Here is a 72,089-nt window from a genome sequence, read left to right on the forward strand (position 1 = left end):
ATGAAGATATCATCAGAAATATTTGAGGATATTTACAATGAAAGATACGATAATATTTTAGGATGTTAGATTCATAGTGTGATGAGGAAATTCATTCACAATGATTTAGAACGGTTAAGGAGTAAGGTATTCGCTAAAGATCTCATCAGAAACAGAATCATCTGGATTCTTTATGTACAAGTTTAGTCCTTGTGATTTATTCACAGCCTCCTTCATGGTTTGCTCAATCCGTTTTCCAGTTCCAACTTTTTTGAGCTTTGCCAACATACTATTCTTTATCATCAAAATTTCGACTGTTATAGTCGTTTACAGTTTTTTTGTTTTTTGTTGCTTCATTCAACTTTTCAAATTTTCTGATTATTGATTCGTAGACTAGGAGCTTATCAGAATTTCAGAATGGAAGATCATAATTCTAAGAGATAAAGGTTATATGTGTATATATATATAACTGTTGATGTAGTAATGCTGCGAGATTTCAAAATACCAATTACTAGTTCTCGGTAATTGGTATGGCAATTCTCGTTATAAGAAGCGGATGAGTATATGATAGGGTTTCGATAAATATAATGATTTTTTGGAAAGTCAAAGATCAACGAAGTTGTTGGTAAGTTTACTGCTAATGTGGTGGAATATAATCGGTTTTCCCGATAACAATGACGAAAGGTAAGCTTATATATCAAAGTTATAATAAGTTTAATCTGAATAAAAGTCAAAGTTGATTTGCTGGAGCTGTGACAAAATTGGCTACTTTGGAAAGGAATTGTAAAGTTATTTTGGATAATAATAATGCTAAAGGAATTAGCACAGCTACGTGTTAAACGTTTACTCAGGTTCCGAGCATTTTCAGGAGCATAACTATATAAATAAATCTTGCCTTCCGTAGATGAAGTGTGGTTGGTTCATCCTATCGATTGAGGTGTTTTCAAGATTCATGAAAGGTTTGAACGCAGATTGTAATCGTCAAGATACAAATGAGGTTTAAGATGAAATCAATTGGCGAACTTGAAGAGATGTTTAGTTTCATATGTTATAATCAATATTTTAATTCATTTTAATTGTCCAATGTTATTAGTCCACAGTCGATAGTCCACAGTAATAGTCTAATAATTCATATATAGTTTAATATATAATATTCGAATTAATTAATAAGTATCGCGACCCGTGTACATATCTTAGACTCGATCACAACTCAAAGTATATATATTATTGTAGAATCAACCTCAACCCTATATAGCTAACTCCAGCATTACTGCATATAGAGTGTCTATGGTTATTCCAAATAATATATATAGATGCGTCGATATGATATGTCAAAACCTTGTATACGTGTCCCAATATTTAAAGTGCGTAAAATAAATAATAGAAATTAAATGATGATAAATAAAATTGCGAGAATATAAATTGCGAGAAATAAATTGCGATAAATAAAATGTAATCAGTTAGTTAGGAACACTTAGCTAGGATTTTGTTAGCGTGGATTCTTAACAGCATTTCTCATAGTTAATTTGTTTGTTTCTAACAATTTTTATTTTGTTCAATGTTTTCTTCATTATGCCACTTGTTGGATTCTGATAGGTCAAAATCCAAATATGAAATTGAATGAAAATGGTTATTCTGTGACAAACGGATTCGTACTTCTGTGGTTGTAAGTAGGATAGTAAATGACTGTTGAATCAGATTCGAAGAGTGTACAATGTAACTTATTAATGTGAAATCTAAATATTCCTCGGGTATTACCTACCCGTTAAAATATTTTCCCCATTAACAGTTTGTACAAAAGAATTTTTAATTACAATCTTTATGAAAACATATATACATATATATTTCCTTCAGATGTAATCATGGATTTAATGAGTTAATATGATATTAATCTCATTTGGTTTTTGGTTGGAACCAGAATGAATAATCTCTAAAACTTTAGAGATTACATAATCGCCGTGAAGAACAAAGATAATAGATGTACAACGATACGTAGAACGATGATTATACTCGAGGATTAGAATGAGATGTTGAGGCGTGTGATGTCGAAATTTGGGTTGTTCGTGGTACTGGTGCTGATGTTGGTGATACTGTTGATGCCGGTGATGTTGCTGAAGCTGGTAAGTTTTGCACCATATTCTCCAAATTGATTACTCTAGCGCGAAGCTTGTTGACTTCTTCCATTATTCTAGAATGATTGTCGGTTAGAACGAACGGATGAATAAGGTTTAGAATTGTGAATAGAATATAATCGTGACGAGCTACCCTGGAATTGAGGCTAAAAATGGTGTTTCGGGTAGGTTCTCCAGTAAGTGCTTCAGGTTCTTCACCAAGAGGGAAATTCGGTGGGTGGAAAGGATCACCTTCTTCTTATCTCCAATGATTAAGTAGATCACGAACCCATCAGATGAATTGGTAATGGATGATTGGATAATTTATTCTGGTGACGCTGCTTCCAGAGCTTAGGTGAATATCCGTGTCGGAATAACTGTCGAAAATCTAAGGAATTCGAACTAATTGCGAGTTCCATCTCGTACGATAGAGTAAAGGATTTTTCGATATGAAATGATTTTCGAATATTGTATGATATTCTAACTACATAGAATATATATATATATATATATATATATATATATATATATATATATATATATATATATATATATATATATAGTACTAAAGATTTCGTAGACTACGGAGGAATTTACGGCATATATCAGGGAAGTCTATAGTAACAGATGCGCTAAGATATGAATTATCAGATACGCTAAGATATGAATTTTTTCTATACACTATTCATGTAGTCAATGCAGTAAAATGTGTCCAGACTAAGAATGATAAGCATGTAATTTCCTAATGATGATAAGCAGGTAATTTTCGACACGAAATGATAAGAAAAACTTTTAACATGCAAACACGGTCGAAGTCCAGACCCACTAATGCATCTAAACAACTATCAATTAGATACACTAATGCAAGACCTGGTTCGCTAAGACCACCGCTCTGATACCACCTATAACGACCCGTCCTAACCCATCTGGATGAATACATTACATTTGGTTACATCGCGAGGTACTTGACCTCTATATGATACATTTTACAAACATTGCATTCGTTTTTAAAAGACAAACTTTCATTTCATCGAAAGTTGACAGGCATGCATACCATTTCATAATATATCTAAACTATAAATGACTTGATAATATTCTTGATGAACTCATTGACTCGAATGCAATGTCTTTTGAAATATGTCATGAATGACTCCAAATAATATCTCTAAGATGAGCAAATGCACAACGGAAGATTTATTTCGTACCTGAGAATAAACATGCTTTCAAGTGTCAACCAAAAAGGTTGGTGAGTTTATTAGTTTATCATAAATAATCATTTCATAATTTTTAATAGACCACAAGATTTCATATTTCCATTTCTCATAAACATACATCTCATGCATAGAGACAAAAATCATTCATATGTTGAACACCTGGTAACCGACCTTAACAAGATGCATATAGAATATCCCCATCATTCCGGGACTCCCTTCGGACATGATAAATTCGAAGTACTAAAGCATCCGGTACTTTGAATGGGGCTTGTTGGGCACAATAGATCTATCTTTAGGATTCGCGTCAATTAGGGTGTCTGTTCCCTAATTCTTAGATTACCAGACTAAAAAGGGGCATATTCGATTTAATAATCCAGCCATAGAATGTAGTTTCGATTACTTGTGTCTATTTCGTAAAACATTTATAAAAGCAGCGCATGTATTCTCAGTCCCAAAAATATATATTGCAAAAGCATTTAAAAGGGAGCAAATGAAACTCACGATAATATATTTTGTAGTAAAAATACATATGATGACATTGAACAATGCAGGGTTGGCCTTGGATTCACGAACCTATTATTCAATCATGTATATTAATACACGTAATGGTAATCGAACAAATATTTATATTATTAGTGATTTTATTTGTTATTTTATATCATGTGTTTTATTAATAGCTTAATTAGATATATTTATCTTTATATAGATAATTAACATTTATTACAAAAGTATTAATATGGTTAGGTTTTATGTGACAAATATTTTTTATATAGAATATCTACATTTGGTATATTAATAGTACTAATAATAATAATGATAAAAATAATACTAATTATGATAAAAGTTATGGTAATCCTAATAATAATAATAATGATAATTTTAGTATTAATGATAAAGATAGTACTAATAATAATAATATTTGTAATGTCAATACTAATAACGTTTAATGATAATACTAATTATAATGATAAAAAAATTTAATAATAATACTAATACTATCATTTAATAATAATAATAATAGTTATAAGTTAACATTGAAAATAAAAATTTTAGTAACCTTAATGATAATAATAATAATAATAATAATAATAATAATAATAATAATAATAATAATAATAATAATAATAGTAATAATAATAATAATAACAATAACAATAATAATAATAATAATAATAATAATAATAATAATAATAATAATAATAATAATAATAATAAAGAAACTACCTTTCAAGAAAAAGTCCCAAAAATAAAAGTCTATGCCCGAGCTTGAACCCGAGACCTCTCAAATAACACCAACACTCAACACCACTCCTCTATCTCCTGCTTAACTGTTCTATTTCTTGATTTAAGTTTGATTAACCCGTTATTCTGTTATAATATTCCACCTCTTTAATCTCAATTAATGGCACCCGTCATATATATCATCATCATATTCAAGTGTATTTTAACCAACATATGAATTTTTTTTTTTCAAATTCTTGGCCCGACATAAAATGAATTTCGACCCAACACTCACAAACAAAATTTCGACCCAACAACCATTTGATTTCTCGACCCAACAAAAATAGTAACAGTCCAGTAGTACCAGGAGGTTTTCGTTTCTTCCTTGCTTATCACCGATCATCATAACATCATTTATATAGCCGACTTACTCACCATTATCATGGTAATCATCATCGTTGTCATCCCTTCTAATCATCATCGTACGTCTAACATAGTTCTCATCATCATCTTCGTATAATATCATAATCATCACCAATATCTTCCTAACCCTTATTGTTTCATCAAATAGTTGTAAACCTAAGCCTAATTCGAATTTCATGTCCTCGTAATCAATTGATTATTCGATGCTTTGAGTAATATAATAGTAAAATAAAATATCTATTATATGATTGCTTCCAATTATGGAGTTGTTGTAGAAGAGTGAGTCAAACTTTTGGCGCTTCAATTAAAAAATATCGCCCCACTAGACTAAAGGAAATGATAATATGTCGGCACTTAAACTTTTGGGTGGGTCATGGTTTTTGAAAAGTTAAACCATATGTTCCTTTACAAGCCTAAATGTTTACGTATTAAATTATTATCATATTTCAATTATCATTATTATGGCAACAGTAGGTTTATCATTAATTTGCAGCAGCAATTAAAAGGTGAAGTGGTTTCGATGAACAAAAGTGGAAGCTGCGTAACATAAACAAAAAGAATTGAAGTAAAATAGTTTGCAGGGGGTGTTTTGATGGTGAAGTTTTATGGTGATAGTTCATGATGGTATCTCATGGTGGTGAGGTGGGTTTTTAATTAAGGTGCCAAGGTTGTGATGTATGAACATAGAAATAGAAGTGGTTCGTGTTGGTGTTCGGTTTTTGGCATTAAACAGGAGGTATAGCAGGTTAACGGAGTGGTGATGGAAAGTGGTGGTTTAGTGGTGAGTTTGTAAGGTGTTGTGGCATTTTTGGTTACAATCGAAACATCAACCAGCAAATATTAGATAAAGGTGTTTGTGTGGTTGTACTTGGGTATCGAAGAAAATAGAAGTAGAAGTAACATGGTTGATCATGGGTTGAACAAGAGGTGGAAAAAAAATGGTATCACTTACAAGTTAAATAGCGGCTGTAGCATCTCGATGATGATTCTCGGACATAACTGAAATGAAATAGTAGCAATGAAGTGGTGGTTTGGCTGTCTTATTGATGTGCGTAGAGGTGTATACAAAATAGTTATATTTTACTAGGAAATACTATTAAATACGATACAATTTTACACAAGTTATTTATTTATTTATTTATAGAGTGGATATACCTAAACCTTGCTACAACACTTATATGCAGTGTACCTAATCGTACAGTAGTGTAGTTTTTAGTAAGTCCGGTTCATCCACAAGGAACTCGCCAAGTTAAACGCTATATTTTTAAAACTATATTTGTAAATATATAAATATATATAAGTAGTATTATTATTATAAAAGGGGTTCTTTACCGTTTAATGACCGGTTTGTCGATTTTAAAACTTTAGTCGCAGTTAAAACCTAATGTAAAATATTAAAAATAAATATAACTTAATTTAAAGCGTAAAGTAAATAACGATAATGAAATTGCGATAAATAAAAGTGCGATAATTAAAAAGTGCGATAAATAAAATAACAATAAATTAAAGTGCGATAATTAAAAGTGCAATTAAATATGAAATAAAGGAATTATGCTTATTTAAACTTCCGTAATCATGATGTTTGACGTGTTGATTTTTAGCTTATTACCATGGGTTAATTGTCCTTTGTCCTGGATTATTCAATATGTCCGTCTGGTTTTTGTCCATAACAGTCCATCAGTCATAAATATAAAGTTCGAGTGTCCTCGTCAAATTATCCTTATATCCGAAGTCAAATATTCCAACTAATTGGGGATTCGAATTGTAACAAGGTCTTAATACTTTGTTTAATGAATACACCAGGTTATCGACTGCGTGTAGTCCAAGGTTTTACTACTTTGTTAACAATTACACCAATTACCCTTGAATGTAATCCACCCCTGTTTCAACTAGTCCATTAACTATTAATCCAGTCCCGTGTCCGGTAAAATGAACAATTATTGGTATTTATAGATATCCCGCCCACTGTACCCGATTAAGCGTATGTGGTTATTTATAGATACGTCAAATTATAACCTTTATATTAAATTAACGAGGTATCATTAAGTTAATATAAAACCCATTAATTGCCCATAGTCTAATTTCCACAAGTGTCGTTCTTTTATCCAAACCCCAATTATGGTCCAAAGACCAATTACCCAAATTTAATATTTAGCCCAACATCACGATTACTTCGGCATTAAATAAGCATAATAATAACTTAGCTACGAGATATTAATTTAAAAAGGTTAAACATAACTTATGATGATTAATAATAGCGTAGCGTTACACGGACAGAATTTCGACTTATACACTTACAACATTCGTTAACATACCCTTATTATTATTAATCTTAAAATTAAAATTAAAATTAAAATTATAATATAATTATATATATATATATATATATATATATATATATATATATATATATATATATATATATATATATATATATATATATATATATATATATATATATATATATATCAGAGAGTGAGATTGAAAAAGTGGTGCAAAACTCGGCAAATTTCGTGGCCTTTTATAGGCAGATTCTGAAATGACTGCTCCGCTATCGCGAAGCAATTGTGCCTTCCAGCTCCGAGATCGTGAAGGCACGCCTTCCAGCTCACCAACTTTTAGCCATTTGCTTGTCGACGTTATATTATATAATATAATTAATATATATAATTTTATATAATTATTTATATATTATATTATATTCTTGTGCATAGTTGACTAGTAATTTTTGGTCCGTTGCGTCGCGTGCTGAAAGTTGGTTCATGTGTCGGTTCCGAATTTTCGAACGCCTTTTCGTACGATTTAATATCTTGTACTTTGTGTTTTGTGGCTCGTACTCTTATAATTTTTAGACGTTCCTCATCAATAATTTGAACCTCTTTGATTGTACTTTGTACTTTTTAGCTTTTTGGTCATTTGCATCATTAATTCGTCGAATCTGCCTTTTGTCTTCACCTTTTAATTTTTAAACGAATATCACTTGTAACTAGAACAATTGCAACTAAAAGCTTGTCTTTCTTGAGGGATAATGCTATGAAATATATGTTCATTTTTAGCATTATCAAATATTCCCACACTTGAGCGTTGCTTGTCCTCAAGCAATATAGTCTTGAAAATAAAAATACTAGAATCACTTCTTTATTCTTCACACTTTGTACATCAGTGATTTCTATACGGCGGTATGAACAATGGTAGTAACGATGTGGTTTACAGTCCCACATGACTATGAAAATTTAGATCCTTTAAGGAAATTGGATCTTTATGAAAACATTTGATCTTTTGAAAATTTAATCTATCTTTTATCCTAGATAAGTTTTTCGGAATAACCCTTCACCGGTGTTTGTAAATTGTTTTTGTGGGTTTTGTAGGTTTCAGATTTGAAAATTTTAGCTCAAAACTTGCGGTTTTGTGTCACCCACTTGCTAACCTTGTATTGGGAAAGCAACACGTCCAGTTTACTTGCTCCGTATATTACCTTTCGGTAAACTACCGTCCGGTTGTAAAGGAAAGCGTTGAACAAGCAACTGTTAAGGCAATGTCCCGTGACATGCTTTTGATTATGGTATATATCATGTCGGATGCAATTACTATCCTTTGTAGGAGCAATAGTAAAGATTACCCTATAGTTTTTCGGTCTGGCACAAGGTCCTGTCTTCGACCATGCTATGTAACCACCGTTCTTACGGTTGACACCCGATTTGGTTCTGGTGAACTAATGAATTCCAGGTGAATTCCTAGGATTTTACGTTCAATGGTAATGAACGCATTGAAAATGGGTTTTCAGAAAACAATTCGGTTTGTAATTTTGATCAAAATATTTTCTCGTTCAAGCTCGAGTTTAGATATCATCGAATTCCATGAGTTTGAAATTCTCAATCTTTAAAAGTCAATCTCAAAGATTGAGTAATATCAGTCTTAAAAGCTAATTTTTAATCTTTTAAGGAGATTATCCTTTCTGGGGGTCTGATTCATTAGTCTTATCAAGCTAATTTGCACGGCGTCCTCCCCATTTTACGAGACAGATCCTCTCATGGTTAGGATAAGTCTGACCACTTGGCGACCCTGTTTGAAGCTGAGGTCCGTAGATTTCCTGCTGACTTTAGAGATGACTTTTCTAGATTTTTCGTCAACCTACAGCTGGTCTGGACGAAAACTTCTTGACCTAAATCAAGAAGCGCGTGTCTTTTTTGGAAGACTTTACTTCCTTTTAATGATGGAATTGATTCATCGTGTAGATCCATCTTTCTTTTAAATATATTACAATTTACCGGGTAAAACGGTTAATTTTGTCCAAAACAAAAGTATCTTCAATTATTTGTACAAAAACATGTGATATATGTTTTAAATAACTTGGTAAATTTTTCCCACACTCGGCTTTTATTTTCTTTTCTTTGCCTTTTTATTGTCCTCTATTCCATTTTAAATGAATTCTAATATTTTGGGTTATTTCTCAGTTTATGTCCTTTCCGAGGTAACAATAATTTCGGTGTTAACACCTAGTTTTATCGTTCATAAATATGTATAAACATGATTTCGAGTTCATTTATTTGAAAATTTTGAAATTTTTTACTAGAATTGAGTAGTTAGTATATAAGACTAGGGCTGTTCTTTATTATCAGAGAGCACTAGATTCTAATACAACTACTGCGTTACTAGTATTTTTAATGGTAACCAAATGTTTAAGTCACAAAATTTTAAAAATCCAAAAGAATTTAACCCCTTCCCACACTTAAGATCTTGCAATGCCCTCATTTGCAAGAAATCAGTACAATTTAAATTATTGATGGTGAGTAGCGTAGAAAAATGATTAAATTTTACCAAAGTTTCCAAACATAATGGCGTTTTTTTTTTTTTGGCATACTTTAAATCAATAAGATTAAAAATAATGATAACAAAATTTCTCGTCCCGCCCTCGGGTAAAGCAATTTCGGTTCAATGACCTAGTCTTCAACTCACGACGAATTTTAAAAATCATATTTTTAGCTTAGTGAAATAAAGTAAATTTTTGTTTTTAAAATCTCACCAAACTTAAATTTAAAATGCATAATATTAAAAATTCATATTAATATTATTAATATTTTTATACATTAAATTTACAAACTTATATTAAAAACATTATTTTTAAAAATATTTAAAAAAAAAACTTAAATATATTGGTTTTAAAAATTTACAATATTAATTTGATATTTAAATATTAATTTTAAAAACAAGGTAAAAATTAAAATGAAAAATCTTTTTGGTCTTTTATCCCACTTTAATCAATCAAATATTATCAAAAATATACGCCCCTCTTTTCGGTAAAGTAATTTCGGTTCCATAACCTAGTTTTACTCCTGACAAATTTTTGAAATATTTTGGGTTGATTGATTAAAGATATTTATACCTTAAGAATAAACGGTAAATTTCGCAGTGATGTAATAAATTTTTGTATGATATTAATAATTTCGGTTACGCATACCTAATTTTATTGAATACTAATTTAATACTTTATAGCGAACGATTCAGCGTTTATTATCAAAAGGTTAAAAGCAATAAAAATAAAAACTGTACATACTTACCTATGAGAAGGAATTCTCAGAGACCTGCTTTAGCCGACTCATAGGAGAGTCGTGCGATTTGGTTCTCCATAGCTACGTAAGCATAACCTCGATTCTTCAATATCTTTTCTTCTAAACATATGAACGGTCCTTCTATGCATAGAGTAACAAATTCGGTATTTGAATATGTTTGATTATTTGAACATTTACCTTCGTGTGACCATTTTCCGCATTTATAACATCTTTCAAGGTGTCGTGCTCTTCTTTTTGTTGCGGATTTTGATTTGCCTTTACCAAAATGTATCTTATGATGATCTTTTCTGAGTTCTTTTCTTACTCCGTCCATTTTGCCTCTTATGAATGATACCAGTTCACTTGGAAGTGTGTCATTATTACGTTTAGTAATCATAGCGTGTAGCATTAGACCATGGTTCAGATCAAAGGAATTCTTCATCTCGTAAAACCTAAAAAATTAAAAATTCAGAATGGAGGGAGAAGACTAGTTCTTTAGGGTCTGCTAGGGAAAGACCATTCGGATTCCATTCTCAGAAACTACACGAAAACAGAATATCTGACTCTAACAGAAATACATATTACCCTAAAAAGATTCGAACTCCCCACACTTAGTTAGATGTGGTGTCGAAATTGTGATTAACGTTATTTTCAATTGGATCATCAATAACTTGTATATTTCTTATTTTTACTTCAAGCCAATTGTTGATTTCCTCTGTAACTTTCACAAATTCAACTAACATTGCCTTTTTTTTGGCGATAAATTGGATACTAATCGGTTACATAACTTAAAGTTTCCTTTAATCCTAGCATCGTGAATCCGTTTATAAAGTTTCTTCATTGAACTGTTAAAAACGGGTTCATTTAATTTTTATCATCAATGTGGTTCTTTGTGATCGGATCATCATTAAGTGTTTCTTCATCTTCCCCACACTTATGCGTTTTTATTGATTTAACAGTTTTGGTTGGTGGAGATCTAAACTTTCAGTTCACAAAGGTGATCGATTTATCACCATCCCTAAGTGTCATTCTACCTTCTCTTACATCAATGAACGCCTTAGTGGTTGCTAAAAATGGGCGACCTAAAATTAGAGGAATATCAAGGTTTTCCTCCATATTAATCACTATGAAGTTTGCAACAAAGGTCAAACTTCCCACGTTAACAAGTAAATTATTTGCTATTCCAACCGGGTGTTTAATGGTTAGGTCAAATGATTGAACCCATATTTTGGTTGGTTTTAATTTACCCATACCTAATCTTTTGTATAAGGAGAGAGGCATAATATTTGCACTTGCTCCTAAATCTGCGAGTCCATTATATATAGCACCATCATTAAGCAAGCAAGAAATGATAAATTCGCCCGGGTCTCCTACTTTAGTAAGTCGAGTTGGTTTGTAAACCTTTTTCGGGTGTTCTTTTCTTAGTTCTTTCACTTCTATTTGAACTTCTTTTTATTCATTTCTTGGAATGGGAGGTTTATATAGGAATTCTTCTCCATCACTCCAATTTGAATCCTCCCTATTTTCCAATTTTGATTTTTCATATGTTGTTGATAACATATTTATGTTTTTATTTTGAGGGTTTTCTTGAGTGGTGAAATTATGATTGACTTCATTGTCAACTTCCATCGGACCATATATGTAATGTTTAACTCCGTGACCATTAACCTTGAATTCAATCCCATTTGAATTTATTAACTATATTGTTCCATATGGGAAAACTCTTTTGACTATGAATGGTCCAGACCATCTTGATTTCAATTTTTCAAGAAATAGCATGAATCGTGAATTGAAAAGAAGATCTCGGTCTCCTTCCTTAAATTCTTTTGAACTTCTGATTCTTTTATCATGCCATTTTTTCGTTCTTTCCTTATAGATTAACGAATTTTCATATGCTTCATGTCTTAATTCTTCTAATTCGTTTAGTTGACTTAATCGTAGACGTCCAGCTTCATGTAAATCAAGATTACATGTCTTCAAAGCCCAAAATGCTTTGTGTTCAATTTCTACTGGAATGTGACATGCTTTTCCGTAAACGAGTCTAAAAGGTGTGGTTCAAATTGGAGTTTTGTAGGATGTTCTAAAAGCCCAGAGTGCATCCTCCAATTTCATGGACCATTCTTTCGGATTATATCCTATGGTTTTCTCTAGAATACGTTTTAGAGCTCGGTTGGTATTTTCAACTTGTTCACTTGTTTGTGGATGATACGCGGTTTAGATTTTATGAGTTACTCCATATCTTTTGAGAACTTTCTCAAGTTGATTATTACAAAAATGAGTACCCCGATCACTAATTAAAGCTTTTGGTGTTTCAAACCTTGCAAAAAGACGTTTTAAAAAATTGACTACAACTCGTGCATCGTTAGTTGGGAGAGCTTGTGCTTCCGCCCATTTAGATACATAATCAATGGCAACGAGAATGTAGAGATTATTATGAGATTTTGGAAATGGACCCATAAAGTCAATACCCCAAATGTCAAATACTTCACATACTTGAATGACATTTTGTGGCATTTCATCACGTTGACTTATTTTTCTGGCCCTTTGACAAGCATCACAGGATTTGCAAAGAAGGTGTGCATTTTTGAAAATTGTAGGCCAATAGAATCCAGCATCCTAAACTTTTCTTGCTGTGAGTTGAGGCCCATAATGCCCTCCTGTTGGTCCTGTGTGACAATGGTTTAAGATTTGACTGGCTTCATCTCCAAATACACATCGGCGTATTATTCCATCGAGACAACTTTTAAACAAATGTGGATCTTCCCAGAAATAGTGTTTTATATCACTAAAGAATTTCTTTCGTTTTTAGTACGACAACCCTTTTTCAAGGAATTCACATACTAAGTAGTTTGCATAGTCTGCAAACCATAGAATTTCACTATAATCTATCTTCAATAGATATTCATCAGGAAAGTTGTCTTGTATGGTCGATTCATTCAGAACTTCTAATTCAGGATTTTCAAGACGAGAAAGATGATCAGCGGCGAGATTTTCTGCTCCCTTTTTATCTCGGATTTCAATATTGAACTCTTGTAAGAGTAAGATCCAACGGATTAATCTTGGTTTAGCATCTTGTTTTGAAAATAGGTATCTAAGAGCAGAATGGTCAGTATAGACCACCGTTTTAGCTAGAACGAGATATGAACGAAATTTGTCAAAAGCAAAGACAATAGCAAGGAGTTCTTTTTTAGTAGTTGTGTAATTTGTTTGTGCTCCTTGTAATGTCTTACTAGCATAATAAATAGGTTGAAATCGTTTTTCAATCCTTTGTCCTAAAACGGCTCCCATTGCAAAATCACTTACATCGCACATGAGTTCAAACGGTAAATTCCAATTTGGAGTTATCATGATTGGCGCATTAGTGAGTTTTTCTTTAAGAATATTAAAAGATTTGATGCATTCATCCGAAAAGATGAATGGAGCATCCTTTTCTAGGAGTTTATTCATAGGAGTGGCAATTTTAGAAAAATCTTTTATGAAACGTCGGTAAAAACCGTCATGCCCTAGAAAACTCCTAACTCCTTTAACATTGGTGGGATGTGGAAGTTTAGCAATTACATCTACTTTAGCTCTATCCACTTCAATTCCTTCCTTTGAAATTTTATGACCAAGAACGATGCCTTCTCTAACCATGAAATGGCATTTCTCCCAATTAATAAATAGATTTGATTGTTCGCATCTAATAAGCATTCGTTCAAGATTAACTAGACATGATTCAAATATATCACCGAAGACTGGAAAGTCATCCATGAAAACTTCCATGCATTCTTCTATCATGTCGTGAAAAATCGCCATCATGCATCTTTGAAAGGTTGCAGGGGCATTGCAAAGTCCAAATGGCATGCATTTGTAAGCAAAAGTACCATAAGGGCACGTGAATGTAGTTTTCTCTTGATCTTCGAGTGCTATTGGAATTTGAAAATATCCGGAAAAACCATCAAGAAAACAATAGTAACTATTCCCGGCTAATCTTTCCAACATTTGATCAATAAAGGGTAAGGGAAAGTGATCTTTTCTGGTGGCGTCATTTAATTTTCTATAATCAATACAAACACGCCATCCTGTTACAGTCCTAGTAGGAATAAGCTCATTTTTCTCATTTGTGATGACAGTCATGCCACCCTTCTTAGGTACGCATTGAACTGGGCTTACCCATGGACTATCAGAGATTGGATAAATTAAACCTGCATCTAGCAGTTTAATAATTTCTTTCTTAACAACATCTTGCATATTAGGATTTAGTCTTCGTTGGCATTGCACATACATTTTATGACCTTCTTCCATAAGGATTTTATGTGTGCAATACGAAGCACTTATTCCTTTAATATCATGAATCTTCCATGCAATAGCTGGTTTATGAGCTTTTAGCACAGAAATGAGTTGAGATTTTTCATTTTCCATAAGAGAAGACGATATTATTACAGGTAATTCAGATTCACCATGTAAATAAGCATATTCCAAATGGTTTGGAAGTGGCTTTAACTCTAATGTCGGTGGTTCTTCTATAGATGATTTATATCGATATCTGTCTTCTTCTTTTAGCATTTGAATTTCTTCTGTTGTTGGTTCATATCCATTAGCCATAAGTGTAGCTAACATTTCAGTTTCATCAATTGGTTCAGTTCCTTCTCCTAACGAACATTCTCCTGTTCCTTGTAATTCTGGAAATTCTTCTAACAATTCTGCATGTGAATCTATAGTTTGAATATAATAACATGTATCATCTGCAGATTGCGGTTGTTGCATTGCTCTATCAACTGAAAAGGTAACACTCTTGTCCTCTATACTTAAGGTTAGTTTCTTACCGAACACGTCTATTATTGCTTTAGCCGTGTTTAAGAATGGTCTTCCTAATATGAGAGGAACTCGAGAATCTTCTTCCATGTCCAGAATAACAAAATCTACTGGAAATACTAAAGTACCAACTTTAACTAGCATGTTTTCCATTATCCCTCTAGGATATTTTACTGATCGATCAGCTAGTTGTATGCTTATTCGTGTTGGTTTCAATTCTCCAAGGTCTAGTTTAGCGTATAGTGAATACGGCATTAAATTTATACTAGCACCTAAGTCTGCCAATGCTTCTATTGAACTAAGACTACCTAGAAAATATGGAATTGTGAAACTTCCTGGATCTGATAATTTTTCTGATATCTTATTCAACAACACTGCAGAACAATTAGCATTCATAGTTACAGCCGAGAGTTCTTCCATTTTCTTTCTATTTGTGATTAGATCTTTCAGAAATTTAGCATATCTTGGCATTCCTGATATTACATCAATGAAAGGAAGGTTGACATTTATTTGTTTAAACATATCTAAGAATTTGGATTGCTCGGCTTCAAGTCTTTCTTTTCTCATTTTACTCGGGTAAGGAAGTGGTGGTTGGTATGGTTTAACATAAGGTTTAGCCTTAACTGTGTTATCTTCATTAACCTTTTCAACTACCGGTTCTGTTTCTTATCTTGCTCAGACTGTGGTGCATGTGGAGTAGGAATAGAGTCATCAGAAATTACAGGCATTTCAGGTGATTTAAGTGTAATACCACTTCTTGTGGTAATGGCTTTAGCTGTTTCATTCTGAGGGTTAGCATTTGTATCACTAGGTAGACTTCCTGGTTTTCTTTCACCTATCAACCTTGCTAGGTTGCTTACTTCTTATTCCAAATTTTGAATAGAAGCTTGTTGATTTTTAAATGCTTGAGCATTTTGTTCATTCGTTTGTTTCTGAGATGTGAAAAATTGAGTTTGAGATTCAACTACCTTCGACATCATATCTTCAAAATTTGGCTTTTTATCATTGATTTGTGGTGGTCTATTTTGAAAAATAGGTCTTTGCTGATTGTAAGTATTGTTGGATACTTGTTGATTGCTAGGACCTTGTTGGTTGTTGTATGGAACATTTCGGTTATAATTCTGATTTTGATTGTATATTGGTCTTGGCGGTTGATAATTATTCTGATACTTATTTCCAGGCCTTTGGTTCATGTATAAAACATTCTCTCTTTGTTCCATTGTTTGTTCAATACTGAGACAATCTTTTGTCAAATGTGGTCCTCCACACTGCTCACAACTAATTTGTATTGAGTGAATATCCTTAGTCATCTTTTCCATTCATCTCTCGACAACATCTATCTTTGCGGAAATGGAATCGAAGTCATGGCTGGAATCGGCTCTAGCTGCTTTAGATGATCTAACGATATCTTTTTCTTGGTACCACTCATGTGAGTGGAAAACAGTGTTATCAATAATTTTGTAGGCGTCAGTTGTGGTTTTCTTCATAATGGAACCACCAGCTGCTATATCGATGTCTTTTCTTGTAGTGATGTTGCATCCTTGGTAGAATATTTGTACTATTTGATAAGTGTCTAAACCATGTTGCGGACATCCTCTTAACAATTTTCCAAATCTTGTCCACGCTTCATATAGAGTTTCGTTTGGCTTTTGTGTGAACGTAACAATTTCTCCTTGAAGTCTCACGGCTTTAGATGCCGGAAAGAATTGTTTAAGAAATTTTTCAACTAAAACATCCCATGTATCAATCGCCCCTTCAGGTAACGATTCTAACCAATCTTTGGCTTCTCCCTTTAAAGTCCAAGGAAATAACATGAGATATATCTGTTCATCCTCCACTTCTCTTATTTTAAATAGAATACAGATCCTATTAAAGGTTCGAAGATGTTCATTTGAATCTTCCTTCGGCGCACCACTAAATTGGCATTGATTAGTTACCATGTGTAGGATTTGTCCTTTAATTTCATAATCTGGCGCATTAATGTCAGGTTGAGTAATTGCGTGACCTTGGCCAGTGCGTTTAGCTCTCATTCGGTCTTCCATACTTAGAGGTTCCAGATTCTCCATTATTGAATTTGTTGAATCTGAATCACTAGAGGATTCTGATTTAATGGGTTGTTCCTCGACAATCTCTGTTTGAATGATTGGTGGTTCTGGAGGAAAGATTAATGGTTCAGGATCTCTGAATTGTCCCTGAATATCCTCTGGATTCTCAATTGTGTTGTCGGGTTCAAAAAATGGATTATCGGAAATTTGAATTGGGGTACTTGGTCGACTTGATGACGATTCTAAAAAAAAATCAACGGCGACAATATTTGCTAGATGTCTTGATCGAGTTACAGGTGGTGAACGTATAAAAGGTGGTGAACGTTTTGCTCGGTGCATTCACTGAATATCCTATTAGTTATAAAAATAAAAATTATATAAGTTATCAAATTAATAGACTTTTCTGATTTTGCCCACGTTTCGAATAGCCAATAGATGCAGCAGGTAGCCAGGATCCTTTAAATCGGAAGCCCACAACTCGCCACTAACAAATCCAACTATTACTACGAACCATAAAATTTTGGATGTCTATCAATTCAACCGCTTAAAATAATTTTTCTTTGAAATTTAAAGAAATTTGAGAGAAGAAATAGAAAATTCTATGTCCTAAGAACTAGAGCGTCGAGAAATAAGAAAGAAAAAGAGCGCGTCGAAAAACGTCAAAAAATAAAAGGTCGAAAAATAATAAAAAAACGTAGTGCGTCGAAACTTAAAAGTCTAAAAACTAAGAATTAAAAGTTGCGTCTAAAAGTATTAAAGCTTAAAGGAATTCTATATTCAAAATGGCAATAACTTAAAAAAATACTAAAATCTTAAAACGGCGTCGCAAAATTCTAAAGCACCTAAATCTTAGTCTAAAGAAAAAGTACTTAAGGGATTTTACGGCAAAGCCTAAAAATCTAGAAATAAAAATAACTATGGCAAAAACTATGACTTAAAACTAAATATGAACGAAAAATACAAATATTACGCTAAAACAAATAAAAAGATACGAAATATAAAAATAAACTTGAAGTTGTAAAAAGTACAATTTTTATAAAAATATTATTTTTATATTAATATTTTATAAAAGTATTACTTTTATATATATTAAAACTAATTAAAACTAAAAATACAAATTAAATAACTAAAACTAAAACTAAATAATTAAATACACTAAACCTAATTAGGTTTATTAATTAATAATAATAAAATTATTCCCGTAATTAATGCAGAATTAGGTCAATTTGGGCGTGTCAGAACCTGTCATGCGGTCGCATGACTTTTTGCCTACGGATCCATGCGATCGCATGGCCCAATTATTCAGGTTACAAATTGGGCTGCTACAGTGTTCGGGCCCGAGAGTTTTTAAATTTATTTATTTTTTTATTTTTTTTATAGCGTTGCGCTTTCGGCGCTTTAGTTTCCCCGGTAGCGGCGTCAAAAATACTTGATGTGCGTAGAGGTGTATAAAAAATAGTTATATTTTACTAGGAAATACTATTAAATACGATACAATTTTACACAAGTTATTTATTTATTTATAGAGTTGATATACCTAACCTTGCTACAATATTTATAGGCAGTGTACCTAATCGTACAGTAGTGTAGTTTTTAGTAAGTCCAGTTCGTCCACAGGGAACTCGCCAAGTTAAACGCTATATTTTTAAAACTATATTTGTAAATATATAAATATATATAAGTAGTATTATTATTATAAAAGGGGATTTTTACCGTTTAATGACCGGTTTGTCGATTTTAAAACTTTAGTCGCAGTTAAAACCTAATGTAAAATATTAAAAATAAATATAACTTAATTTAAAGCGTAAAGTAAATAACGATAATGAAATTGCGATAAATAAAAGTGCGATAAATAAAATGACGATAAATAAAATTGCGATAATTAAAAAGTGCGATAAATAAAATGTCAATAAATTAAAGTGCGATAATTAAAAGTGCAATTAAATATGAAATAAAGGAATTATGCTTATTTAAACTTCCGTAATCATGATGTTTGACGTGTTGATTTTTAGTTTATTACCATGGGTTAATTGTCCTTTGTCCTGGATTATTCAATATGTCCGTCTGGTTTTTGTCCATAACAGTCCATTAGTCATAAATATAAAGTGCGCGTGTCCTCGTCAAATTATCCTTATATCCGAAGTCAAATATTCTAACTAATTGGGGATTCGAATTGTAACAAGGTCTTAATACTTTGTTTAATGAATACACTAGGTTATCGACTGCGTGTAGTCCAAGGTTTTACTACTTTGTTAATAATTACACCAATTATCCTTGAATGTAATCCACCCCTGTTTCAACTAGTTCATTAACTATTAATCCAGTCCCGTGTCTGGTAAAATGAAAAATTATTGGTATTTATAGATATCCCGCCCACCGTACCCGATTAAGCGTATGTGGTTATTTATAGATACGTCAAATTATAACCTTTATATTAAATTAACGAGGTATCATTAAGTTAATATAAAATCCATTAATAGCCCATAGTCTAATTTCCACAAGTGTCGTTCTTTTATCCAAACCCCAATTATGATCCAAAGCCCAATTACCCAAATTTAATATTTAGCCCAACATCACGATTACTTCGGCATTAAATAAACATAATAATAACTTAGCTACAAGACATTAATTTAAAAAGGTTGAACATAACTTACAATGATTAATAATTGCGTAGCGTTACACAGACAGAATTTCGACTTACACACTTACAACATTCGCTAACATACCCTTATTATTATTATTAATCTTAAAATTAAAATTAAAATTATAATATATATATATATATATATATATATATATATATATATATATATATATATATATATATATATATATATATATATATATCAGTGAGTGAGATTGAAAAAGTGGTGCAAAACTCGGCAGATTTCGTGGCCTTTTATAGGCAGATTCTGAAATGATTGCTCCGCTATCGCGAAGCAATTGTGCCTTCCAGCTCCGAGATCGTGATGGCACGCCTTCCAGCTCACCAACTTTTGGCCATTTGCTTGTCGACGTTATATTATATAATATAATATATATATATATATATATAATTATAATTTTATATAATTATTTATATATTATATTATATTCTTGTGCATAGTTGACTTGTAATTTTTGGTCCGTTGCGTCGCGTGCTGAAAGTTGGTTCATGTCTCGGTTCCGGATTTTCGAACGCCTTTTTGTACGATTTAATATCTTGTACTTTGCATTTTGCGGCTCGTACTCTTGTAATTTTTAGACGTTCCTCATCAATAATTTGAACCTCTTTGATTGTACTTTGTACTTTTTAGCTTTTTGGTCATTTGCATCTTCAATTCATCGAATCTGCCTTTTGTCTTCACCTTTTAATTTTTAAACGAATATCACTTGTAACTAGAACAATTGCAACTAAAAGCTTGTCTTTCTTGAGGGATAATGCTATGAAATATATGTTCGTTTTTAGCATTATCACTTATCATGTTTTAAAGCTTTATAAACACTATAATCTGATTTTACAAGTATTGGAAAACTATATGAAATAATAAATCATGTTCGATTGCCATGATAATTCAAATATAATATAGCTCCTGAAATAAATAATATTTTGAGTTTGATAAACTATAAATTCGTTCAATTATCAAGACTTATACTATGTTAATAAACATGTATAGATTTAAAGATCATTTTGGGTCAGGTTGACTTTTGAGATGAATTTTGTTAACTTTTACATGTCGGTCTCGAGCATTAGGATTGTGATACACTATGACCCAACCTAGCTTGTTAGACATGTGCTGACCAACATATGTTCTCTAGGTTGAGATCTACTGTTATTTTGCATTCCGAGTTTCGATCACATTTCGGTGAATGACCTTATGTGCTGTTAAGGTGAGTTTCATATGCTCCCTTTTTAATTGCTTTTGCAATCTATATTTTTGGGCTGAGAATACATGCACTTTATTTTAAACGCAATGGACACAAGTACATACTAAATTTTACACCGAGTTTGAACCGAAAATCCCTTAGCTTTGGTAACTAGTAACTGCCGGTTATAAGAACTGGTTGGCGCGAGTAGTTATATATGGATCCATAGGGCTTGACATCCCCGTCTGTTCCAGGTATAGAAACCCTAGCCTGAACTATAACACAGACATATGCTATTTGAGGTTAGTTCACGTTGGTTTGCGTGTATTGTACATGTTGGTTGTATGTATGTTAAAACAGGGGTACTTATTATATAGACATTAAAGTTTAGTTACCAGGGTGCTCAATCTTGTAGAATAATTTGATAAACGTTTCTGGATGAAACAACTAAAATCTTGTGATCCACCTTTATATACAGATTATGCGCAACATTAAAACTATGAACTCACCAACCTTTGTGTTGACACTTTTAAGCATGTTTATTCTCAGGTTCCCAGAAGTCTTCTACTGTTTGCTTATCTGTTATACAAGCTATGTGCATGGAGTCATACATGCATTATTCGAGAAAACGTTGCATTCACAAAATCATCACCATGTATCTTATTTTGACTGCATTATCAACGGATGTAGTATTGTAAACTATTAATTACGGTGATTGTCTATATGTAGAAATTATCAAACGTCAAAAACCTTGGAATTTGATATTCAATTATGGTGTGCCTATTCAAAAGAATGCAATGTTTACGAAACGTATCATATAGAGGTCAGTACCTCACTGTGAAATCGATGAATGATGTATTCATCCAAATGGATTTGGACGGGTCATCACACCATATCGCCTTAATGGGACTCACTTAATTTTGTCCTACTGTCTGCTATTTCTCGTGATTCTTCAGAAGCTGTTTTCTCTGTTTCAAAAGTGTTAAATGTTATCAAAAATTTCGATGGCAATAAAATGCCGGGTCCGGACGGGTTCTCTCTTCAATTTTTCAAAAAATGGTGGGAATTTTTAGCGGACGATATTATGGACATGTTTGAGAAATTTCACGATCAACCATCTTTCCCGAAAGGTTTCAACTCTTCGTTTATTGTTTTGATCCTAAAATCCAATTCGGCTAAAATTTTTGATCAACTTAGACCCATTAGTCTTATCAATGCTCCTTATAAGATTATTGCAAAAATGATCGACAATAGATTAAAGGTACCTATTCCTTTTATTATTAGCGAGAATAAAAATGGCTTTGTCCTGACAAGATTGTTAATGGACGGGGTCATGGTAGTTAACGAGGTGGTTCACATGGCTAAGAAAAAGAAAAGGCCCACTCTTATTTTAAAAATTTATTTCTCAAAAGCATATGATTGTGTCTCTCACGATTTTCTTCTCAAGGTCTTAGCCAAAATGGGTTTTGGTTCAAAGTTTATTTCACGGATAAAAGTATGTATCTCCAATGTTTATTTTTCGATTCTTTTGAATGGTTCTCCTTCTCGCGAAGGTGGTATGAAACGAGGTTTAAGACAAGGAGACCCGTTTCTTGGTTGAATGTGGATTAATGCACTAAACGATAAACTTAAGTATGATTAACCAAAGTGTGATTAATTGATAGTGTTCCAAATGAACATATATTTAGTAGCAATATCGTTCCAATATGTAAAGTTTTTAAATGTAATTTCCTTATTTTTAGTTGTAATAGTTAAATAAATAAGTACGAAGACGAAAGACGCAAATCGCTCGAAAATGAAGATTTAAAGACAAAAACGAAGATTTGAAAGACCAAAACGTCCAAAAAGCTCAAATGTACAAGATACAATTCAAAAGGTTCAATTTATTGATGAAGAACGTCTAAAAATGACAAGAGTACAAGTTACAAAACGCAAAGTACACGATATAAAATTGTACGAAAGGACATTCGAAAATCCGGAACCGGGACATGAGTCAACTCTCAACGCTCGACGCAACGGTGTAAAAATTATGAGTCAACTATGCACAAGAATAAAATATAATATTTAAATAATTCATAATAAGAATAATATTAAATAATAAAAAGTTGTTAATTGAGCATAGTTCAGGGGTCATAAGTGAAAATTCAATTTATAAATTCGCCTATAAAAGGCTATGTAAACGTAATTGAAGGACACCCTTTTCAACTTTTTTTTCGATCATTTTTTCTATCTTTTTCTTATTTTTCTATCTATCAATATCAATATCTATAATTTATATCTATAATTCTCTATCATAATGTTAATGTAATCAGATATAACAATAATCATAATTTTAATTTTAAATTATGATAATAATAAGATTTATGATAGAGATCGTTTGAGTGTGTAAGTCGAAATTCTGTCCGTGTAACGCTACGCTATTTTTAATCATTGTAAGTTATGTTCAACCTTTTTTACATTAATGTCTCGTAGCTAAGTTATTATTATGCTTATTTAATCCGAAGTAATCATGATGTTGGGCTAATTACTAAAATTGGGTAATTGGGCTTTGTACCATAATTGGGGTTTGGACAAAAGAAAGACACTTGTGGAAATTAGACTTTGGGCTATTAATGGGCTTTATATTTGTTTAACTAAATGATAATTTGTTAATGTTAATATAAAGATTTACAATTGGGCATCCCTATAAATTACCATATACACTCAATCGGACACGATGGGCGGGGTATTTATATGTACGAATAATCGTTCATCTAACCGGACACGGGAATGGATTAATAGCCACTAGAATAATTAAAACAGGGGTGAAATTATGTACAAGGACACTTGGTATAATTGATAACAAAATATTAAAACCTTGGGTTACACTCAGTCGACATCCTGGTGTAATTATTAAACAAAGTATTAAAATCTTGTTACAGTTTAAGTCCCCAATTAGTTGGAATATTTAATTTCGGGTATAAGGATAATTTGACGAGGACACTCGCACTTTATATTTATGACTGATGGACTGTTATGGACAAAAACCAGACGGACATATTAAATAATCCAGGACAAAGGACAATTAACCCATGGGCATAAAACTAAAATCAACACGTCAAACATCATGATTACGGAAGTTTAAATAAGCATAATTCTTTTATTGTATTTCTCATCGTATCTTTATTTACTGTCATTTTATTACTCGCAATTTTATTTACTGTCATTTTATTTATTGTCATTATTTTACGCACTTTAATTATCGTCATTTATCTTTGCGCTTAAAATATAGAATCGACAAACCGGTCATTAAACGGTAAAACCCCCCTTTTATAATAATATTACTACTTATATAATTATATATATTTTGTATAAATATAGTTTTTAAAAATATAGTAAGTATCACCAGCTCCCTGTGGAACGAACCGGACTTACTAAAAACTACACTACTCTACGATTAGGTACACTGCCTATAGTGTTGTAGCAAGGTTTAGGTATATCCCATCCGTAAATTAATAAAACTTGTGTCATATTTTGTAGTATTTTGTATTAAAAATAATACTATTTCGTACCCTCACGCTACATCATCAAGTTTTTGGCGCCGCTGCCGGGGAGCACTAAAACGCTATATTTTTAATTTATATTTGCAAAAATATATAAAAAAAAAAAAAACGTAAAAAAAAAAAATTATTTTAAGTTTTATTACCTTTAGATTTTTAGACTCAGTCACAACTTTTAGTATTAAGTTTAGTTTTGCCATAGTTATTTTCATTTTTAGATTTTTAGGCTTTGCCGTAAAATCCCTTAAGTGCTTATTCCTTAGACTAAGTTTTAGGTGCTTTAGAATTTTGCGACGCCATTTTTCGCGCTATTTTCTTATTTTTATTTTTCGACGCGTTTACCTATGTATCAATTACAATTCCAATTAGTGATCTCCATTTGTAGCTTTAATTTTAAGATAGTGATCGTTATAAGGTTGGATTAACCGCGTGTTTACAAACCACTCTTCGTCTTTTTCATTTTTCGTCATTTTTCGACGCGCACTCTTTTTCTCTCTTATTTCTCGCCATTCTAGTTTTTAGGACTTAGATTTTTTTCTACTTCTTCTCTAAATTTCTTAAAATTACGAAAATTTATTTTAAGTGGTTAAATTGATAGACATCAAAATTTTCTGGTTCGTAGTAATAGTTGGATTTGTACGTGGACCGGGTTATTGGAGCCAAACAGTACTCAATTATATTGAGACCAAACGAATCCTGCCCCTCTGCTGCATCTTTTGGCTATTCGAAACGTGGGCAAAAATCAGAAAAGTCTATTAATTGGACAACTTATATAAGTTTTTCTTATTATTTTTTTATAACTAATAGGATAATTCTGTGAATGCACCGAGCAAGACGTTCGCCGCCGGTCATACGTTCACCACCTGTAACTCGATCAAGACATCGTTTAACAAATATAGCTGCCGTTGATTTTTCTTTAGACTCGTCATCAAGTCGACCGAGTACTTCAACTCAAATTTCCGATAATCCAGTTTTTGAAACCAATATCACAATTGAGAATCCGGAGAATACTCAGGGACAATTCCGAGACCCTGATCCATTAATTATTCCTCCGGAACCACCAATCATTCAAACAGAGATTGTTGAGGAAGAAACCATTAAATCAGAAACCTCTAGTGATTCAGATACAACACTTCCAATCATGGAAAATCTAGAACCTCTAAGTATGGAAGACCGAATGAGAGCTACACGCACGGGCCAAGGTCATGCCATTATTAAACCAGAAGTTAATGCTCCAGATTATGAAATCAAAGGACAAATTCTACACATGGTGACTAATCAATTCCAATTCAGTGGTGCGCCGAATGAAGACCCAAACGAACATCTTCGTACGTTTAATAGAATTTGTACACTATTCAAAATCCGAGAAGTGGAAGATGAGCAGATTTATCTCATGTTGTTTCCCTGGACTTTAAAGGGAGAAGCCAAAGATTGGTTAGAATCGTTACCTGAAGGGGCGATTGACACATGGGATGTTTTAGTTGAAAAATTTCTTAAACGATTCTTTCCGGCATCCAAAGCCGTGAGACTTCAAGGAGAAATTGTTACGTTCGCGCAAAAGCCAAATGAAACATTATATGAGGCGTGGACAAGATTCGGAAGGATGTTAAGAGGATGTCCTCAACACGGATTAGATACTTTTCAAATAGTACAAATCTTCTATAAAGGCGTAGACATCGCCACACGAAAAGACATCGACATAACCGCTGGTGGATCCATTATGAAGAAAACCGCAACTGAAGCTTACAAAATTATTGATAACACAGCCTCCCACTCTCATGAGTGGCACCAAGAGAAAGATATATATCGTTCATCTAAAGCGGCTAGAGCCGATTCTAGCCATAACTTTGATTCCGTTTCTGCAAAAATAGATGCTTTCGAGAGAGGAATGGAAAAGATGAATAAAGATATTCACGCAATACGAATTAGTTGTGAGCAATGCGGTGGACCACACTTAATGAAAGACTGTCACGTTGAACAAACGATGGAACAACGTGAGAATGTTGTCTACATGAACCAAAGGCTGGAAAATAGTTATCAGAATAATTATCAACCGCCAAGGCCAAACTTCAATCGAAATCAAAACATTGTTTACAATCCAAAAGGACCCGACAATAACTCGTATAACCAACAAGGTCCAAATAACCAACCAACTCAAAACAACACTTTCAATCAACAAAGACCTGGCTTATATAAACCACAACAACAAACCGAAGAGAAAAAGTCAAATATGGAAGACGTGGTATTCAAGCTAGTTGAATCTCAAACACAATTTATTGAAACTCAAACCCAAACGAACGAGAGGTTTGATCAGTCATTAAGAACTCAACAAGCTTCCATTTTGAATCTAGAAAAACACGTAGGTACTCTTGCTAGCATGATGAGTGAGAGGGAACAAGGAAAGCTACCGAGTAATACTGAAGTAAATCCTCAGAAAGAGAATGTTAATATGGTTTCAACAAATTCTGAAAAACCAGCTCCGGAAGATGGGAAGGTTTTAGATGAGAGTAAAAATGAAGAAGTTACACCACCACCACCCGAGTATGTAAAGCCAGTGGTGGCACCATACAAACCACCCATCCCGTTTCCAAGAAAAGGAGTTGAGTATGAGCAAGTGATAGGTAATAAAGATTGTGATACCTCTGGAAAGAAGAAGAAGAAAAAGAATAAGAAAGTGCAAGAAACAAAAGCCGTAAATATAAACCCGGTGAAGACAGTTCCACCAAAACCTCCACCTAGGGTAGGTGATCCGGGTGAATTTATTGTTCCTTGTCTACTTAGTGATTGTGTCATGTATGATGCACTAGCAGATTTAGGTGCAAGTGTAAGTGTTATGCCTCTTTCCTTATATAAGAGATTAGGTGTAGGTAAGTTAAGTCCAACGGATATGAGTGTTCGACTCTTTGATCAAACCATTAAGCACACAGTTGGAATTGCTGACAACCTACCCGTTCAAGTAGGCAATTTAACCTTTCTAGTCGAATTTATTGTCATTGACATAGAAGAGGACCCAAACATTCCTCTAATTTTAGGTCGGCCATTCTTAGCGTCCACCAAGGCGTTATTTGATGTAGGAAATGGAAGAATGACACTTAAAAGTGGTGACAAATCGATCACCTTTATGATTCGAAAGTCTAAATCTCCACCAGCCAAAACCGTTGAACCAGTAAAAACAATTGGTAAGAACCATGTGCTTTTACCAACTCCAACGGTAATACTTAGCAATAATGAAACGCCTAAGTGTGGGGAAAATGAAGTAACACCTAATGATGACATGATAACAAAGAACCCCGTTGTTGATACGAAATTAAATGATCCCGTTATTAATAGTTCAATGAAGAAACTTATTAAACGGATTCGCGATGCTAGAACCAAGGGGAACTTTAAGTTATGTAACCGATTAGTATCCAATCTGTCGCCTAAAGAAAAGGCGAAGCTAATTGAAATTGTGGATATAACACATGAATCCGACCAATGGCTTAAAGAAAAAGTCACGGATATGCAAGTTGATTATGGACCAAGAGAAATTAACGATGAAGTTAATCACAATTTTGACACCACGGCTACCTAAGTGTGGGGAGATTCAAATGTTCTAAAAAGAAAATGCTATCTAGAGTTAGTTGTTCTGTTCTCGTGTAGTTCGGAGAATGGAACCCGATTGGTCTTTTCCGCTAGCAGACACTAAAGAACTAGTTTTCTCCCTCCATTCTGAGTTTTTGTTTTGCAGGTTTTATATAAAATTAATATGTTTTTTTTAAATTTAAGTTTTGTGTGAATTTTAAAAACAAAATTTACTTTAATTCATTAAGTTGAAAAAAATGATTTCTAAAATTCGTCGTGAGTTGAAGACTAGGTCATTAAGCCGAAATTACTTTACCCGAGGGCGGGGCGACAAATTTTGTTATCATTATTTTTAATTTTATTGATTTAAAGTATGCCAAAAATATTATACTTTATAAATTTTTGAAAAGTGGGGTTATAAACCAAACTTCAAAAATATATATATATATATGTTTGTATTTTATCTTATGTACAAAACAGGGTAAAATAACGCACTTTCAAAGACTGTCATTAAAGTTCAGGAAAAGGTACTAATTTTGACGACAAGACGCAAAACAACAAATATGATATAACAAATGAAGGAATGAACGATGAGGCGCCATCTATCATTCGACGAGCTTTGTAATTACAAACTCGGTATTTTTAATCACTTTTCTACGCTAATCACCCTCATGAATTTAAATTATAGTCTGATTTCATGCAAATGAGGGCATTGCATGATCTTAAGTGTGGGGAAGGGTTATAAATTCTCTCAGGTTTATACTTGGTTTATTTGCCAAATTTTGTGAAAATTTGAAAAATTTTCAATTAAATGAAGTCAAAATCATGTTTATACATATTTATGAACGGTGAAAACTAGGTGATAATACCGAAATTATCGTTACCTCAGAAAGGACATAAATTGAGAAACAACCTAAAATGCTTGAATTCATTTAAAATGGAATAAAGGAGAATAAAAAGGCAAAGAAAGAAACTAAGTGTGGGGAGAATGTACCAAGTTATTCAATTAAAAACTATCTATCACATATCTTTGTACAAGATTATTGCAGGTACTTTTGTTTTGGATGATACTAATCAGTTTTACCCGGTTTACTGTAATATATTTGAAAGAAAGATGGATCTACACGATGAATCAATTCCATCATTAAAAGGAAGTAAAGTCTTCCGAAAAAGACACGCGCTTCTTGATTTAGGTCAAGAAGTTGTCGTCCAGACCAGCTGTAGGTTGACGAAAAATCTAGAAAAGTCATCTCTAAAATCAGCAGGAAATCCATGGACCTCAGCATCAAACAGGGTCGCCAAGTGGTCAGATTTATCCTAACCATGAGAAGGATTTATCTCGTACAATGGGGGGCACCGTGCAAATTAGCTTGATAAGACTAATGAATCAGATCCCCAGAAAGGATAATCTCCTTAAAGATTAAAAATCAGCTTTTAAGACTGATATTACTCAATCCTAGAGATTGACCTTAAAGATTGATAATTCAAACTCATGGAATTCAATGATATCTAAACTCGAGCTTGAACGAGAAAATATTTTGATCAAAATTGCAAACCGATTTGTTTTCTGAAAATCCATTTTCAATGCGTTCATTACCATTGAACGTAAAATCCTAGGAATTCACCTGGAATTCATTAGGTCACCTGAACCAAATCGGGTGTCAACCGTAAGAACGGTGGTTGCATAGCATGGTCGGAGATAGGACCTTGTGCCAGACCGAAAAATCATAGGATGATCTTTACTATCGCTCCTACCAAGGATAGTTCTAGCATCCGACACGTTAAAAGACCATAATCATCTGCATGTCACGGGACATTGCCTTAACAGTTTCTTGTTCATCGCTTTCCTTTACAACCGGACGGTAGTTTGCCGAAAGGTAATATACGGAACAAGTAAACTGGATGTGTGCTTTCCGATACCGGGATAGCAGTGGATTACACGAACCTAAATGTTTTTAGCCAAAATATTGATCCACAAATATATTTTGCAACACCAATGGTGGATCAAATCAGAAAACTTATCTAGGGTAAAAGCTAGATTGAATTTTCAAAAGATCAAATGTTTTCATAAAGATCCTATTTCCTAAAGGATCAAAATTTTTATAGTCATGTGGGACTGTAAACCGCCTTTCAAATGTGCACTTTGCTTTGGAAACCGAAAGTAAATCGGCTATTTGATTGCAAGTGTCGTTGACCTAAACCCAAGGCAACTGTGGATGACACACCCACCTTTAACCATCATTACTGTCATTGTTTATACCGCTATATCAAAATCACTGATGTACAAAATGTGATGAATAAAAAAGTGATTCATGTATGTTTTTATTTCAAGTTCTGTATTGCTTGAGGACAAGCAACGCTCAAGTGTGGGGATATTTGATAGTGTTCCAAATGAACATATATTTAGTAGCAATATCGTTCCAACATGTAAAGTTTTTAAATGTAATTTCCTTATTTTTAGTTGTAATAGTTAAATAAATAAGTGCGAAGACGAAAGACGCAAATCGCTCGAAAATGAAGATTTAAAGACAAAAACGAAGATTTGAAAGACCAAAACGTCCAAAAAGCTCAAATGTACAAGATACAATTCAAAAGGTTCAATTTATTGATGAAGAACGTCTAAAAATGACAAGAGTACAAGTTACAAAACGCAAAGTACACGATATAAAATTGTACGAAAGGACGTTCGAAAATCCGGAACCGGGAAATGAGTCAACTCTCAACGCTCGACGCAACGGTGTAAAAATTATGAGTCAACTATGCACAAGAATAAAATATAATATTTAAATAATTCATAATAAGAATAATATTAAATAATAAAAAGTTGTTAATTGAGCATAGTTCAGGGGTCATAAGTGAAAATTCAATTTATAAATTCGCCTATAAAAGGCTATGTAAACGTAATTGAAGGACACCCTTTTCAACTTTTTTTTCGATCATTTTTTCTATCTTTTTCTTATTTTTCTATCTATCAATATCAATATCTATAATTTATATCTATAATTCTCTATCATAATGTTAATGTAATCAGATATAACAACAATCTTAATTTTAATTTTAAATTATGATAATAATAAGATTTATGATAGAGATCGTTTGAGTGTGTAAGTCGAAATTTTGTCCGTGTAACGCTACGCTATTTTTAATCATTGTAAGTTATGTTCAACCTTTTTTACATTAATGTCTCGTAGCTAAGTTATTATTATGCTTATTTAATCCGAAGTAATCATGATGTTGGGCTAATTACTAAAATTGGGTAATTGGGCTTTGTACCATAATTGGGGTTTGGACAAAAGAAAGACACTTGTGGAAATTAGACTTTGGGCTATTAATGAGCTTTATATTTGTTTAACTAAATGATAATTTGTTAATGTTAATATAAAGATTTACAATTGGGCGTCCCTATAAATTACCATATACACTCAATCGGACACGATGGGCGGGGTATTTATATGTACGAATAATCGTTCATCTAACCGGACACGGGAATGGATTAATAGCCACTAGAATAATTAAAACAGGGGTGAAATTATGTACAAGGACACTTGGTATAATTGATAACAAAATATTAAAACCTTGGGTTACACTCAGTCGACATCCTGGTGTAATTATTAAACAAAGTATTAAAATCTTGTTACAGTTTAAGTCCCCAATTAGTTGGAATATTTAATTTCGGGTATAAGGATAATTTGACGAGGACACTCGCACTTTATATTTATGACTGATGGACTGTTATGGACAAAAACCAGACGGACATATTAAATAATCCAGGACAAAGGACAATTAACCCATGGGCATAAAACTAAAATCAACACGTCAAACATCATGATTACGGAAGTTTAAATAAGCATAATTCTTTTATTGTATTTCTCATCGTATCTTTATTTACTGTCATTTTATTACTCGCAATTTTATTTACTGTCATTTTATTTATTGTCATTATTTTACGCACTTTAATTATCGTCATTTATCTTTGCGCTTAAAATATAGAATCGACAAACCGGTCATTAAACGGTAAAACCCCCCTTTTATAATAATATTACTACTTATATAATTATATATATTTTGTATAAATATAGTTTTTAAAAATATAGTAAGTATCACCAGCTCCCTGTGGAACGAACCAGACTTACTAAAAACTACACTACTCTACGATTAGGTACACTGCCTATAGTGTTGTAGCAAGGTTTAGGTATATCCCATCCGTAAATTAATAAAACTTGTGTCATATTTTGTATTAAAAATAATACTATTTCGTACCCTCACGCTACATCATCATTAATCAAAGAATATGTTTTGATGATGACACATACATATGCATACGTGATGACTGACATCTTAACATAAAACACGCAAGGTCACTAATCCATACTTTATCTTGCAAACGACCAAGTCAAACATAGGTTAAAGAATGAAATTAAAACTTTAGCTAAACACACGGTCGAGGTACGGTAGACCAGACAGTCAACCGTGAAAACCCAAACTGAATTGCAATGCAGTTTTGTGAAAACAAGTTGCACGGTTGCCACCACGGTCAACCGCAGTGCGACCGCAGTTTTCTCTGTTACCATTTTCGACCAAATAAAGTTTGACTAGTTCCTGACATCTATAATTCATGAAACCTTTCTCAACATGCTTAGAATAGATGCCTTCTTCATACTCAACCGAGGTTTGGTCATAAAAACACTAATTGTGATTAATTGCGCCAAATGACATCTTAATGACAAATTAACCAAGATTAGGTATAACACATAAGTGTTAATCAATAACTTGTGATCTTAATTCTTATCTAGATATCCTTAGTATGATCATCAAGTATCAACACACTTAAGCCAATGTCACTAGAACAATGATTGCTATTAGAAATGACTTAGTGACTAATTAAGGATAAATGAGGAACAATGCTCTCAAGATTAACTAGTAATGACTTGTAGTCCTAAAACACACTTAGATACATTTAGGATGGTCACCAAGTCCCAACTAGAGATTGCTCTTCCCTTGTGCATGTGTTGGACATTAATGTGTGCTTACACATTAATCATGTAATGTGTCATATTGCACATTAAACTTATTAAGTGCTTAAATTATAAGTTATGCAAGTATCTATATGATTGATCCTAGAATAACTATCTCTTGCTATGTGAGTATTACTTGCTACTTGCCAATATGCTTAATACTCATAAACTTGTCAACTTGGAAAATATGTTTGCTATGTGCTCATTAGTTAGGATTCAAGTAACTAACCTACTCCAATAGATTAAGTGTAAAATGGTTCACAATGAAAGTATAGTCAATTGTCTATTTGATCTAGTCTAAGTAACTAAGGGTGATTGCTTATGACTTAACTTTGATGTCTCTACATGCTTCATGATTATCTTATAGAGACATTGTTCAATTAATCTCTAACTAAACTTAAAAAGAACATGACTTGTGATTAATTGAAACTAGGAAGTTAATGACATAGTGACTAGTCTTTAGAATTAAACCAAAAACATTAATGTGACTAACTAAGTCTTGACCAAACTGAAATTTCCCTAAATATTAATCAGGACACTTCTCCAAGAATGTTGGGTTTGCCACTTTTGGAATGATTAGTCACTTTCATGCATTAAGACTAAATCTCACACACTTAATGCATATAGTACTTGTATAGGATGTTTGGTTTCTTTTGCAGGTGCTAGAAGGAGTAAAGGTGCCAAAATGTGGTGTTCAAATTTGAGTCAAACGGCTATACAACGGATACCTAATATGGACAGGAGCACGCACGGTTGCACCACGGTCGACCGTGCAGGCAACCGTGTGTCAACGGCTATTTTTTGAATCTCACTATAAAAGGTAAACATTTAAGATCATTTAAAGTTGACCCTCTTGCATATTTCAAAGGCTTATCTCCAGTGATCACAAGTGCATCAATTACTACTTAAATGTGATCAAGCAAGAGAAGATTCTATGATCTTATAGATATAGAATTGGGTTGTTGTAAACTTACTAATCAAAATCATTTATCTTGTGAGTTTACTTAATGTAATGTATGTCCTAGTATTGTGTTAGGATCATCATTGCAAAGTGTATAAGTCTTGTAACTTCAATTAGTAGAAGCATAGGCTAGCTTAGTGATCCACTTCCTTAAAGGGACTTAGGAAGTTGATTAATCTTATTTGGAGATTAATACTTGTCCAAGGTGAAGACAAGTTGATCTAGGTTGGAGTTGATCTTTCAAAGGGATAGAAAGATTAGGTTTGTTGTGTACCAAAGAAGTTGAAGACTTGTAAATCGGATCTCCACCGGGTTTGGAGAAAAGTACTTAGTGAAGCAACAAATCCCGATTAGTATAATCAGGGAGTGGATTAAGGTGGATTAGTTAACATCCACATGAACCACTATAATTCCTTGTGTCTATGTTCTTTACATTACTTCATTGATCATTTTGAACATATATACTACACACATCAAGTTTGAGTTGAGTTGGTTGATCAAAGTTAAATCAAATTTGGTGATCAATCGAAAAAGTGTTAAAAACGTATTAAGTAACTATTCACCCCCCCTCTAGTTACTTACATTTGGAATTAGAGCGATTGCTCAAATCATTGCGCTACAAACGATCGCGAAAGCGTCAAAATTCATTTTGTGCAAAAACTTGAGTCAACGATTCTCGGATCAACTCAAACTATGGGATACTTGGAAGAATTGGTGAAAGAAGCACCAATCTTTGATAAGATGAATATTGATGTGTGGAAATTAAGATTTGAGTCTTATCTCAAATCCAAGGATTACTACTTGTGGAGAATAATCAAAGTAGGAGGCTTTGTACCACAAGCTAGTTCAACGCTAGTGAAGTCAACATTTCAAAACAATGATGTTTTGCAACAATTTGATGCAATTTCACTACTTCATGGAATTCTTCCTAGTGAAGAAAGGTTAAAGATAATTTCAGGTGAAAGTGCTAAAGAATGTTGGGATTCACTATGTTCTCAAGAAGATTTAAACTCTAGAAGATTAAAGGGTAAAGGAATTGGGAAGGATTTGGAAAAGGTTGGTGATTCTCAAGCAAAAGGGTTGGATGGAAATAAAGACTTTTACCTCATGAGTTCTTTGAATGATTTGGATCAAGATGGTCAAAGTGAAGAAGAGGTTGAATCTCCATTCAAAAAAGATGACGTCTCAAGCATGGATTGCAATGAGGTACATGTATTCTATCCTTTTAATTATGAAGAATTGTTAGATGATTACAAGACCATTAAATTTGTGTATGATAGTAGTCGTGACAAAGTAAAACTTTTGGAGAAAGAATTACACAAAGTTAGATAACTTAACAAAGTTTTAATTGATGAAAATAACACCTTGAAAAGAAAACTTGAAAGGATAACTATTTGTGATTCATCAAGAGATAAACATGAAATGAATATATGTCACGAATCTAGCAAACACAAATCTTGTAATCAAAGTCCATTATCCATTATTAGGAAAATTGAGAATATGGGAAAAATGGACCAAGCTAGCAATTCCATGGTAGGGATAAGTCAAGGATTGGGTAATCTTAAAATCAATCAAAATCAATGATCAAAATGCTAATGAAAATAACCTTCTCAAAAAGACTTTGTATTAATGAAAGGTTTTTCTTACAAATGCAAAATTGTTTTTGAAAAATGATTTCAAAATATTAGCGTAGGAAGCTTACTTGCCTTCGGATTGTGTGTTTATGTGAAAATATTTATTTCATGATAAATACTAGATTAATGCGTTTTGTGTATACTATATGAATGATTATATATATATATATATATATATATATATATATATATATATATATATATATATATATATATATATATATATATATATATACATATAGTATATTACATGTCATTGATGATTAAACATCGGGAGGATGTAATCATTCAATGTTAGGAAAAGAAAACTTGTCCTCAAGTATTCTATAGAACCTAAGAATCGTCAAAACGCGTTCGAAGAAAGAAGAAGTGAAGAAAAAAGTGATCAGAAGGATCCACGGCAGCACCACGGCTGACCGTATACACGACCGCAGACTCCTGTCCTGTACGTGTGAAAATATCTGCACGGCTAACACCATGGTCGACCGTGCTTCGACCGTGCGTGGTCTGATTCTGCTTTAAATTAAATTAAACCCTCACTTTTATTTCTTTTCAACCCACTTCAAAACACACACACCTACACACGGCTGAGGAGATTGACAGCACGGAGAAGAACGCTCATTCCTTCAATTTCAATTCCTACTTTCGGTATGATTAATTCTTGCTTTCCTAACATTTAATTGTGTTTGTATGATGAATTAGGGTTATGAAGAAACCCTAACAAGAATGAATCAAAACCTAAATTGATGCAAACAATTGAAATTGTTCTTGAAGAATAATTTTGAAACGATTGTGGTAATGATTATTGTATATATATGCATTAATTTAACTTTGGATAATTCTAGGGTTCATTATACATCTAGGTTAGATTTCCGTAGAAGCATTGTTCATATGATATGAATGACATTGTTGCAAATTGAGTGTAATAATGTTGAATGTCAAAACATGTGTTGATGATGATTTCAAAAGTCTAGAACACATATGAACTTTGTGAACATCTTAATCTAGTTGCAAACTCATTGACACTAATGAAGAGTGAAAATGTGAAGAATATTAACATCAAAACACCTAAGTATTGATGATAATTAAAGTTTGAAAAACTTGTTGCCTACAATTTAATTATACACCTTGAATTAATTTGGAGTATCATCATGTAGATAATGGCAAGAACAAGGGATGCTCAGTCAAGAGGCGGTGAGAAAAGGTATGATCCTCTAGCTGATGCAAGACAACGTACACTTTACAATAAGAAATGGCTCAAAACAAGAACAATAGCAGAAGGAAGAATCATAAGTCTTGAAGCATTCCCTGAAGTAATTGACAAGCTGTTTCAGAGGGATCTAGGTTCATTCGTTCTAATCAATGGACCTATATATCCTGAGTTAATAAGAGAATTCTATGCCAACTATAGCTTCAACCCAGAAACTAAGATGGTAAGATTTCATCTTAACAAAAAGTGGTGGGAATTTCCTCTCAGCACTTTTGGTGAAATTCTGAGTGTTCCTACTGAAGGAATGGAGTTCTACAGTAGACGACACAAACTAGAGCATCTTCCTGGGTTTATTCAAGCTACCGATGTGTTAACCCTGCTTTGCAAACCTAACGCCAATCACTCAGAAATCCTATCCAAGGGACTAACTGGAAAGGATCTCCAATTAGATCTAGATATTCTGAACAAAATCATTGACCACAACATCTACTGTCGAATAGGAAACCACTCTCACATTCATGTCACCCAAATTTTTGTCATGTGGGCAATTGAATTAAATATGGGGATTAATGTGGCATTTTTGATGGCATCATGAATGAGCAATATGATTACTGAATCAACTAGATCTCTTTCGTATGGAATGCATCTAAACAGTCTGTTCAGTACCTCAAAGTAACACACGCTATTGTTCAACAACCTTCATTCGAGCCACTGGATAAGTCAACTATCATTCGAAGTGGTCATCGAGCAGAATCCTCTAGTGAAAGAAGATCGAATCTTCAAGAGGATCTCGATGAGATTGAGAACTATCAACCAGAGGAAGAATCGGATGAAGAGGAAATAGAAGATGAAGAAGCAAACTTACGGGAACACCAAGAATTTGTGAATTCAAATTTTGAAACCAAGATCGACAGGATTCTGAAGTGAGAGGAAGAGATTAGTGAAAATCACTCTAGGTTTAAGAAAGCATTGAAAGGATTTGTCAAAACAATTTCTTGTTATAGGTCATAACTTGTGTGTTTGGGATAATAATCTTTAATTGTGTACTATGTGAAGTGCTTAAATGTTGGCACTAAAACAATTATGTGTAAGATAACTAGTATTGTGATGTTTATTATGTGCTTAAGTTGGTTTTGCTTGCAAATATATAAATCTGTAACTGTACGGCTTCTGTGACGACCCAGAAATTTCCGACCAAATTTAAACTTAATCTTTATATGATTTCGATACGATATGCAAAGTCTGTAAAGTTGAGTCTCAAAAATTTTGAACTGTTTCATATATTCAGTTAACCTTTGACTTTTCCCGACGATTCACGAACAACTATTTGTAAATAGATGTGTGTGTGTGTGTGTGTGTGTATATATATATATATATATATATATATATATATATAAACAATAATTGAAATATAATTTAAAATAGTATATGATGTTAGTGTTAAAAAAATTAATTATGTAAAATAAAATGAAATATGATATTATAATAATTACTGTTGCTTTAGTGAAGAGGTGTAACCTACAATTATATTTTATGCTTTATGTGTCCATCAAGAATTATATTTATCTATATACCCTACATTCAATCACTTCTCTTCTTTATTATTTTGTTTTTGAATATCATTGTGCTACTAGTCTGGATCGAGATAGCCTTTATCATTATAATACAAATGACTTTTGTCTTCTTGGATTTACATACAGGTGCACACATCTTTGTCCATCATTTTTTCATCTTTCACATGCACACAATTATATATATATATATATATATATATATATATATATATATATATATATATATATATATATATATATATATATATATCATTCATATACAACTAAGACATATCATTGTCTTTGCATTTGAACTTCATGTACTACATAAACCTTTAACTATTGCCATTTATTTTCAACAAAGACTCACAGGTTAGTATCGAAGATAGGGATGGAAATTTTTTTTTTTTTTTTTTTTTTTTACTTGCACATGCAAATAGATTGAATTGTATATAATTCTATTTCTTTTCTCTTGAAATTGATGGCACCCATTTTATCTATTATATATTTGTATTATTTTCCAAATCAGTTCAACACCCCACTACTTTTTGCTTTTGTGGGTTACTTGAACCAATCTCCTTATTTTACTACTCTACCACTCGTTCCAAACTATTGCTAATTGATTTTGCGTTTGTTTCTTTTTAATATTTTAACACTACACATGCATGCACTCAAATATTCCCTTGTTCTTTTGTCAAACACACCTATGTAATATAGATATCTATTTCTACTTTTAAGACTAACATGCTCGATCTTTTTCTACTTTATGATACTCAACAAACTATCACCAACTCCACAAAACTATTATCATCATCAACTTGTCACCAACCACTAACATAGAACACCATCTCCTAATTGCATATGTTACTATTTCAATCATTATATATATTTTTTTTCTTCTTTCCTTTCCATACATATATATAATATAATATATATATATACTAAGGATATAATTACATCTATATCTAAAAACGTATGTGTATGCAATTGATTGATTGATCAGGTTCTTTACTGGGGGAATATGATCAACCATAAACCACGAAACTCTTAAAATTTTTCTTCTTAGTTTACTTGAGCCAAATACCATCGAATGCTGCCTTGCTATTGTTTCTAACGAAACCATAACCATCAACAAACCTGAAACCGAGCATCTCTATCATCAAACCATCACATTCAACCATATTTTTTTTCTCTCTAAAAATTCTTATGCGTGAACCTTGAGAACCGCTACCCATAAATCACCATCACCATCTTTCTTTGTTACCATTCGACTACCACTATCTTCCTTGATTATTTTCACAACACCATGATTTGACCACCATATTCATCACCTCAACCGTCATCCAACATCACCACATTACTTGTTTCTTTCTTTCTTCCTCTATGGCTACAACCACACTTTGATCACACACCACTTACGACCACCCTCTTCAACCAAGAAACACCACCACCATGGACACATCATCTCTCTCTCTCACTATATATCTCCTTTTTCTATTTTGAAATTGAAAACAAATCATAGTCACCACCTTCTTCACCATAATAACCATGAACACCTATTTTATGTTCCTGTTTAGAATTAACAACCAACACTTTCAATCTACTGCTACCAGTCTACTTTTGTTTGAATCCCTTCTAATTTTGCTATTAACCATCAAATATCACCACCACTCAAGCCGCCATCATTAAAACCCAAACAACCACCACACGCCGCCATTAAAACACCTACAACTTATTGTTGCAGCTGAGTTTGACTACTGCAATTGTTTTTCCGTTTGCAACCATCACACGCCACCACCATCAAAAACCACTTGCACGATGTTATTGTTGTTGCTCGCTACTACTACTGCAGCTAGATATTTAATTCGATGTATAAAATAATGAGAATAAAAAAAACGAAGAGAAGATTGATTGATGATGTATACGGTTTATTCCTTTTTGCTCCTGGTTAGAAACGAAGGCCTCACCCACTAATTTCCTGTCGACCTAATTGATTTGTTGCTATACGTTTACAATCTAACGGGTGTTGGGCTATAAGCTTTCATTTTATACTTGGGCCAAGTTTCGCTTTAATATTGGGCCGAGACAAGTTTATGTTTTTCTGTTTCAAAATCTACCATGAACTTGGTTGTAATCTTGGGCCAAATGTATTCTTGGGCCGACTGATATATATTGATGATGCTGGTTAGAGATGTTACGAGTTTGATAATGATATTATTATGATTCACGATGATTAAGAAGAAAAACAGATAGATATACAGGTTGTATATATTAGTCTGTCATATAAATCATAAATGAAACAGACAGACTATTGGTTTGGTGTTGTGTTGATTTATGAGAGGTCGCGCGTTCGAGACTTGGGGGCGACATTTATTTATATTTTTTTTGTTAGAAATATAGTTAAGGCTGGAAAGATGGGTTAAACAAAATAAATATGGGGTTTAAAGCAAGATCGAACTCGTAGCTCAATGGTTAAGAATATTTTCGCGTTAGCGGGATGTCTCGAGTTCAAACCCGGACTTGGGCATTAATTTTATGGGCTACTTCTTTGAGGTAGTTTACTTATTATTATTATTATTATTATTATTATTATTATTATTATTAATATTATTATTATTAATATAGGTATGAACATATAACATTTTATTATTAGTATTATCATTAAAATTATCATTATTATTAAAAACTACCATTTTTATTAAAGTTATCATTATTAGTAAAATTATCATTATATATAAAATTATCATTTTTATTAAACTTATTATTATTATTATTATTATTATTATTATTATTATTATTATTATTACAACAAATATTATTTATCTAAAATATAATTATTACATATCTATACTAATATTACATAGAATTATATTTTGAAACAAAATATCATTTTTATTAAGTGATACATAATATATAAATATATTATACAATATAGATAGTAATATGATTATATATGTAAAAAATAATAATAATCTTAATACATTATAAACTTAGTTAATTAATATTATACGTGTTAATATATAAATGATATAGGTTCGTGAAATCCGAGGCCAACCCTATACTTGTTCAATATCGTCATATGTATTTTTACTACAAAATACATTATGGTGAGTTTCATTTGCTCCCTTTTTTAAATGCTTTTGCAATATATATTTTTGGGACGGAGAATACATGCGCTGTTTTTATAACTGTTTTACGAAATAGACACAAGTAATCGAAACTACATTATATGGTTGAATGGATCGAAGTCGAATATGCCCCTTGTAGCTTGGTAGCCTAAGAATTAGGGAACAGACCCCCTAATTGACGCGAATCCTAAAGATAGATCTATCGGGCCCAACAAGCCCCATTCTGGAATTTGGAATGCTTTAGTACTTCGATTTTATCATGTCCGATGGGTGTCCCGGAATGATGGGGATATTCTATATACATCTTGTTAAGGTCGGTTACCAGGTGTTTAATCCATATGAATGATTTTTAAACACTTGCGAGTGTATGATTATTGAATAAAGGAAATCTTGTGGTCTATTAAAATTGTGGAAATGATTGATTATGATAAACTAATGAACTCACCAACCTTTTGGTTGACACTTTATAGCATGTTTATTCTCTGGTATGAAAGAAATCTTCCGCTGTGCATTTGCTCATTTTAGAGATATTACTTGGAGTCATTCATGACATATTTCAAAAGACGTTGCATTCGAGTCGTCGAGTTTATCAAGATTATTATTAAGTCAATTATAGTTGGATATATTATGAAATGGTATGCATGCCGTCAACTTTCGATGTAAAGAAAGTTTGTCTTTTAAAAACGAATGCAATGTTTGTAAAATGTATCATATAGAGGTCAAGTACCTCGCGATGTAACCAAATGTAATGTATTCGTCCAGATGGATTAGGACGGGTCGTTATAGTTGGTATCAGAGCGGTGGTCTTAGCAAACCAGGTCTTGTATTAGTGTATCTAACTGATAGTTGTTTAGATGCATTAATGAGTCTGGACTTCGACCGTGTCTGCATGTCAAAAGTTTTGCTTATCATTTCGTGTTGAAAGCTACCTACTTATCATCCTTACGAAATTATCCACTTATCATTCCTAGTCTAGACACGTCTTACTGCCTCTATTGCATAGACAGTGTATAGATAAATTCATATCTTAGCGTATCTGTTATTGTTACCTTTGCCTGACAGCTTCTGTAGATTCCTCCGTAACTTATGGGATTTTAGTATTATATATGCATATGTAAACTATGTATTACAGGGTACTAATCTACATCCTATAATCTATTTCTTATCGAAAATCCTTCATCTAATCGTAAGAGATGAATCCCTCAACCAGTTCGAGTCGAGTCTCTCAGATTCCGATAGCTATTCCGATAGCTATCCCGACAGCTATTCCGACAGCTATTCCGAGTCTCTCAATGTAAGTTATGTTCTCCTTTTTAAATTAATGTCTCGTACTTAAGTTATTATTATGCTTATTTAATACCGAAGTAATCATGATGTTGGGCTAAAAATATTAAAATTGGGTAATTGGGCTTTGTACCATAATTGGGGTTTGGATAAAAGAACGACACTTATGGAAATTAGACTATGGGCTATTAATGTGTTTTATATTAACTAAACAATACCTTGTTAATTTAATATACAAACTTTTAATTTGACATATTTATATATAACCACATATGCTTGACTGGGTACGGTGGGCGGGATATCTATAAATACCAATAATTATTCATTTTACCGGACACGGAACTGGATTAATAGTTAATAGACTTGTTGAAACAGGGGTGAATTACATTCAAGGGTAATTGGTGTAATTGTTAACAAAGTAGTAAAACCTTGGTTTACACGCAGTCGATAACCTGGTGTATTCATTAAACAAAGTATTAAAACCTTGTTACAATTCGAATCCCCAATTAGTTAGAATATTTGACTTCGGGAATAAGAATAATTTGACGAAGGCTTTCGCTCTTTATATTTATGACTGATGGACTATTATGGACAAATCCGTATGGACATATTAAATAATCCAGGACAAAGGAAATTAACCCATGGGCATAAAACTAAAATCAACACGTCAAACATCATGATTACGGAAGTTTAAATAAGCATAATTCTTTTATTTTCATATTTAATTGCACTTCTAATTATTGCACTTTTATTTATTGTTATTGTATTTAATTGCACTTTTAATTATCGTACTTTTTAATTATCGCACTTTTATTTATCGAAATTTCATTATCGTTATTTATTTTATGTTCTAAATTAAGTTATATTTATTTTACATTCGGTTTTAACTGCGACTAAAGTTTTAAAATCGACAAACCATTCATTAAATGGTAAAAACCCCCTTTTATATAATTATATATATTTTGTACAAATATAGTTGTTTAAAAATATAGTGTGCAATAAGCCCGCTCCCTGTGGAACGAACCGGACTTACTAAAAACTACACTACTGTACGATTAGGTACACTTCCTATAGTGTTGTAGCAAAGTTTAGATATATCCCATTTGTAAATAAATAATTAAAACTTGTGTAATTTGTAACGTATTTCATAGTAAAATATAGTACTATCACGTAAGTACTATATTTTACTATATTTTACTACGAAATACGTTACAAATTACTACGAAATACGTTACAAATTACACAAGTTTTAATTATTTATTTACAAATGGGATATACCTAAACCTTGCTACTACACTATAGGCAGTGTACCTAATCGTACAGTAGTGTAGTTTTTAGTAAGTCCGGTTCGTTCCACAGGGAGCGGGCTTATTGCACACTATATTTTTAAACAATTATATTTGTACAAAATATATTATATTAATAATATATAAAAGGGGATTTTTACCGTTTAATGACCGGTTTGTCGATTTTAAAACTTTAGTCGCAGTTAAAACCGAATGTAAAATAAATATAACTTAATTTAAAACGTAAAATAAATAACGATAATGAAATTTTGATAAATAAAAGTGCGATAATTAAAAAGTACGATAATTCAAAGTGCAATTAAATACAATAACAATAAATAAAAGTGCAATAATTAGAAGTGCAATTAAATATGAAAATAAAGGAATTATGCTTATTTAAACTTCCATAATCATGATGTTTGACGTGTTGATTTTAGTTTTATGCCCATGGGTTAATTGTCCTTTGTCCTGGATTATTTAATATGTCCATACGGATTTGTCCATAATAGTCCATCAGTCATAAATATAAAGAGCGAAAGCCTTCGTCAAATTATTCTTATTCCCGAAGTCAAATATTCCAACTAATTGGGGATTCGAATTGTAACAAGGTTTTAATACTTTATTTAATGAATACACCAGGTTATCGACTGCGTGTAAACCAAGGTTTTACTACTTTGTTAACAATTACACCAATTACCCTTGAATGTAATTCACCCCTGTTTCAACAAGTCTATTAACTATTAATCCAGTTCCGTGTCCGGTAAAATGAATAATTATTGGTATTTATAGATATCCCGCCCACCTTACCCAGTCAAGCGTATGTGGTTATATATAAATACGTCAAATTAAAAGTTTGTATATTAAATTAACAAGGTATTATTTAGTTAATATAAAACCCATTAATAGCCCATAGTCTAATTTCCACAAGTGTCGTTCTTTTATCCAAACCCCAATTATGGTACAAAGCCCAATTACCCAATTTTAATATTTTTAGCCCAACATCATGATTACTTCGGTATTAAATAAGCATAATAATAACTTAAGTACGAGACATTAATTTAAAAAGGAGAACATAACTTACATTGTGTATTTATCGCGTAGTGTTACACGGACAGAATTTCGACTTCAAAAACCCGTAAAATAACCTTTACATAACCCGAACTAATCTAATATAAAACTACCCTATACTATATATATATATATATATATATATATATATATATATATATATATATATATATATATATATATATATATATCTATATAATTATTTATTATTTATTACAGAGTATTATTATTATTATTATTATTATTATTATTATTATTATTATTTTATATTATTAAACTCGGCAGAATGCATGGCCTTTTATAGGGATTTCTGATTTTTCAAACTCCGCGAGTCGTGGAGTTTTTGGCCTTCAAACTCCGCGAGTCGTGGAGTTTGATTTTCCAGCTCACATCAATTTGGATCTTAGCTTTGCCGACATAATATATAAATAAATATAATATATAAATAATTTTAAGAATTATTTAAATATTATATTATATTTATGTGCATAGTTGACTTGTAATTTTTAGTCCGTTGCGTCGAGCATTGAGAGTTGACTCATGTCCCGGTTCCGGATTTTCGAACGTCCTTGCGTATTATTTTATATCGTGTACTTTGCGTTTTGTAACTTGTACTCTTGTCATTTTGAGACGTTTCTCATCAATAAATTGAACCACTTAGATTGTATCTTGTACATTTGAGCTTTTTGGACGTTTTTGTCTTCAAATCTTCGTTTTCGCCTTTTGTCTTCGCACTTATTTATTTAAACAATTACAATGAAAATATAATACAATTACATATGAAAACCTATTATTTAGGAGGGATATTACTATGAAATATATGATCCTTTTTAGCCTTATCAAATATCCCCACACTTGAGCGTTGCTTGTCCTCAAGCAATACAGAACTTGAAATAAAAACATACATGAATCACTTTTTTATTCATCACACTTTGTACATTAGTATTTTTGATATGGTGGTATAAACAATGATAGTAAGGATAGAACCATGGTTAAAGGTGGGTGTGTCATCCACAGTTGCCTCGGGTTTAGGTCAACGACACTTGCAATCAAATAGCCGATTTACTTTCAGTTTCCAAAGCAAAGTGCACATTTGAAAGGCGGTTTACAGTCCCACATGACTATGAAAATTTAGATCCGTTAGGAAATTGGATCTTTATGAAAACATTTGATCTTTTAAAAATTCAATCTAGCTTTTACCCTAGACAAGTTTTCCGGAATAACCCTTCACCGGTGTTTGCAAAATATTTTTGTGGGTTGTGTGGGTTTCAGATTTGAAAATTTTAGCTCAACACTTGTAGTTTTGTGTTACCCACTTGCTAACCTTGTATTAGGAAAGAAACACGTCCAGTTCACTTGTCCCGTATATTACCTTTTGGCAAACTACCGTCCGGTTGTAAAGGAAAGCGATGAACAAGCAACTGTTAAGGCAATGTCCCGTGACTTGCTTTTGATTATGGTCTATAAATGTGTCGGATGCTAGTACTATCCTTTGTAGGAGCAATAGTAAGATCATCCTATAATTTTTTCGGTCTGGCACAAGGTCCTGTCTCCGACCATGCTATGCAACCACCGTTCTTACGGTTAACACCAGATTTGGTTCAGGTGACCTAATGAATTCCAGGTGAATTCCTAGGATTTTACGTTCAATGGTAATGAACACATTGAAAATGGGTTTTCAGAAAACAAATCGGTTTATAATTTTGATCAAAATATTTTCTCGTTCAAGCTCGAGTTTAGATATCATTGAATTCCATGAGTTTGAATTCTCAATCTTTAAGGTCAATCTCAAGGATTGAGTAATATCAGTCTTAAAAGCTGATTTTTAATCTTTAAGGAGATTATCCTTTCTGGAGATCTGATTCATTAGTCTTATCAAGCTAATTTGCACGGTGTCCCCCCCATTGTACGAGATAAATCCTTCTCATGGTTAGGATAAATCTGACCACTTGGCGACCCTGTTTGATGCTGAGGTCCGTGGATTTCCTGGTGATTTTAGTGATGACTTTTCTAGATTTTTCGTCAACCTACAGCTGGTCTGGACGAAAACTTCTTGACCTAAATCAAGAAGCGCGTGTCTTTTTCGGAAGACTTTACTTTCTTTTAATGATGGAATTGATTCATCGTGTAGATCCATCTTTTCTTTTCTTTCATCGGGTAAAATAGTTAATTTAGTCCAAAACAAAAGCACCTGCAATAACTTTACGGAAACATGTGCTAGATAGTTTTTAATTGAATAACTAGGTACATTCTCCCCACACTTAGTTTCTTTCTTTGCCTTTTTATTCTCCTTTATTCCATTTTAAATGAATTCAAGCGTTTTGGGGTGTTTCTCAATTTATGTCCTTTCCGAGGTAACGATAATTTCGGTATTAACACCTAGTTTTCACCGTTCATAAATATATATAAACATGATTTTAAATTAATTTAGTTGAAAATTTTTCAAATTTTCATAAAATTTGGCAAATAAACCAAGTATAAACCCGAGAGAATTTATAACCCTTCCCCACACTTGAGATCATGCAATGCCCTCATTTGCATGAAATCAGACTCTAATTATAAATTCATGAGGGTGATTAGTGTAGAAAAATGATTGAAAATACCCAGTTTGTAATTACAAAGCTCGTCGAATGATAGATGGCGCGCCTCATCGTTCATTCCTTCTTGTTTTATCACACATGCTTTTTTTTTTCAAAAACGGCTGCTTTTCTGAACTGTTTACTAATATTTGAAAAAGCGTCTTTTACCCTAATCATGCATTTTTATTAACGAGTTATGCACTAACCCGAACCCCTAATTTAACGTTAAGTGGGGTTAAACTTCCCCACACTTAGCTGACGACATGTGAAGTCGGTAGAATAAGTTCCAAGAATTAAAATAGTGAGCCAGTTATTTACATCTCGGGTGGTATATATTATATCAATGGGTTTAAAGTTTAGACCCACCCGATCGTCACTACTTAATTCTTTTTTAAGTGTAGCTTTTAATAAATGGATATGTCTCTTTTCTGGTTCTTGGTCAAATGGATCGATATACACCGACATACATATTTCTATAGGGTGGACAATTCCTAACATTTCCTTCCGTTTATTCTCGGGATCAAAGTTTTCACCTCTATTACCCAATTGGGTGAAATCCGAGGTGTCATTATCTATTACAGCTCGTAGTTTATTTTCGGTAGATGACTCGTCTATTAAGAATATTGGGTTGGAAGGTTGTGTAATGGTGAAGTTCGGTTTGGCCTCGGGGGTAAAATTTTCAACGTTATCGTTTTCCCAAGAGTACCAATTTGTAACCCTTACTTCTTCTTCATCATCCATTGATGGATTGATGATTTCGTCGGTAGAGGCTAATGTGTCATTATGTTGTGAAATTGGTAAGACTGAATAAAAAGTATCATCGGGATAGTTGGTGATTTCGGAGCTCTCGAATTCATCAAAATTCGATGATATGAGATTTTCTTGTACAATACTCCTCAGATCAACAGGTGTGTAGTCTGATAGAGTTCCAGCTTGCCGGTTTACAAACTCTCTCATTTGTTCATTTTGAGCATTGAGTTCTTCGAGTTTGATTTTCATATTGTCTAATAAATTTTCAGACACGTAATTTTCCACGTCTACTGGTTGTTGAGTTTGGAAATATTCTTGGGAATAATCCCAATTTGAATTGTATTCTTCATAATCATTCCATTCAGGTTCGGTGGGTGCGTAATTTTCCATAGGAACGTAATAATAACATTCCCATGTTGAGTGATAATCTCCACAGATTTCACAACCAGTTATTGTTTCGTCATTCGTGATCCAAGATAGACCGAACGAATTGTCATCAACACTCGGTTGAGAGTATTGATTTCGTATGTCGTAAAGAGTTTCCAAAATATCTTCGAGACTTTTCATAATGCGCTTATTACCAAATTTTAATTATCCTATTAGTTATAAATATAAAAATTATATAAGTTATCAAATTAATAGACTTTTCTGCTTTTGCTCACGTTTCGAATAGCCAATAGATGCAGCAGGGAGCCAGAACCCTTTAAATCGGAAGCTCACAACTCAGCCACTAACAAATCCTACTATTACTACGAAGCAGAAAATTTGGATGTCTATCAATTTAACCACTTAAAATAATTTTTCGTTTGGAATTATTAGAGAAGAAGTAGAGGAAATTTCTAAGTCCTAAAACTAGCGTGGCGAGAAATAAGAAAGAAAAAGAAGCGCGTCGAAAAATATCGAGAAATAAAAATAAGAAAGTAGCGCGTCGTGACTTAAAAGGCACTAAAATTTTAAAATCGTCATAAAATTCTAAAGCACCTAAATCTTAGTCTAAAGAAATAGCACTTAAGGGATTTTACGGCAAAGCCTAAAAATCTAAAAATAAAAATAAGCTACGGCATAACTAAATTTAAAATTAACTACGAACGATAAAAATATTACGATTACACTAAATAAAAGGATATAAAATATAAAAATAAAAAGTGATAAAATTACTTATTTTTATAAAAATATTATTTTTATATTTATTTTATAAAAGTATTAATTTTTATATATAATAAAACTAAATATAATTAATTAAAACTAATTAATTAAAACTAAAACTAGATAATAAATTAATTAAACTAATTTAGGGTTTTAAAAAATAATAATAATTAATATAATCCGTAATTAATAAGAAGTAGGGTTCCTGGGTGTGCCTGTCAGGGTGGCTACACGAGTCGTGGAGTTTTAAGCCTGCAAACTCCGTGAGTCGTGGAGTTTGAAAGACTTTTTTTTTATAAATTTTATATTGTTTTTCTAAAATGATATATAAATATATTTATAGAAAAATAAATTAAAAATATAGCATTTCGCCGAGTCCCTGGCAGCGGCGCCAAAACTATGGGATATACCTAAACCTTGATGTGGTAGCCTGGGGGTACGTGATAGTACTATATTTTACTACGAAATACGTTACAAATTACACAAGTTTTAATTATTTATTTACAAATAGGATATACCTAAACCTTGCTACAATACTATAGGCAGTGTACCTAATCGTATAGTAGTGTAGTTTTTAGTAAGTCCGGTTCGTTCCACAGGGAGCGGGCTTATTGCACACTATATTTTTAAACAACTATATTTGTACAAAATATATATAATTATATATAATAATATATAAAAGGGGATTTTTACCGTTTAATGACCGGTTTGTCGATTTTAAAACTTTAGTCGCAGTTAAAACCGAATGTAAAATAAATATAACTTAATTTAAAACGTAAAATAAATAACGATAATGAAATTTCGATAAATAAAAGTCCGATAATTAAAAAGTACGATAATTAAAAGTGCAATTAAATACAATAACAATAAATAAAATTGCAATAATTAGAAGTGCAATTAAATATGAAAATAAAGGAATTATGCTTATTTAAACTTCCATAATCATGATGTTTGACGTGTTGATTTTAGTTTTATGGCTATGGGCTAATTGTCCTTTGTCCTGGATTATTTAATATGTCCATACGGATTTGTCCATAATAGTCCATCAGTCATAAATATAAAGAGCGAAAGCCTTCGTCAAATTATTCTTATTCCTGAAGTCAAATATTCTAACTAATTGGGGATTCGAATTGTAACAAGGTTTTAATACTTTGTTTAATGAATACACCAGGTTATCGACTGCGTGTAAACCAAGGTTTTACTACTTTGTTAACAATTACACCAATTACCCTTGAATGTAATTCACCCCTGTTTCAACAAGTCTATTAACTATTAATCCAGTTCCGTGTCCGGTAAAATGAATAATTATTGGTATTTATAGATATCCCGCCCACCGTACCCAGTCAAGCGTATGTGGTTATATATAAATACGTCAAATTAAAAGTTTGTATATTAAATTAACAAGGTATTGTTTAGTTAATATAAAACCCATTAATAGCCCATAGTCTAATTTCCACAAGTGTCGTTCTTTTATCCAAACCCCAATTATGGTACAAAGCCCAATTACCCAATTTTAATATTTTTAGCCCAACATCATGATTACTTCGGTATTAAATAAGCATAATAATAACTTAAGTACGAGACATTAATTTAAAAAGGAGAACATAACTTACATTGAGTATTTATCGCGTAGTATTACACGGACAGAATTTCGAATTCAAAAACCCGTAAAATAACCTTTACATAACCCGAACTAATCTAATATAAAACTACCCTATACTATATATATATATATATATATATATATATATATATATATATATATATATATATATATATATATATATATATATATATATATATACATATATATATATATATATATATATATTTATTTATTTATTTATTATTTATTACAGAGTATTATTATTATTATTATTTTATATTTTTACTCGGCAGAATGCATGGCCTTTTATAGGCGTTTTGATTTCTGACAGCTCCGCGAGTCGTGGAGTTTTAAGCCTGCAAACTCCGCGAGTCGTGGAGTTTGAAAATCCAGCTCACATAATTTTGGAACCTTGCTTGTCGACATAATTTATATATAAATATAAAATATAAATAATTAATATAATTATTTATATATTATATTATATTCTTGTGCATAGTAGACTTGTAATTTTTAGTCCGTTGCGTCGGGCGTTGATAGTTGACTCATGTCCCGATTCCGGATTTTCGAACGTCCTTGCGTACTATTTTATATCGTGTACTTTGCGTTTTGTAACTTGTACTCTTGTCATTTTTAGACGTTTCTCATCAATAAATTGAACCTTTTGAATTGTATCTTGTACATTTGAGCTTTTTGGACGTTTGTGTCTTCAAATCTTCGTTTTCGCCTTTTGTCTTCGCACTTATTTAATATAAACGATTACAACTTACAATAGGAAAATTACAACTAAATAATTTACGTATTGGGAGGATATTGCTACTAAATATATGTTCATTTGGAGCACTATCAAATATCCCCACACTTGAACGTTGCTTGTCCTCAAGCAATACAGAACTTGAAATTAAATCACACGAATCACTTCTTTATTCTTCACACTTTATACATCAGTGATTTTGATACGGCGGTATAAACAATGATAGTAACGATGTGGTTTACAGTCCCACATGACTATGAAAATGTAGATCCTTAAGGAAACATTTGATCTTTTTGAAAATTTAATCTAGCTTTTACCCTAGATAAGTTTTCCGGAATAACCCTTCACCGGTATTGCAAAATATTTTTGTGGGTTTCAGATTTGAAAATTTTAGCTCAAAACTTATGGTTTTGTGTCACCCACTTGATAACCTTGTATTAGGAAAGCAACACATCCAGTTTACTTGTCCCGTATATTACCTTTCGGTAAACTACCGTCCGGTTGTAAAGGAAAGCGATGAACAAGCAACTGTTAAGGCAATGTCTAATGACATGCATTTGATTATGGTCCACAAATGTGTCGGATGCTAGTACTATCCTTTGTAGGAGCAATAGTAAAGATCATCCTATAATTTTTTCGGTCTGGCACAAGGTCCTGTCTTCGACCATGCTATGCAACCACCGTTCTTACGGTTGACACCCGATTTGGTTCTGGTGACCTAATGAATTCCAGGTGAATTCCTAGGATTTTACGTTCAATGGTAATGAACACATTGAAAATGGGTTTTCAGAAAACAAATCGGTTTATAATTTTGATCAAAATATTATCTCGTTCAAGCTCGAGTTTAGATATCATTGAATTCCATGAGTTTGAATTCTCAATCTTTAAGGTCAATCTCAAGGATTGAGTAATATCAGTCTTAAAAGCTGATTTTTAATCTTTAAGGAGATTATCCTTTCTGGGGATCTGATTCATTAGTCTTATCAAGCTAATTTGCACGGTGTCCCCCCCCATTGTACGAGATAAATCCTTCTCATGGTTAGGATAAATCTGACCACTTGGTGACCCTGTTTGATGCTGAGGTCCGTGGATTTCCTGCTGATTTTAGTGATGACTTTTCTAGATTTTTCGTCAACCTACAGCTGGTCTGGACAACAACTTCATGACCTAAATCAAAAAGCGCGTTTCTTTTTCGGAAGACTTTACTTCCTTTTAATGATGGAATTGATTCATCGTGTAGATCCATCTTTCTTACAGTAAATCGGGTAAAACTGTTTAGTTTAGTCCAAAGCAAAGGTATCTTTAATTATTTGTTACAGAAATATGTGACATATGTTTAAAATAACTTGTTAAATTTTCCCACACTTGGCTTTTATTTTCCTTTTTATTGCCTTTTTATTCTCCTCTATTCCATTTTAAATGAATTCTAACATTTTGGTTTGTTTCTCAATTTATGTCCTTTCCAAGGTAACAATAATTTCGGTGTTAACACCTAGTTTTATCATTCATAAATATGTATAAACATGATTTTGAGTTCATTTAATTGAAAATTTTGAAAAATTTTACTAGAATTGGGTAGTCAGTATATAAGACTAGGGCTGTTCTTTATTATCAGAGAGCACTAGATTCTAATACAACTACTGCTTTACTAGTATTTTTAATGGTAACCAAGTGTTTAAGATAAAATTTTTAAAAATCCGAAAGAATTTAACCCCTTCCCACACTTAAGATCTTGCAATGCCCTCATTTGCAAGAAATCAGTAACAATTTAAATTATTGAGGGTGATTAGCGTAGAAATGATTAAATTTTACCAAAGTTTTCAAACATATTGGCGTTTGTTTGCTGAATGATAAATGGTGCACATCATTTGTTCATTCCGTCTGTTGTTATATCACATTTATTTTTCATCTTGTCGTCAAAATTAGTAGCTTTTGCTGAACTTAATGCCAGTCTTTGAAAATGCGTTGTTTTACCCTGTTGTGTACATAAGATAAACTGCAAACATATATACATATTTTTGAAGTTTGGTATATTACCCCACATTCAAAAATTATTAAAATCTAAAAATAAAAGTTAGAAAATTATAAAAACTATTACAATATCAACATAAGTCCTTAAATGTAGTAACATTACAAAAATAAAATAAATAAAACTAAATAAACTAGGGTTGTTACTGATACCAGTAGGGGTTCCATGCATAACCGTATGTGTTATAGAATGCTTCAGCTGGGTTATAAATAGGATACGGTGGTTGCATCTCTATAGACCAGGGAGGAAATACGGGCGTTGGAGTAGGAATATAGTTTCTACCTATATGTTGGCAATGAGCTATGATTTGGTTTTGATGAACTTGCCAATCTTCAAATGCTCGATGTCTAGCATTTTCATACTCTTGTGAAGCTATAAACCTTTGCATTTCTGTCATTTCATTTCCCCCTCCCACATTACCTGGCTGTTGATTTCTCTCAACCTGTGGATGTCTTCCATTATATCTTACTGTGGCATTATTTCACCTCTTCAAAACCTTAGCACCATGATATACATTTAAACCAATTGTATCGTGGGGTTCTGGTTCTTCGATTAATAATCCCCCCGACTTATATCCACATTGAGATACTCAGCAATTAATGTAATAAATATACCACCTCCTATTATACTGTGCGGTCTCATCCCCCTAACCATAGCTGATAAATAATAACCCACACAATAAGGTATACTTACAGCGCTTTGTGGGTCTCGAATACACATGTGGTAAAACAAATCCTGTTCATTTACCTTTTCCTTATTTTTACCTCGCTGTGTAATCGAGTTCGCTAGAAACCTATGAATTACTCTTAACTCAGCTCTTTCTATATCCAAATAAGAGTAATTTCCTCCTTTAAATCGGTGATGGCTAGTCATTTGACTCCATACACCATGCGTATCAAAATTTTCATCAATCTTCCTACCATTCAATATCAACCCTCGACAATCGGCAGATGCTAGCTCCTCAGGCGTATATATACGTTAGGCCTGAGCCATGTCTAGTAGAGACATGTGGTGCATCGAACCTCCTAACAAAAATCTAATAAAAGTTCGATCGGTTAAACTAGTTACCCGATCATTTATTTCTATACTACACAATAATTCTTCACACCATACTTTATATACAGGTCTACGCATGTTGAATAATCGTACCCAGTCGTTAAAAGTAGAATTACCATACCTCTGTGTAAGTAATTCTCTAATTGGCTCGGATAATTCTACAGTTCTAATGGTTCCCATTCTATTACCCTAGGTACTTCAACAGCTTTAGAATGAAGAGTGTGCAAGCCCCTTTGGTATTTTGGATAATCTATCCAACGTCTGTCTAATCTCAAGTTCGGGTGCAAATCTTCCACGTGCATATCTGAAAATGTCATAACTGGATGAGGTATATCTTGTTTGTAATAGCTATCAACATCCTGTTGTTCTGCATTCTCAGGAGGAGCAATGCGAGCTTGGAATGAAGATTCACCCCTTTCAGTCTACAAAACACATCAAACACAATTTTTGTGCATCCAAATATGCATTAGTGTCAGCAAAATCATCAATCAAAATAATTACAATGACATGTTCAATTTATATCAAACTTATGCTCATTTTCATATTTTTATCAAATCTACACTTTTTCAAATAAGCATATACGAAAATGTTCGCCAAGTTCATAAGCATTCTACTCAAATAACATGTCAAAATAATCATTATTAGCAATTAAACAAGTTCTAAATGGCATTATCTCTCAAAAATCAAGTTCATGAATTTTAGACTTGAAAAAGTCCACTTTAATTCTCAAAAATCATGTTTAGGCTCAAAGTTTGGATCATTTAACTACCTAAACATGTTACACTACTTAATTTAGCAATAATTCATGACAAAAATCGGCCATAACCTGTTTATATCAAAAAGCCCAAATTTGCTCAAGAACACAAACCCTAGATTACTCAAAATTTGAATTTTAAGGCTTCTAATCATGTTAAATAGCATCAATCTAGGTTATACAAGCATAATACATAAGCAATTTAAGCATAATTACACTAAAAAGCATCAAAATCGAATTGGGTATAAAATTGCTCAAGAACACTAATTTTCGGATTAAAGGGTGTTTTGGTGTAGAAATTTACCGTTTTCCTTGAGTAATTCCTTGATAGCATCCTTCTCAACATGTTTTTGTAAAAGATTTGATGAAAAATGGCCAAAAATTCGATTTTGTGTGTGTTTTGTTCGGGTGTTTTTCGCAGTTTTTGGGTTGGGGGTGTGTTGGGGACTGATCTGTTCTGCGTTATATTTTTTCTGGATTTTACAACCTCCGCGACTTGCGGTGTTTTTCTCTTTCAAACTCCGCGAGTCGGGGTGTTTGTATTTTTTATTTTTTTTATTTTATATTTTTTTTAATAAAAATCTTTAACTTATAAAACAATTAAGTAATTAATTTTAAAATTTTGTTTCCTTTGTTATTTAGGACGAGGTCGTTTCGGATCGATGTCCTAGTCCGTCCCTCGACAAAATTTTAAAATTTGTCTTTTTGAAGCGCGATTTTAAAAGTAAAGATTTTTAAAATTAAATAGTTTTTCTAAACAATACCAAAAATTAACCAAATATGGGAATAATTCTGTCTAGCACTATAAATAATATAGTACTATCACGCTACCAAAAACTTGATGTGGTAGCGTGGGGGTACGTGATAGTACTATATTTTACTACGAAATACGTTACAAATTACACAAGTTTTAATTATTTATTTACAAATGGGATATACCTAAACCTTGCTACAACACTATAGGCAGTGTACCTAATCGTACAGTAGTGTAGTTTTTAATAAGTCCGGTTCGTTCCACAGGGAGCGGGCTTATTGCACACTATTTTTTTAAACAATTATATTTGTACAAAATATATTATATTAATAATATATAAAAGGGGGTTTTTACCGTTTAATGACCGGTTTGTCGATTTTAAAACTTTAGTCGCAGTTAAAACCGAATGTAAAATAAATATAACTTAATTTAAAACGTAAAATAAATAACGATAATGAAATTTCGATAAATAAAAGTGCGATAATTAAAAAGTACGATAATTAAAAGTGCAATTAAATACAATAACAATAAATAAAAGTGCAATAATTAGAAGTGCAATTAAATATGAAAATAAAGGATTTATGCTTATTTAAACTTCTATAATCATGATGTTTGACGTGTTGATTTTAGTTTTATGCCTATGGGTTAATTGTCCTTTGTCCTGGATTATTTAATATGTCCATACGGATTTGTCCATAATAGTCCATCAGTCATAAATATAAAGAGCGAAAGCCTTCGTCAAATTATTCTTATTCCCGAAGTCAAATATTTCAACTAATTGGGGATTCGAATTGTAACAAGGTTTTAATACTTTGTTTAATGAATACACCAGGTTATCGACTGCGTGTAAACCAAGGTTTTACTACTTTGTTAATAATTACACCAATTACCCTTGAATGTAATTCACCCCTGTTTCAACAAGTCTATTAACTATTAATCCAGTTCCGTGTCCGGTAAAATGAATAATTATTGGTATTTATAGATATCCCGCCCACCGTACCCAGTCAAGCGTATGTGGTTATATATAAATACGTCAAATTAAAAGTTTGTATATTAAATTAACAAGGTATTGTTTAGTTAATATAAAACCCATTAATAGCCCATAGTCTAATTTCCACAAGTGTCGTTCTTTTATCCAAACCCCAATTATGGTACAAAGCCCAATTACCCAATTTTAATATTTTTAGCCCAACATCATGATTACTTCGGTATTAAATAAGCATAATAATAACTTAAGTACGAGACATTAATTTAAAAAGGAGAACATAACTTACATTGAGTATTTATCGCGTAGTGTTACACGGACATAATTTCGACTTCAAAAACCCGTAAAATAACCTTTACATAACCCGAACTAATCTAATATAAAACTACCCTATACTATATATATATATATATATATATATATATATTATATATGTATTTATTTATTATTTATTACAGAGTATTATTATTATTATTTTTTTATATTTTTACTCGGCAGAATGCATGGCCTTTTATAGGCGTTTTGATTTCTGATAGCTCCGCGAGTCGTGGAGTTTTAAGCCTGCAAACTCCGCGAGTCGTGGAGTTTGAAAATCCAGCTCACATAATTTTGGAACCTTGCTTGTCGACATAATTTATATATAAATATAAAATATAAATAATTAATATAATTATTTATATATTATATTATATTCTTGTGCATAGTAGACTTGTAATTTTTAGTCCGTTGCGTCGGGCGTTGATAGTTGACTCATGTCCCGATTCCGGATTTTCGAACGTCCTTGCGTACTATTTTATATCGTGTACTTTGCGTTTTGTAACTTGTACTCTTGTCATTTTTAGACGTTTCTCATCAATAAATTGAACCTTTTGAATTGTATCTTGTACATTTGAGCTTTTTGGACGTTTGTGTCTTCAAATCTTCGTTTTCGCCTTTTGTCTTTGCACTTATTTAATATAAACGATTACAACTTACAATAGGAAAATTACAACTAAATAATTTACGTATTGGGAGGATATTGCTACTAAATATATGTTCATTTGGAGCACTATCAAATATCCCCACACTTGAACGTTGCTTGTCCTCAAGCAATACAGAACTTGAAATTAAATCACACGAATCACTTCTTTATTCTTCACACTTTATACATCAGTGATTTTGATACGACGGTATAAACAATGATAGTAACGATGTGGTTTACAGTCCTACATGACTATGAAAATGTAGATCCTTAAGGAAACATTTGATCTTTTTGAAAATTTAATCTAGCTTTTACCCTAGATAAGTTTTCCGGAATAACTCTTCACCGGTGTTGCAAAATATTTTTGTGGGTTTTGTGGGTTTCAGATTTGAAAATTTTAGCTCAAAACTTATGGTTTTGTGTCACCCACTTGCTAACCTTGTATTAGGAAAGCAACACGTCCAGTTTACTTGTCCCGTATATTACCTTTCGGTAAACTACCGTCCGGTTGTAAAGGAAAGCGATGAACAAGCAACTGTTAAGGCAATGTCTAATGACATGCATTTGATTATGGTCCACAAATGTGTCGGATGCTAGTACTATCCTTTGTAGGAGCAATAATAAAGATCATCCTATAATTTTTTCGGACTGGCACAAGGTCCTGTCTTCGACCATGCTATGCAACCACCGTTCTTACGGTTGACACCCGATTTGGTTCAGGTGACCTAATGAATTCCAGGTGAATTCCTAGGATTTTACGTTCAATGGTAATGAACGCATTTGAAAATAGGTTTTCAGAAAACAAATCGGTTTGTAATTTTTGATCAAAATATTTTCTCGTTCAAGCTCGAGTTTATATATCATTGAATTCCATGAGTTTGAATTCTCAATCTTTAAGGTCAATCTCAAGGATTGAGTAATATCAGTCTTAAAAGCTGATTTTTGATCTTTTAAGGAGATTATCCTTTCTGGAGATCTGATTCATTAGTCTTATCAAGCTAATTTTCACGGTGCCCCCCCATTGTACGAGATAAATCCTTCTCATGGTTAGATTAACTCTGACCACTTGGCGACCCTGTTTGATGCTGAGATCCGTGGATTTCCTGCTGATTTTAGTGATGACTTTTCTAGATTTTTCGTCAACCTACAGCTGGTCTGGACGACAACTTCTTGACCTAAATCAAGAAGCGCGTGTCTTTTTCGGAAGACTTTACTTCCTTTTAATGATGGAATTGATTCATCGTGTAGATCCATCTTTTCTTTTCTTTCATCGGGTAAAATAGTTAATTTAGTCCAAAACAAAAGCACCTGCAATAAACTTTACAGAAACATGTGCTAGATAGTTTTTAATTGAATAATTTGGTACATTCTCCCCACACTTAGTTTCTTTCTTTGCCTTTTTATTCTTAAATAAATAAATTCAAACGTTTTAGGGTGTTTCTCAATTTATGTCCTTTCCGAGGTAACGATAATTTCGGTATTAACACCTAATTTTCACCGTTCATAAATATATATAAACATGATTTTAAATTCATTTAGTTGAAAATTTTTCAAATTTTTATAAAATTTGGCGTATAAACCCGAGAGAATTTATAACCCTTCCCCACACTTGAGGTCATGAAATGCCCTCATTTGCATGAAATCAGACTCTAATTATAAATTCATGAGGATGATTAGTGTAGAAAAGTGATTGAAAATACCCAGTTTGTAATTACAAAGCTCGTCAAATGATAGATGGCGCGCCTCATCGTTCATTCCTTCTTGTTTTATCACACATATTTTTATTCAAAAACAATTGCTTTTCTGAACTGTTTGCTAATCTTTGAATATACGTATTTTACCCTAAATTATCATGCATTTTTATTAACGAGTTATGCACTAACCCGAACCCCGAATTTAACGTTAAGTGGGGTTAGACTTCCCCACACTTAGCTGACGACATGTGAAGTCGGTAGAATGAGTTCCACGAATTAGAGTAGTGAGCCAGTTATTTACATCTCGGGTGGTGTATAATATATCAATGGGTTTAAAGTTTAGACTCGCCCGATTGTCACTACTTAATTCTTTTTTAAGTGTAGCTTTTAGGAAATGGATATGTCTCTTTTCTGGTTTTTGGTCAAATGGATCGATATACACCGACATACTTATTTCTATAGGGTAGACAATTCCTAATATTTCCTTCCTTTTATTCTCAGGATCAAAGTTTTCACCTCTATTACCCAATTGGGTGAAATTCGAGGTGTCATTATCTATTACAGCTCGTAGTTCATTTCCGGTGGATGACTCGTCTATTGAGAATATTGGGTTGGAAGGTTGTGGAATGGTGAAGTTCGGTTTGGCCTCGGGGGTAAAATTTTCAACGTTATCGTATTCCCAAGAGTACCAATTTGTCACCCTTACTTCTTCTTTATCCATTGATGGATCGATGATTTCGTCGGTAGAGGCTAATGTGTCGATATGTTGTGAAATTGGTAAGACTGAATAAAAAGTATCATCGGGATAGTTGGTGATTTCGGAGCTCTCGAATTCATCAAAATTCGATGATATGAGATTTTCTTGCACACGACTCCTCAGATCAACAGGTGTGTAGTCTGATAGAGTTTCAGCTTGCCGGTTTACAAACTCTCTCATTTGTTCATTTTGAGCATTGAGTTCTTCGAGTTTGATTTTCATATTGTCTAATAAATTTTCAGACACGTAATTTTCCTCGTCTACTGGTTGTTGAGTTTGGAAATATTCTTGGGAATAATCCCAATTTGAATTGTATTCTTCATAATCATTCCATTCAGGTTCCGTGGGTGCGTAATTTTCCATAGGAACGTAATAATAACATTCCCATGTTGAGTGATAATCTTCACAGATTTCACAACCAGTTATTGTTTCGTCATTCGTGATCCAAGATTGACCGAACGAATTGTCATCAACACCCGTTTGAGAGTATTGATTTAATTGATTTTGGATATCAAAAAGAGTTTCCATAGCCTTGTTTTCAAAATTTTCCATTTTATTGCGATGGCCAAATTTTAGCTACAATGTGGTGCATTTACTAATTATCCTATTAGTTATAAAAATAGAAAAACTTATATAAGTTGTCCAATTAATAGACTTTTCTGCTTTTGCCCACGTTTCGAATAGCCAAAAGATGCAGCAGGGAGCCAGAACCCTTTAAATCGGAAGCTCACAACTCAGCCACTAACAAATCCAACTATTACTACGAAGCAGAAAATTGTCAACGTCCATTAATTTAACCACTTAAATAATTTTTTCTTTCCGTTTGAGATATTAGATAAGAAATAGAGAAAATTTCTAAGTCCTAAAAACTAAAGCGTCGAGAAATAAGAAAGAAAAAGAATGCGCGTCGAAAAATGTCGAAAAATAAAAATAAGAAAGTAGCGAGTCGTGACTTAAAAGGCACTAAAATTTTAAAATCGGCGCAAAATTCTAAAGCACCTAAATCTTAGTCTAAAGAAATAGCACTTAAGGGATTTAACGGCAAAGCCTAAAAATCTAAAAATAAAAATAAGCTACGGCAAAATACTAGAACTTAAAACTAGCTACGAACAATAAATATACAAATATTACACTAAAAAAATACAAAATATAAAAATAAACTTAAGTTTTAATTGCTATTTTGTCAACCTATATATTTTGTATCCTTTTATTTAGTGTAATCGTAATATTTTTATCGTTCGTAGTTAATTTTAAATTTAGTTTTGCCGTAGCTTATTTTTATTTTTAGATTTTTAGGCTTTGCCGTAAAATCCCTTAAGTGCTATTTCTTTAGACTAAGATTTAGGTGCTTTAGAATTTTGCGACGATTTTAAAATTTTAGTGCCTTTTAAGTCACGACGCGCTACTTTCTTATTTTTATTTCTCGATATTTTTCGACGCACTTCTTTTTCTTTCTTATTTCTCGCCACGCTAGTTTTAGGACTTAGAAATTTTCTCTACTTCTTCTCTAATAATTCCAAACGAAAAATTATTTTAAGTGGTTAAATTGATAGACATCCAAATTTTCTGCTTCGTAGTAATAGTTGGATTTGTTAGTGGCTGAGTTGTGAGCTTCCGATTTAAAGGGTTCTGGCTCCCTGCTGCATCTATTGGCTATTCAAAACGTGGGCAAAAGCAGAAAAGTCTATTAATTTGATAACTTATATAATTTTTATATTTATAACTAATAGGATAATTAAAATTTGGTAATAAGCGCATTATGAAAAGTCTCGAAGATATTTTGGAAACTCTTTACGACATACGAAATCAATATTAATTTGATAAACTTATATTTTGTATCCTTTTATTTAGTGTAATCGTAATATTTTTATCGTTCGTAGTTAATTTTAAATTTAGTTTTGCCGTAGCTTATTTTTATTTTTAGATTTTTAGGCTTTGCCGTAAAATCCCTTAAGTGCTATTTCTTTAGACTAAGATTTAGGTGCTTTAGAATTTTGCGACGATTTTAAAATTTTAGTGCCTTTTAAGTCACGACGCGCTACTTTCTTATTTTTATTTCTCGATATTTTTCGACGCGCTTCTTTTTCTTTCTTATTTCTCGCCACGCTAGTTTTAGGACTTAGAATTTTTCTCTACTTCTTCTCTAATAATTCCAAACGAAAAATTATTTTAAGTGGTTAAATTGATAGACATCCAAATTTTCTACTTCGTAGTAATAGTTGGATTTGTTAGTGGCTGAGTTGTGAGCTTCCGATTTAAAGGGTTCTGGCTCCCTGCTGCATCTATTGGTTATTCGAAACGTGGGCAAAAGCAGAAAAGTCTATTAATTTGATAACTTATATAATTTTTATATGTATAACTAATAGGATAATTAAAATTTGGTAATAAGCGCATTATGAAAAGTCTCGAAGATATTTTGGAAACTCTTTATGACATACGAAATCAATACTCTCAACCGAGTGTTGATGACAATTCGTTCGGTCAATCTTGGATCACGAATGACGAAACAATAACTGGTTGTGAAATCTGTGGAGATTATCACTCAACATGGGAATGTTATTATTACGTTCCTATGGAAAATTACGCACCCACGGAACCTGAATGGAATGATTATGAAGAATACAATTCAAATTGGGATTATTCCCAAGAATATTTCCAAACTCAACAACCAGTAGACGAGGAAAATTACGTGTTTGAAAATTTATTAGACAATATGAAAATCAAACTCGAAGAACTCAATGCTCAAAATGAACAAATGAGAGAGTTTGTAAACCGGCAACCTGAAACTCTATCAGACTACACACCTGTTGATCTGAGGAGTATTGTACAAGAAAATCTCATATCATCGAATTTTGATGAATTCGAGAGCTCCGAAATCACCAACTATCCCGATGATACTTTTTATTCAGTCTTACCAATTTCACAACATAATGACACATTAGCCTCTACCGATGAAATCATCAATCCATCAATGGATGATGAAGAAGAAGTAAGGGTGACAAATTGGTACTCTTGGGAAAACGATAACGTTGAAAATTTTACCCCCGAGGCCAAACCGAACTTCACCATTACACAACCTTCCAACCCAATATTCTCAATAGACGAGTCATCTACCGAAAATGAACTACGAGCTGTAATAGATAATGACACCTCAGATTTCACCCAATTGGGTAATAGAGGTGAAAACTTTGATCCCGAGAATAAACGGAAGGAAATGTTAGGAATTGTCCACCCTATAGAAATATGTATGTCGGTGTATATCGATCCATTTGACCAAGAACCAGAAAAGAGACATATCCATTTATTAAAAGCTACACTTAAAAAAGAATTAAGTAGTGACGATCGGGTGGGTCTAAACTTTAAACCCGTTGATATAATATATACCACCCGAGATGTAAATAACTGGCTCACTATTTTAATTCTTGGAACTTATTCTACCGACTTCACATGTCGTCAGCTAAGTGTGGGGAAGTTTAACCCCACTTAACGTTAAATTAGGGGTTCGTGTTAGTGCATAGCTCGTTAATAAAAATGCATGATTAGGGTAAAAGACGCTTTTTCAAATATTAGTAAACAGTTCAGAAAAGCAGCCGCTTTTGAAAAAAAAAAGCATGTGTGATAAAACAAGAAGGAATGAACGATGAGGTGCGCCATCTATCATTCGACGAGCTTTATAATTACAAACTGGGTATTTTCAATCATTTTTCTACACTAATCACCCACATGAATTTATAATTAGAGTCTGATTTCATGCAAATGAGGGCATTGCATGATCTCAAGTGTGGGGAAGGGTTATAAATTCTCTCGGGTTTATACTTGGTTTATTTGCCAAATTTTATGAAAATTTGAAAATTTTTCAACTAAATGAATTTAAAATCATGTTTATATATATTTATGAACGGTGAAAACTAGGTGTTAATACCGAAATTATCGTTACCTCGGAAAGGACATAAATTGAGAAACACCCTAAAACGCTTGAATTCATTTAAAATGGAATAAAGGAGAATAAAAAGGCAAAGAAAGAAACTAAGTGTGGGGAGAATGTACCTAGTTATTCAATTAAAAACTATCTAGCACATGTTTCCGTAAAGTTATTGCAGGTGCTTTTGTTTTGGACTAAATTAACTATTTTACCCGATGAAAGAAAAGAAAAGTTGGATCTACACGATGAATCAATTCCATCATTAAAAGGAAGTAAAGTCTTCCGAAAAAGACACGCGCTTCTTGATTTAGGTCAAGAAGTTGTCGTCCAGACCAGCTGTAGGTTGATGAAAAATCTAGAAAAGTCATCACTAAAATCAGCAGGAAATCCACGGACCTCAGCATCAAACAGGGTCGCCATGTGGTCAGATTTATCCTAACCATGAGAAGGATTTATCTCGTACAATGGGGGGCACCGTGCAAATTAGCTTGATAAGACTAATGAATTAGATCCCCAGAAAGGATAATCTCCTTAAAAGATCAAAAATCAGCTTTTAAGACTGATATTACTCAATCCTTGAGATTGACCTTAAAGATTGAGATTTCAAACTCATGGAATTCAATGATATCTAAACTCGAGCTTGAACGAGAAAATATTTTGATCAAAAATTACAAACCGATTTGTTTTCTGAAAACCTATTTTCAAATGCGTTCATTACCATTGAACGTAAAATCCTAGGAATTCACCTGGAATTCATTAGGTCACCTGAACCAAATCGGGTGTCAACCGTAAGAACGGTGGTTCCATAGCATGGTCGAAGACAGGACCTTGTGCCAGACCAAAATAATTATAGGATGATCTTTACTATTGCTCCTACAAAGGATAGTACTAGCATCCGACACGTTTGTGGACCATAATCAAATGCATGTCATTAGATATTGCCTTAACAGTTGCTTGTTCATCACTTTCCTTTACAACCGGAAGGTAGTTTACCGAAAGGTAATATACGGGACAAGTAAACTGGACGTGTTGCTTTCCTAATACAAGGTTAGCAAGTGGGTGACACAAAATCATAAGTTTTGAGCTAAAATTTTCAAATCTGAAACCCACAAAACCCACAAAAATATTTTGCAACACCGGTGAAGGGTTATTCCGGAAAACTTATCTAGGGTAAAAGCTAGATTAAATTTTCAAAAAGATCAAATATTTCCTTAAGGATCTACATTTTCATAGTCATGTGGGACTGTAAACCACATCGTTACTATCATTGTTTATACCGCCGTATCAAAATCACTGATGTATAAAGTGTGAAGAATAAAGAAGTGATTCGTGTGATTTAATTTCAAGTTCTGTATTGCTTGAGGACAAGCAACGTTCAAGTGTGGGGATATTTGATAGTACTCCAAATGAACATATATTTAGTAGCAATATCCTCCTAATATGTAAATTATTTAGTTGTAATTTTCCTATTGTAAGTTGTAATCGTTTATATTAAATAAGTGCGAAGACAAAAGGCGAAAACGAAGATTTGAAGACACAAACGTCCAAAAAGCTCAAATGTACAAGATACAATTCAAAAGGTTCAATTTATTGATGAGAAATGTCTAAAAATGACAAGAGTACAAGTTACAAAACGCAAAGTACACGATATAAAATAGTACGCAAGGACGTTCGAAAATCCAGAATCGGGACATGAGTCAACTATCAACGCCCGACTCAACGGTCTAAAAATTACAAGTCTACTATGCACAAGAATATAATATAATATATAAATTATTATATTAATTATTTATATTTTATATTTATATATAAATTATGTCGACAAGCAAGGTTCCAAAATTATGTGAGCTGGATTTTCAAACTCCACGACTCGCGGAGTTTGCAGTCTTAAAACTCCATGACTCGCGGAGCTGTCAGAAATCAAAACGCCTATAAAAGGCCATGCATTCTGCCGAGTAAAAATATAAAAAAATAATAATAATAATACTCTGTAATAAATAATAAATAAATATATATATATATATATATATATATATATATATATATATATATATATATATATATATATATATATATATATATATATATATATATATATATATATATATATATATAGTATAGGGTAGTTTTATATTAGATTAGTTCGGGTTATGTAAAGGTTATTTTACGGGTTTTTGAAGTCGAAATTCTGTCCGTGTAACACTACGCGATAAATACTCAATGTAAGTTATGTTCTCCTTTTTAAATTAATGTCTCGTACTTAAGTTATCATTATGCTTATTTAATACCGAAGTAATCATGATGTTGGGCTAAAAATATTAAAATTGGGTAATTGGGCTTTGTACCATAATTGGGGTTTGGATAAAAGAACGACACTTGTGGAAATTAGACTATGGGCTATTAATGGGTTTTATATTAACTAAACAATACCTTGTTAATTTAATATACAAACTTTTAATTTGACGTATTTATATATAACCACATACGCTTGACTGGGTACGGTGGGCGGGATATCTATAAATACTAATAATTATTCATTTTACCGGACACGGAACTGGATTAATAGTTAATAGACTGGTTGAAACAGGGGTGAATTACATTTAAGGGTAATTGGTGTAATTGTTAACAAAGTAGTAAAACCTTGGTTTACACGCAGTCGATAACCTTGTGTATTCATTAAACAAAGTATTAAAACCTTGTTACAATTCGAATCCCCAATTAGTTGGAATATTTGACTTCGGGAATAAGAATAATTTGACGAAGGCTTTCGCTCTTTATATTTATGACTGATGGACTATTATGGACAAATCCGTATGAACATATTAAATAATCCAGGACAAAGGACAATTAACCCATGGGCATAAAACTAAAATCAACACGTCAAACATCATGATTATGGAAGTTTAAATAAGCATAATTCCTTTATTTTCATATTTAATTGCACTTCTAATTATTGCACTTTTATTTATTGTTATTGTATTTAATTGCACTTTTAATTATCGTACTTTTTAATTATCGCACTTTTATTTATCGAAATTTCATTATCGTTATTTATTTTACGTTTTAAATTAAGTTATATTTATTTTACATTCGGTTTTAACTGCGACTAAAGTTTTAAAATTGACAAACCGGTCATTAAACGGTAAAAACCCCCTTTTATATATTATTATATATAATTATATATATTTTGTACAAATATAGTTGTTTAAAAATATAGTGTGCAATAAGCCCGCTCCCTGTGGAACGAACCGGACTTACTAAAAACTACACTACTGTACGATTAGGTACACTGCCTATAGTGTTGTAGCAAGGTTTAGGTATATCCCATTTGTAAATAAATAATTAAAACTTGTGTAATTTGTAACGTATTTCGTAGTAAAATATAGTACTATCACGTAACCCCACACTACCACATCAAAAACATTCTTATTCTTAGCTATGACGACCTCGATCAAACTTCGGGACGAAATTTCTTTAATGGGTAGGTACTGTGACGACCCGGAAATTTCCGACCAAATTTAAACTAAATCTTTATATGATTTCGATACGATAAGCAATGTTTGTAAAGTTGAGTCTCAAAAATTTTGAACTGTTTCATATATACAGTTAACCTTTGACTTTTCCCGACGATTCACGAATAACTATTCGTAAATAGATGTGTGTGTGTGTGTATGTATATATATATATATATATATATATATATATATAAACAATAATTGAAATATAATTTAAAATAGTATATGATGTTAGTGTTAAAAAAATTAATTATGTAAAATAAAATGAAATATGATATTATAATAATTACTGTTTCTTTAGTGAAGAGGTGTAACCTACAATTATATTTTATGCTTTATGTGTCCAACAAGAATTATATTTATCTATATACCCTACATTCAATCACTTCTCTTCTTTATTATTTTGTTTTTGAATATCATTGTGCTACTAGTCTGGATCGAGATAGCCTTTATCATTATAATACAAATGACTTTTGTCTTCTTGGATTTATATACAGGTGCACACATCTTTGTCCATCATTTTTTCATCTTTCACATGCACACAATTATATATATATATATATATATATATATATATATATATATATATATATATATATATATATATATATATATATATATATATATATATATATATATATATCATTCATATACAACTAAGACATATCATTGTCTCTGCATTTGAATTTCATGTACTACATAAACCTTTAACTATTGCCATTTATTTTCAACAAAGACTCACGGGTTAGTATCGAAGATAGGGATGGAATTATTTTAATTTTTTTTTTGACTTGCACATGCAAATAGATTGAATTGTATATAATTCTATTTCTTTTCTCTTGAAAATGATGGCACCCATTTTATCTATTATATATTTGTATTATTTTCCAAATCAGTTCAACACCCCACTACTTTTTGCTTTTGTGGGTTACTTGAACCAATCTCCTTATTTTACTACTCTACCACTCGTTCCAAACTATTGCTAATTGATTTTGCGTTTATTTCTTTTTAATATTTTAACACTACACATGCATGCACTCAAATATTCCCTTGTTCTTTTGTCAAACACACCTATGTAATATAGATATCTATCTCTATTTTTAAGACTAACATGCTCGATCTTTTTCTACTTTATGATACTCAACAAACTATCACCAACTCCATAAAACTATTATCATCATCAACTTGTCACCTACCACTAACATAGAACACCATCTCCTATTTGCATATGTTACTATTTCAATCATTTTATATATTTTTTTCTTCTTTCCTTTCCATACATATAATATATATATATATATATATATATATATATATATATATATATATATATACTAAGGATATAACTACATCTATATCTAAAAACGTATGTGTATGCAATCGATTGATTGATCAGGTTCTTTACTGGGGGAATATTATCAACCGTAAACCACCAAACTCTTAAAAATTTTCTTCTTAGTTTACTTGAGCCAAATACCATCGAATGCTGCCTTGCTATTGTATCTAACGAAACCATAACCATCAACAAACCTGAAACAGAGCATCTCTATCATCAAACCATCACATTCAACCATATTTTTTTTCTCTCTAAAAATTCTTATGCGTGAACCTTGAGAACCGCTACCCATAAATCACCATCACCATCTTTCTTTGTTACCATTCGACTACCACTATCTTCCTTGATTATTTTCACAACACCATGATTTGACCACCATATTCATCACCTCAACCGTCATCCAATATCACCACATTACTTGTTTCTTTCCTTCTTCCTCTATGGCTACCACCACACTTTGATCACACACCACTTACGACCACCATCTTCAACCAAGAAACACCACCACCATGGACACATCATCTCTCTCTCACTATATATCTCCTTTTTCTATTTTGAAATTGAAAACAAACCATAGTCACCACCTTCTTCACCATAATAACCATGAACACCTATTTTATGTTCCTGTTTAGAATTAACAACCAACACTTTCGATCTACTGCTACCAGTCTACTTTTGTTTGAATCCCTTCTAATTTTGCTGTTAACCATCAAAGATCACCACCACTCAAGCCGCCATCATTAAAACCCAAACAACCACCACACGCCGCCATTAAAACACCTACAACTTACTGTGGCAGCTGAGTTTGACTGCTGCAATTGTTTTTCCGTTTGCAACCATCACACGCCACCACCATCAAAAACCACTTGCACGATGTTATTGTTGTTTATCGCTACTACTACTACAACTAGATATTTAATTCGCTGTATAAAATAATGAGAATAAAAAAAACGAAGAGAAGATTGATTGATGACGTATACGGTAGATTCCTTTTTGCTCCTGGTTAGAAACGAAGGCCCCACCCACTAATTTCCTATCAACCTAATTGATTTGTTGCTATACATTTACAATCTAACGGGTGTTGGGCTATAAGCTTTCATTTTATACTTGGGCCAAGTTTCGCTTTAATATTGGGCCAAGACAAGTTTATGTTTTTCTGTTTCAAAACCTACCATGAACTTGGTTGTAATCTTGGGCCAAATGTATTCTTGGGCCGACTGATATATATTGATGATGCTGGTTAGAGATGTTACGAGTTTGATAATGATTTTTATTATGATTCACGATGATTAAGAAGAAAAACATATAGATATACGGGTTGTATATATTAGTCTGTCATACAAATCATAAATGAAACAGACAGACTATTGGTTTGGTGTTGTGTTGATTTATGAGAGGTCGCGGGTTCGAGACTTGGGGGCGACATTTATTTATATTTTTTTTGTTAGAAATATAGTTAAGGCTGGAAAGATGGGTTAAAAAAATAAATATGGGGTTTAAAGCAAGATCGAACTAGTAGCTCAATGGTTAAGAATATTATCGGGTTAGCGGGACGTCGCGAGTTTAAACCCGGACTTGGGCATTAATTTTATGGGCTACTTCTTTGAGGTAGTTTACTTATTATTATTATTATTATTATTAATATGATTATTATTAATATAGGTATGAACATATAACATTTTATTATTAGTATTATCATTAAAATTATCATTATTATTAAAAACTACCATTTTTATTAAAGTTATCATTATTAGTAAAATTATCATTATATATAAAATTATCATTTTTATTAAACTTATTATTATTATTATTATTATTATTATTATTATTATTATTATTATTATTATTATTATAACAAATATTATTTATCTAAAATATAATTATTACATATCTATACTAATATTACATAGTTTTATATTTTGAAACAAAATATTATTTTTATTAAGTGATACATAATATATAAATATATTATACAATATAGATAGTAATATGATTATATATGTAAAAAAAATAATCTTAATACATTATAAACTTAGTTAATTAATATTATACGTGTTAATATATGAATGA

Source organism: Rutidosis leptorrhynchoides, chromosome 2 (genome assembly GCF_046630445.1).
Source record: "Rutidosis leptorrhynchoides isolate AG116_Rl617_1_P2 chromosome 2, CSIRO_AGI_Rlap_v1, whole genome shotgun sequence".
Lineage (NCBI taxonomy): Eukaryota > Viridiplantae > Streptophyta > Magnoliopsida > Asterales > Asteraceae > Rutidosis > Rutidosis leptorrhynchoides.